Source organism: Mercenaria mercenaria, chromosome 10 (assembly GCF_021730395.1).
Source record: "Mercenaria mercenaria strain notata chromosome 10, MADL_Memer_1, whole genome shotgun sequence".
NCBI classification, from domain to species: domain Eukaryota; kingdom Metazoa; phylum Mollusca; class Bivalvia; order Venerida; family Veneridae; genus Mercenaria; species Mercenaria mercenaria.
The window spans coordinates 41921355-41993443 of NC_069370.1; the positions used below are offsets into that span (position 1 = coordinate 41921355).

The following is a 72089-nucleotide window of genomic DNA, read 5'->3' on the forward strand; positions in this document are numbered from 1 at the left end:
AACAAGCAATAACAATAAACCATTTGAAACATATTTGTGACAGTATAATCACACTTTTCTTTAATCTTTTATTTTTATAATATATATAGCAGATGATGACAATAATGATGATGATAATGATAGTAATTGTAAAAAAAATCATAATAAATAATACAAAATAAATTAATGAATATATTAATTAAAAAAATGAATATGAAAACTATGTTATCAAAGGAGTTACTGGATATTATTATTTTAAAATGAAATGACGATTAAAGTAATAATTTATTGATATTAAAAGTGTTCTAAATAGAATATGAAGTTAAAAAATTTATGATATTTCAACATTTAATAAAGTTTTTGTTTTAATTTTCCTCACAGCTGCCTCTTATTTTTTAAAAATTTATTGACAGTTTATAAGACAAAGATTATTTTCAAACAATTATTACAGTTAATAATAAATAGTTCAATTACTGAAATGCTGAATTTTAAACATTTATAAATAACAAATAATATAACAAACAGTTAAAAGCGTTCGTTCCTGCTTCACACATGTCTTTATTTTGTAAAAAAACAAACAATTTCAAACAATTTACATTTTAATAATATCCGATAACAGTGAATCAAGACAACACTTTCATTCATGGCATTAAAAAAATAGATCTAGTAATCAAAATATTTAATTTATTTTACATGTTTAATTAAAATATGAAAATGCCCAAGAAAAGAAACAAAAGTACAAAAACATCAAACATTCAAGTACATGTTTTGGCTACATAAAGTGAGGATAAAGCTTTAATAAGAATAGCTACATTCCAAGAATGCAACGAACCCAACAGCAGTTTCATCACGGACGTATAAATGAATGAAATTTGAAAAAAAAAACGAAAGAAAAAAACTTTTTATGTAATGCGAATGGTAGTTACAATATCAACATTATGATAATAGCCATTTTCACGCCTGCGTCTGGTACAATGTAAATATGTCATCGGCTCAATGTACCGCGTAAAACACATTTATCATTCTGCATAAGCCTTGTTGAGAAGCTACACCGAAAATAAATGGCCGACCTCACGCGTAATAATATCATGGGCAACTTTGCAATTTCTACAATACGCTAAAGCATATAAATTGGTAGTCAATTTGAATGATATTGTTTGATTAAGATATGTAAATAACGTTTTAGTAAAACACCCATAATGAATAGTAAAATTAACTCTCAACACCTATGGTCGCATTTTGTTTACATAAAATGTGTAATGTCAACTAATCAGAAACAAAAGAACGTTTACGGGTGATATTAATTTGTTTTTGGCCAGTTAGAAACATGAAAATAGGCCATAAATAAACAACACATCTGTATCAAAGAAAAACTAGCAGCTTATAGTCATCAATCATCATTTAAAACTCATTCGTGTTGAATGGATCTGGAAGGGAAATATTTCTGTTTACTATTTCCGACAAAGAAATATTTTTTCGCTGCAATTTGAATTTTTATGGTGGTATGATATGACACAGTATATGTTTTCATTTTTAGAAAATCACGTTTAATACTAATATAAAAATTTAAAATAATTATTTTTATCTGTAAATTGAAAAAAAAAGTGTTTTAATAATTAAAATATTTTTGTAACAATTTCTTTGAATATCACAATGTTTTCATATGTTAATGCTCTGAAATATATTTATAAATGTTTAAAAATTCAGACAAAACTGTCTAAAATTATATAGTCTCAGAAACTTAATAAAACATATTTTGTTCCATAAGAAATGTGAATAATTAATTGTATAATAAAATATGCAGCAATAATTACTTTAACAGTGATAGAATTATTATATTTCTGTGTTTATAAAATATTCACTGTATTATAATTTACAAGGAGTAATTTGTACATATAAAATTCAGAAAACCACTTTATTTCATGATATTATAATGTGATATATAAATTTAATTTTAATTTTGCCAAAATTTTAATGTTTTATTTTGATGAAATAAAAATATTGAAGAGCGCGTCCAAAATAGAGTGAATTAATATCCTGAATATCAAGCATCAAACGCTGCTAAATGAGTGTTGAATACGTATGATATGAAACAGGAAAACAAAACATTTTAGCCACAGAAATACAAAAATACACACCAATAAACGAATGAGCATTTAGCAGCAACATTATATAACTTTATAAACAAATATAGCAAAACAGTACTCTTGTGTCTGAATGCAATATCATTATCACTACTGAAAAAATCTTAATTTAATTATTTATCATTACCAGACTGATAAAAGAAATAAACTTTCACAGGAGAAAATAAAATACATCGAGATAAAGTTTTCATCAACTGATACGTGAATTTATGCGATGACTCTTCACATTGTCCCTAATAAATAATATGAGATAGAAAAATTACGACCATTATCAATCATGCAAGTGGATATTTTCTCTCCAAACATCACAGTACCAAGCAGGAAAAAATATTAAACTATAACATCAAATTAAACATTAAAAACGTCCGGTCTTTATTACCTCTGCGGAACCGATAGAAATCCGTTTACAGAACATTCTGCTGAACATTTCTTACCGTCCAAAAGATTTCTAACATCCAAACACATTTAAATAAATATTTTCAAACATTCTGTTTCGTTTTTTAAAAACACAACGTTGACATAGAATATGCAAAAGTGATAGGATATCCTGATAACGAAATATAAAACATCGCCGGTGGTAGGCCATAACTGAATGAATAAACACAGCGTAACACAAAATAAAACCCGAACTTATTTCTTACACTTCTGAATACATATTTTTACTTAAACAATATTTTCTCCAAATTATATTCCTCTGAACAAAACCTGCTACATTTTATCCAAAATCCCCCAGACTACTAGTGCAGGTGCCGCGTTCCCAAAACTCTTATATCTACTGGCAAGGGAATTTTATGGCCCCACAAATATTTGTGTGGATGACCTCGGTAAAAAAGGACATAAAATGTCTCTACCGTCTAATAATTATAGAAATATTACCTTGCTTGCTTTTAACTCTTGTTTTATTGAAACAACGAGCGAAATAAAATACAGTTTTCTATGGCCATAAAATTACCACCCTCGGGAAGTCAATTGACCGAAAATCGCCGAAATTTAATACAAAACAAGATTCAGTTCATACGCTTTGCTGCTTTTGAAATAAAAATGTTGATAATCATTGTTTAGAAAACTCCTGATATTGGCAATATATTTCAAAAACACGAAACCTTACTGAATATGAGAAAACACCGACTATGTTTTATGTCAGAGCGGGTCATTTATATGATATGAACGCATGACTGTCTTGAATCAAACCTGACGTCCTATACCATTGTTTATGATTTGAATATGATAATAACTTTGTCAGAAAGGGAATAATTACTGTGATTAAAATCAAATTATGGAAATAATGCTGTCTCCGAATTTTATTAAACTTTAGAATCGAAACTGACGTGAAAAGGTTTAATCAAAGTGTTTTCATTGATTTTTATTATCTGAAATGGGTTGATATGTTTCAAACTCTGCCTAAGCTGCGTTTTGCAAGGTATGGAAGATTGTTTTATTGCGAGTGTACAAAATTATCATGACACATGCACTCATTTGTTTTAACGTGATTTTATAGCTATATGTTACATTATTTAAAATTGTCAATGCATTATCACCTCATAAAGCAATTGTAATCAGAACTTTTGAATTTAATTATAATGACTTCAATCCATTTTCTATCTGCGGTATGACGTTGGGCAAATGTGCTAAATGTAGTTTAAGAATGTGAACACATTTTACTTCAAAACAGGAACAGATGGGGCGTTATGTACCATGTTGCTGATATGATAAATAATATGCATGCGAAAGCAAAATCAGAAATAGAGATGCTGTAAAATTAAGTTTTGATCTTTCAAAAAACTAGGAAGATATTCTTAAGAATCAATTAAGGCATAACACTAACCCCGGCTGTATTGCTTGATGTAAAAAAAATAAGATTGAAAATAGACAATACCATGGTTAGGTAAGAGAGTATCTAAATTCAATCAATAGTATAAAACAGTGACTCACTGCCTTATTATCAATCCCAGTACAAGATAATACAATCTGAAAGTTAGATTCAAATTCAGCTCCCCTAAGTAACCGAGACTTAACAGAGATTTCGGCATACTATGTAATTAGCAAACAATTTATGAGCACGTTCCAATAGGAAATTATAGGTTAAAGAATAGGTGATTTTCAAAACAAAACGATCAGATAATAGGTGCCCGTTTATCAGTTTGCTTTGCAATTTCGAAATGTCTCAAATACAGGACTGAGAAAGGGTTATGCTGTACCAATATTATACAACTAACAAAATTGGCCCATGAAGTATACACTTATTGAATGGCTTGCTGGTCAGTAATCAAAAGAATTGCCGGAATTGACAGGCACGCCATTAAAAAAGTCATCAGAAGAAATCATTGTTTTATCAAGCTTTGACTTTTAGCCCTGTAAAATTTAATGTTGAATATACATTTATTCACAAACATGATCTATGGAGTGGTATTTCAATAAGAAATAACTAATAATTTTAATCAGTTAATAATATTGAGTGTTACTGGTACTAAACAGAAATATGTAATTCCCAAGAACTCAGAAGAAATACTTGAAATATATTCTTCTTTAACAAGCATTTATAATGGAATATAATCACAGTAACTAAATTGGATACATATTGAATGAAAAATTAATATTAGATCAAGCAACTAATTGGTCAAAAATTCTTGATGATATTTTTTTTATTATATCCTTCAAATAAAGTAGGACATTCCCACTTGTGGGTTTGTGGGTCTGTATGTGTCCTAACAGTTTTATATATTTTGAAATTTTTAGCATGCTCAAATGTTTGATAAAATATTATGAATTATTTACATATAAAACATTATCTTAAGCATTAGCATTAGAGAAGATAGGTTGATTAGTTGATTTTGTAAAAACTAACAAATAACAAAGATCAAAATCAAAAAGGAAAATGTGTATGCAAAATACACAACAGCAATGCAGTTTTCTATTAAATTTATATATTGAATATTCACATTTTTAAATGATATTTCATAATAGGAGAATGTCCACAGTGAAAGCACAGAATTTTATCATGACACTGATGTTTGATTGCTATCTTAATCATTTACAAATCTATATAATGCTTGAAACAAGGAAAAGGTACATGTAAGTTATAATCAAATAAATATATATTGTAGTTTCACAGGAACATAAGCAATTTAAACCAGCTGGATTGGACCACGGGAACCATTGAATTAAACAGCATAGACTTGTGACATAGGACTTGGTGGTTATTATTTCATTTTATTTTGTTTAATCAGTCCAGACAAAGTTGTAAATCTTAGACATATATTAGGTTGGAAGACTTTCCGTGATATGTCACATTTGTCAATATATTGAAAACACAGAAAGTGACCCGAGACGGCGCATGACTAACCCTCGTTAACTTTACATTTACACATTTGAAAATGTCTTTAGCACGCACAATATTTGGCTAATTCACCTGAAAACTAAGGTGTTCTTAAAGCCATAAACACTTCATTATTCCAAGCGTTTACTAAATACAGGTCAAAGGGAAAATATCAATGATTAAACAGAAAATGACATATATCTTTAGTACAAATTTTCTCCCTGTCAAATTTATGCAATGGAGGAAGTAATCATATACGTAGCTTACAACTGATAAACATTAATTCCAAGTAATAAACGTAAAGATCCTAGCACATAAGCCCAGACTATATTCTTATGTATACAGTTTGAAAAATTGGTAAATAATTAGTTCGATGTCAGATAAACGCTTTGAAGTGTCGATTTATAGCCGGTGTAGTTGGCCTTCTATTTGATCGCCTTCAATCCGAATAACAGCCATTTAGCTTCAAAGCAAAAATGATCCAAAGCAGTATTGCTAAATTAAAAATATTTGTAATCATTTGTATATATTATCACCGTATACGCTACACAGAACTTGTAGCTTTTTAGTGTATCTACGCAACAGTGAAATAGGAGGGAGTATTTTCTCTAGCGTAGGAATCGATCCAGTGTGTTCAAGCGTCGCGGGGTCACAGGAGGTCAAACTTCTCGTAACTCTGATTGGATGTAGGGAAAATGTGCACATTTATCTTCAGCACTGACTGCAGGTCTTTCAGCAAACTCAATGATTTTCTACTCTAATATTTTTTCACTATAGATAGATGGTTTCACTATCCATTAACAGTAGTGAGAGGGATAAGAATAACTTAGTTGCGCAAGATATGAGTTCTTATTTACCTATAAGGCATAGTAGTGCACCTCGACCAGAGCACGATATTCATGCAGCTGCGGAAAATACAGGGTACATGGATCATTTTTTAAACATCCCCGACATATGTCCGACGGGAGCGGACTACCGGTCATCGCGATACTACATGAACTCATATCAAGCCGAGCAATGTCGGATGGAAGCGCTCCAACAAAGAAATCATGACATAAGAATGGGACTACAGGGTAGACCTTCGTTCTACCCGAATATGAGCATGGCATCAAATTTGACAAATCTACGATTCAGAGACAATATGGATGGACTTCCAATGAATAACAACAAAAACGAACCCATGAGCCCGGGATGTGCACCAGGGCTTCCCACAGGTGATACAGACGGACCACCTCCTTCGTTTTATCCGTGGATGTCTATAGTTGGTGAGAGTTTGTTTATTTTGTTCACATCCATTAAATGTGTGTAAATTATAAAATGATGTATAAAGTTTTTTAGAATTGATATAAATCTCATCCACGATGCAACAATCGTTATTACAAATAGTGTTGACTAACGCTATTTATATCATCTTCAGTTACATATCCGCATTAAAACATTTCAGAATACACATTTCAATATGCATGGTTAACTTCCATCTTTTTTTTACATATTTATTTCATGTGTGTAGAAATTTAGTAAACAAGTCTTGATGTCTGATTATAAATTAATGATTTTAAACGAGTTTTCATTTTAATTTTAAATGAGACTTGTTAGCTATACAATACAACGAATCAAATAATTTACTGTGTAGTATCGTACAAGTCTATTTTAAACCAACATTTATTGTGTTTTGACAGATAGTATTTACACAAAAGGTGTTCGTTTTATATCTGTAACATGATGTTTAAACAGCGTTAAATGATTACCTGTAATATATATGCTTAACTAAATTTGTGTTGCATGATCTAAGATTTTTTTTTCTGTATGTAGAAGTAAAATAAAAACGAAATTAATTAAAACAAATATATACAATATGAACAGACATATTTACAAAAGAATAATATTATTGTTTTATAATAACTAGAGCAAATTATAAAAGCTAAAAATGTTCATAAGCGTTAAATATACGTAATTTACTACAGTGATTCTTACATTCTGGTTTGATTCAGTATGTAGAAGACTATCAGTATTAAATAAACTTCGTTTGAAACTGAATATTTTGAAAATGTCAAATTAGAAATATTGAAACCGTGTTCATTTTCAAAGACTGAAGATGCTTCTCAATTTGTTTGAAGTAGAACATAAATTGAAAACGATCAAAAGAATTTTTTGTGCGCGAGTTTATTAATTAAGTTTCTTCTAGAAACATGGCATTCAGCTGGAGAAATAGGCCGTAATTACAGATCTGTAGAGGAGATTTCTCATTCATACGTAATATAATTATTTGTCATTTCGAAGCCTTAACGTATCTCTGTAATATGATTGGCATGTAATTGGTAATAAGACAATGCCAAACGATCATCTGACTTAATTGTGAAAATGCATTTTATATTTTGCGAGGAAAATATGACATTTTTATTTTCTGATGAGTGTAGTAAAAATAACATAATTATTTCACAATGAATTCTTTCATGAATACATATCTCGATGATGTCAGAGAAATAACACACAGACAAACCATGAGAAAAATCACATGCAAAAATGATTATGCTCCACCAAAATACTGAAATGGAATACTGCTGAAATTAATACACACTTGTAAATAATACACCAATTATCTGATTAACATTACAAAAACGATATAGCCTGACTACTGAATTTTATGAGACTATCTTAAATATGTGTACAAGTAAAACAATATCACGTTCTTTCCTCCCGTCTGGGTAAAATATGTATCAGGCAAAAATATCAACTTCTCCCCTCATCCGAAAGGAAACAGTATCGCGTTTTTCCCTTGTTTTAGGGATAATACTAGACAAAAACATCACGCGCCTCCCATCTAGACAAAAATAACACTGGTCATATACAGAAGGTTTATTAACACTTTCTAACCGGTATAAATGTAGTTTCATTACGGTTTTATGGCTTAATAACCGTCTGGGTGAACATTTAATGCCATTTTAAGCAGTTTTACTTTGAAAATACCATTAAAATTTCCACACCAATTACTTCTCCTTATAATTTGCAGAGTTTGTGTATTGTTCCTGGGAGCTTGATCAATAATCCGATAAGATGACTTAAAGTTTCTTCCCCATTTAACTATGTGTCATTGTTAAAATGTTCTATCTATCTTAAATGTTTAATATAGTCAACTTGTCAACACTATTTCTTCCGAGACCTTTATGGATGATAATGCATTATGACATAAGATTATAACCTTCTGTAACTATTATTTCACAGGTCTTACAGTCGACATAAACAGTAGCTTATGATAAGCTTAATCTCAATTTATTAAGAATACTTTTTACTTCTATTTTACCCGAGTTATGCATGGAAATATCATTTAAATAGCAAAATATCAAAAATCAACAAAAGCATTGAAAACAGGAATTATAAAATGAGATAACCTTATGTCAAACGTCCTTTTATGACACATAAAAATACTATCAATTCAACGCAAAATGCATGAAAAAAAATCATTCTATTAATATCATACTTAGAAAATGTGTTCTGCGGACTTTACCCGTTGGGAATGCGCATGGCAGTAATGCTATAAATGGATGCAATGTGGCAAAAGACCGTTTAACAGAGTCGTTAAAACATCCGACTTCGGTGTGTTTTGGGGTATATTGATATCATTAAAAACCCATACTTTTTAAAGAGCTTTGGCAAAACTGTTTAAAAATTTATGTTAAAGTGCTACACTTTGATGATATTTCTGTCTCTAATCATACAATTGATACCCTAAGGGATTGGGATAATAACACACTCCCTGATGAATTAAATGTTTCAAAAAAGTATTGATATTCTTTGAAAGAGAAATGTTTCATTTTCAAACTTCCAGTCATATTAGAATATATATATATATGTTTTTAAGTAGAATCTTGGATTTGCGTCATATTGACAATTAAGTGTAGACAAAATTTGAGTTGACTAGTTAACACTTTAGTTACAAAGCGTTTTTGGAAAAAAAAATTTCATATAGTTATATTTTTTAAAACATTAAATTATATATCAAACATTCTGTTCATGTACATGATTTGCACTGTGGATTTTCTATGTTTTGATAAAATATATATAATCATTATGATGAGCATAACACAGTTAAAAAAAAAAAAAAAAGAGATCCTAGACATTACTGACACTTCAAACTTCAAATGTTCATCCTTCTAGCCTAAATATTATAAGGTCACATGACTGGAATGCTTTTGTTTGTTCATTTGCTTCAGTCAAAGGTAAAAAAGACAGGAAAGTCATCAGTGACCTTTCTGTTTGTCATAGGCGTACTAAATTTCGGCATAAACAGTTGTTTTTCTATGTACTCTCTCTCTCTCTGTCTCTCTCTGTCTGTCAGTCTGTCTGTCTTGACTACTTACATTAAAGATAACTCAGTAAATGAAATACAAGTTTTGCTAAAAAGGAAAGATAAATTATTTTTTGAACAATCTATTTTTTTTTAAGTCTGTCGCTTATTAAATCTTTCTGTTTGCGTTCTTCATCATCACAGTTACAAGTTAGGTCCAGTTTTTTCCGGAAACAGTCCAAGAATTTAGTCTTGCGAACACCCACGATTATGAAATTGAGTGAACCAAATATTTCCGACGACCAAGAACCAAATAACTTATACCCATCATTTCCCAAAATATGTTACAATTGTCTCTATAAAACAGAACTTACTTTTCTAAGCGAAATGAAATAACTTAACATTAATTTTTCAGTTTCATATTTCAAAAAAACTATCAAAACATATATACTTCACATTCTTACTTGTACAAAAAGAATAATTCTGGAAGTGTCATCCTAATTCACTTTGGGAACAAATTAACGTTTAAGAGGGAGTATTTTTTTTACTCTATCTAATCACATCACTAGATACTTTACTATCTTTGATTTTTTTTTATATTTAAGAAACATATATATTTAAACTCGGGTATTTTTATATGTATCACTATGTGTTGAAATATTGTCATTTCAAATTTTGAAAATTTGAAAGTTTCAAATATGGTCTATTGAGCTAACCCATATTATATCAATTTAACATATATTATTTCAATTTTCTCTTGATTTTATCCCAACGAAGGTAGTTGTTATCATTTTGGATACGCATCATTTGATTTTGGCAACAACAGAAATCATTTTATAAATGTCTTAAAACCATCAATTTGTGCATTTGTGCTCATGCATTTATGAAAATTAAAGTTAAATTTCAGGTAATTAACGCCTATCATTCCCACACATCATATATAAATTGAATGCACACTTTTCTTTTCGTTGCCGAATTATCATTTCTTTGCCTTTTCTGCAGTAACTGTGTCTAGAAATACCTTTGTTTTCACCTTTAACATATATAGTTTAAAATATAATGGCATTTTTCGCGTTTCAATGGACGAAAAAGAAATAATATCATTTTCGAGCCGTCGCTTAATTAGATTTCAGTTACTTATGATGTAAGCATTTCGTCATTGTCTAAATGGTCCCTCCTAATATGGAATGATTGCGTATAATAATACGAATAATTTGCTTGTTCTTATTTTATGTTTGGTATTGATTTAAGAGGGATATTCAAAATTTAAGAAAACACACACTTCGAAACTGAGTAACTATTCGCACATAATTTGCTGACAGCTGATGTAGACATACCAGTAGCTGACAGTTACTGCTGACAGCAGGTCAAAGTGGCATAATTTTCAAATTAACAAAGACATTTAATTGTCACCGTAGGTTGTTTACACTACTTTATTTTTAAAACAGTTACACCTAATGTGACAGTATTTTTTCAATTTCTCAAGATTAAGCCCGTAGTCGACATGCTTCAACCTGACTTCACTCTGTGAAATATACTAAGACGAGTAGTAAAATGTATATGTATATATTGTAATTGGGAAACATCCTAGTATTTATTGCTTCCAACTTTCGAGTTTACATATAATTGTTTTTAATACGTATGTATAATGTTTTCTGTATTGGTTTGTGTGGAAAAAATGCTCTTTTCATAATTTTGAGTTATTTTTCCTGGAATAATAGCGCAAACTGATAAAAATAAATGTATCTTTTCCATTGGATGGCTGTATTTAGAATGAACGTCATCATTTATTTTCTTTTATATTTATTCATATATGTTAAAGATTATTAAGTAGTTAATTTAAGAAACGTATTATCGATCAGAGAATAGATGCAAGCGCTTTCCGTTTGTTTTTAGTCTAAATTATTCATTCTTAAAGCCTTTCTTGGCGTTTTCTTAAGTTGAAAAAGGTGTATCTAATGTGTTATTGTATCATTATACAAACTATCCGGCTAACAAAACAGCAGTTTTAGATGGTGTGTATTAACATAATACCAGTAAAGATACACGCTGGAAAGCAACTACGTTATTTATGAGACAGCCCTGTCGGCAAAGGATATTCTATGTGTGTACGAAATTAACATCTGGAATACAGAACGAAACACACATGCAGTTTTAACTAAGCACATGCGTTGCCTTCATTACATATTGCAAAATTCGTAACGTGAGAATGTGGTATGCGAAAGGCCAACACCAGTTTCTCATCTTAAGATAGAAATAACGAATATAATCTACAAAGAAAACGAAACAAAAAGAGAAAAAGAATTTCGTTTTTTACTGATATTTTGTTATAAAAGAAGCATTAAAGGGAGATAATACAATATCAGTTTCATCTCGGGTCGTAAAGGTTACACATGTCTTATTTTAGATTAAGTAAGAATGACTATATTAGGTCAAATACGGAGTAAAACACTTAAAGTAGGTCCTGCAGAGTTGTTTACCTCCAGGTGTTATTTTTGACTTCCTGGCAACGCAAAATATTCATAAGACATATAAACCACAGAATATTGTTTGAATAAATAAAAGATGAATTTCATTACATAGTAGAAATGGATACATTTTTACTCGTTAGCAAATCTCTGCAGACTGATAAATTCACTTTTCTGTTTTGTTTATTTTTCATAATTAGTGTGGATAACAGTCCAGATACAATTGAGACTGTGATAAAGAAACTGTATATTTGAACGTATTTAATGCTTATTCCTGAAAGGGTGATATTAGTTCAATGTCAAAAAGCGGATGACGTAAAAAGCGATCAACTTTATACTCACATTGAAAGTCGTAATTTTAACATTTTCGTAGTATTTTTCGCGGAAACTTAACACACTTTTTCTCAAGTGACTTATTGCTGTAAGTCTTCTCATTCATATTTCTCTTTCAGTTACCAATAATGATTGTCTTTTAATGCTCTCTGGTTATTCGACGTGGGAGATAGGTACACATTAATATTTAGATTGTTAATTGCAACACGACATATCGCTCTAGTAAAGCGAATAAAGAATGCACTTAAAGACACACTATTTTCATACATAATTTTATTTTCAAACTTTGTTAACTTTGTATTTTTACAATACGCAGGATGTAGTAACTACCACCATAACGAGAACTTAAGCACACCAAAACAATTTCGATATGGAGAAATTGCATATGACTTAAGGACTGAACAAAATACTTAACTTTTGATATATTACATGTTGTTAAATGTCTAAGTGCAAAAAAGTAACCTGTGATATCAGTTGGCACTGTTGCTTTTAACGCTGTTCTTTTTTTTCTAATTACATACAACAGGTTACTCATTAGTTTAAATGCAAACATCCAGATCTTATTAATTCAAATGACCCCCCGACAAACCAATCTGAATTAAATAACAGCCCTTTCAAGATTTATTAACACCGGTATTGCGAACGGTTACAAATTAATTAACCTCACAATCGCTGGACAAAGCGTTCGCATAAAGCTATTTGCCATAATGGTCAAGTGTGAAATGGTAATATTATTCGACGAGCTACAATTTCTATGCCAAATCAAGACTGACCAAGCAACGGTTGCCCATAAGTCAAGTTGAGACAGACACAATCGGCCATTAAAAGGTTCCGATAGCCCATATCAATCACTGGTCAAGTGTATTCGTTAGTAATTGTAAACGGCCCATAAAGAGTAATGGCGATATATACTTTCATCGTATGGATTTTCCATTAACACTTTGTTTTCATGGTACTTTAGCGGAAACACTCTTCCGGTTTTTCTAACCTCTATTAACTCAAGAATTGTGTAAGACATGTCTAAACCTAGATGCATCGTGATGTATTCTTGCATATCGATTACAAAATATTGACGACCCAAGAAACTACGACTTCCAATTTGGTTTCCATGTAACGCTCTGTGAAATTACTGAAATGGAACCCAGGGTGAATCGTTACGTTATTGAATTGTTTGAAAAGCTTTCTCGCAACCATGATGGCTCGTAAAAGATAGCAGTTATTTATGGGTTAAGAAGTTAATTGGAATTTGTATCAATTTTAGATACAGTTTCTCAGAAAATTTGGTCCATTGTTATTTCTGGTGATCCTTATATAAATCATTGCGATCGGTTTATATTAAAAGCGCTCGCCCTTTGTTTCCAGAAGGGTCATTGAAACTGTGGTCACTTGTTTTGCAATTCTATGTTTCAGAATTGTCAGATATATGGTCTTCCCTTCTTGCCTTCAATCCATATTCAGTTAAAAAAGCGAATCTCTTCTTGTTAAAACGATCACTGTAACCATCAGCTATTGATGCAAAACCTGTGAGTTATTGTACTATCATATTTCAAAATCGGTAAAGTTAATCATTTATTGACGCCTTTTGCTGCAATAAAACGTAAAACGACATTGATAAATTTATATGTTTTAAGTGAAATTTCACGTTAAGTTGCTACGGTAATGTAGACAGAAATAGGAATGCTATAAAATCTAAAAGCTAATGAGTTATCTGCAATAACTTATGCAAAAAGTTTTAACAGCACTTATCCTCATAAAATATATTGGTAATGTATACGAAACAAAACATGGAGAGAAGTCGATCGGGTACAAAACTGCTTTGCTTTAAACAAATTGGGGGAAAAAAACCTTTGGTTTTGATGTCGATAAAACAATTTTACAAAAGATTTTTGTAACAAAAGCTGTTCTCAGACCTTTGGGGACTTCGATTTTCAAAGAATCTTTATAACAATTTAAGCGATGCCGACTACTGCAGAGTTATAATTTTAATTTTATTTGAGGCTAACGTATGAGAGTGTTGCGTCCATGTATTAAATAAATAGATGTTTTAAATGTAATTCTAGAGCTCTTTCAAAGTCTACAATTGTATGAATACTCATTGGGGATGAAAAATATGTGCTTCTCATTATTCTATATAGAAAGAACGACATTTTTGACAGAAGCAAAACTGATGTTATATTCTCGTATAACATAGACTTGGATATACTGTACCATTTCTGCAAGTCTATATATCTAAGTGTTTACATCCAGTACATAAATACTGAACATTTATTTAATATGTCAATTGAACAATACAAGCGGCGAGTGTGATCCGACCTGGCAAAACCCACGAGAGCTGAAGACAAAATCCCAGAACGAGCTACTGATATATTAATGACCATTAATTTGAGATGTGAAACCAAAACTTGTAGTCCTGTTTGGCGCCATATAACTTATACTGTGTTGGTGCGCCCTAAAACCCAAATAAATAAATAAATTAATTAATTTATTCGTTTGTTGTTGTGTTGTCTAAAGAAATCTTCACTGCTTATCGATGTTAAAACAGAACTGAGTGAAGTCATTATGTGCGCTGTTTATAGAACGGTGTCAGGTCATGTATATTAGATTAAAGTAGCCCAGCAACATACAATACATAGGGTACAACACGGATTTTTTTTCTGCTATTCATATTTACTTGAGTTATACAAGCCTTATTTTTGACAGAATTTATATAGGTATATACTAAAACATAAATTGTAAGATCTTATATAATTGTGAAACTTTGTGTGATGAAATTTTACGTGAATGTGACACTTTTTAGCAAATCGTCAATATTTTATAATTATTTTATATGATAAAGTTATGGTAAATTGAATGTTAGGCATTTTTTGGTCTTGATCATTTTGACAAGAAGGCTATATATTCAGTATATCATATATTTGCATCCAGTAAATTAAAAAGAAAAAACCAAGAAAATTTGTTTATTGTTTGTGGCTCCTGAAAGCGTATTTCTCCAGTTTTATGACTAGCAGTGATAGGTAATTTTTTAAATGAAAATCAAATTTCAAGACTTTAAAATATATGTTAAAATCGAATACCGGTTGATTTGATGATTTTTAATGAAGCAAGTCAATCCTCATCTGATTTAATGGCTTTGTTGTAAGAGACCAAATAATTTTGAAATGATGGTATATCAGCAAAGACGTTACACAATTCTCAGAAGAAACTCAGCTAACTAGGATATTAAGTATGCTAACTGTATTACTACTTTATATTATCAAACTTCATGTAGTCTTTAAATACACGTGCAATTCGTTCATACGTGACGTAGAATATCTAATTTACAAAGGTGACAGCGTGCTTTGAATAACTAATGAAATATATTTAATCGCTTCATAGTCGGCTAATTTATTTTGTGTGTGTTTTTTTCTAAATAGTCCAATGATCACTCGTTAGGCATGTCCCTTGCGTAAACATTAGGTATTTACACTAAATAATTTAATCAGAAGTGTATGATGTATAATTATAATATCAAACATTTCACAATTCTTCTACTGTCCGAGAAACATTAATTTTTGCTATGGTGTCTGCAACTGTCTTACATAAATAGAACATGTTGGGTCTCAGTGATGTATGTTTGGTTGACACTTTCATTTTTGCCCTTAGTCAGGGGTCAGATGGTTTTAATCACGGACAAAAGGTCTGAAAACTGCCGATTGGATTGACCAATGTATGTTGCAATCTGTGACTGATCTCTTCATTTTTTAAAGTTGGTCCTTTATCTAATATTTAATCGATGTATGATTATTGAAATATATAAACATTTCACAATTTTCTACTGTAGAACAAACATTAATTTTTGTATTTGCATCTTTCATAAAAAATTTCAGTTGTATTGTTACCTGCATGCCCTTAGCAGGTAATGTTTTAATCACGACAAGGTTTATCCTTGATTGACCATGGAGTTCAATAATGTGCAAAAACTCTTTTTAATTTGGATGCTTTTTTTCTGTTTGGGGTAGATTAAAACTTTGCTTTGTGGACAACTTTTAATTAATTAAGAAATGGCCCTATTTTCCTTTTGTGTCATGTGAAACATTTCCACGATTCATTACAAGCATGCGGGTTGAAAAGTTGTCCATGAGTAAAATAAATGTCTTTGGTGTTTTTGGCGTTCAAATGTGGATGGTAAAGGTACGTTATGAAAGTTATACAATTAACTCTGATACGCTAAAATGAATGAAAAACAAGAACTGGCTAACACTTCTACAGCTCGCAGAAAAAACATAAGTCTGGCGTACATAACTTGTCTGTTTATGTCCAAAATTCTAATGCTGATTATACCATAGCTGTTATGACAAACACTTGTTGTCTAACCATTGGTCAATAAATACATAATTTTGATATCTTCATATTAATGTTAGGAACAAGAGTATCAATAGCACATTTAAAACACGATTTAACGGCTATTCTTAAACTATTTCAAAAGCTTTTAGATAAAATTCTTTGCGACTCTATCTTTACGCAAACATTTAGGCCGAACACCCAGGAATTCCACAGACACACAGGTGCAAAATGTTAATGAAGAAAGATAAAACTTTCTAGAGGATGAAGATCACTTCAGTTGCTTGAAAAAAAAGAAGCGTGTTCCTTAATTAAATATCTGTTCTTTTCTGGGCTATAAGACGATAATGAGTATCTACGTAGTTATATCCCCTTCCACGTGATATTAGTAATTATCACCCATTTCCGGCATTTAATTTGTTTGTATATAAAATTTAAGTTTTTTCCCTAATCTAGCTCTTTTTATATGAAAAATATATTTTTGTAAAAGATAAAGTATTACTTAATACTTTCTCACTTTCCGTCGTTTTCTGTTTGAAAAGCATTGTTTTTAGAATGTACCTTTTATATAAATGTGTAGCACGTTTAGGAGGTATATGATGACACACAGTGAAACTCATAAATCCTAAGACAATTATTTCGCGAGAAATGGCATTAAAGTTGTAATAATCTGACAATAACTCAAGACGAGCCGGTTTTATTAGCATCATCAACATAAACAATGCCGCAGGTAAATTGCAAAACATATGTAGCATATATGTTACATTTTCCATGACAATTAAAATAAATTATGAAAGGCAAGGTAGCAGAGAAGCGTTAAACACCATCAGAATAGCATTCAGATCAGTACAGCCCATTTCTCTGTGACTTTATAATAAATTCATTCCAAAGGAAAAATATTAAGGCGCCCTTGTCACCAAGTTAGTGCATCTCAATTCATTTCATAACTTTCAATAAATTTGGCTATTACTTTTCATGAAATATTTTACTGCCTTTGTATACCGCTACTCGTAGTAAAAATAAATAAAATGCAAGGGTAGATTTCCCGGCAGCATAGAGCATAAAAATCGCTACGTCTTTGGGCAAATGCTGTTGTTTTTTTTTTACAATAGCTCTGCCCGAATCGACAATGTAAGAAGGTAATGTTTGTTTTTATTGAGAAACGACCATAAAACTTAATTAACGTCGCAATTATTACGTAATGGTCGGAGAATTAACTCCCTTTTTACACTGATTTTTACTGTAGATAAAACCTAAATGCACATGAAAAACATGCTTTCAATTAGGAAAGAAAATACTCTTTTGATTCTGCCTACGATCCGCGAACGATAACAGCAAAACACCGAGCAACGACATCCTAGCCAAATTAAACGGAAACATTCTGGCCAATGTGAATGACTAACAAAATGTACTTGAAACTTCTCTGGTCTGCAACAAGTGTCTAAAGAAAAATTTCAAGCTTTTTGAAATAATTTGTCGAAAAGCACGCTTATTATTGGTTGATTTAATCAATAGTGTGCGTGCGTGCGTGCGTGTGTGTGTGCGCGCGCGCCCGTGTGTGTGTGGTTCTAGCTAACTTGGTCCAGACAATTTTTTTTACAAGACTTGTTTTAGAAAATGATTGAGCTAAATGTTTTCGCAATGTGTGTTCAGTACCATACGCCGATTTTTTCATGTGCTAATGGTGAGTTCTGCTTAACTCGGTATGCGTTTCCACTACCGTCCATGAACAGGCTCAATCAAACCAAGTCTGCCACATTTTCATATTTGTCGTGGAGTTTCTTTTTTCTGTTTTACAGATATCTTGCATACTAGTAGTTTCTTTCATTGACGTTTATGAAATCATCAATGGCACGATTAAATGGAACTGAAAGTTCTTTCGTTTGCATACTATTCTGAATATATGAAAGACCCACAATACCATGGTATGACAAGTTCACTGGTTTTGTTACACATTTCTTATAAAAGTCTCCATTATTCTATCCTAGTAAAACATTTTCTACGTTAAACAGATCATTTTGGAAAATCCAACTTTTGGAAAACAACGTCATCTCTCGGAACTTAAGGCTCATAAGGATTTTTTTCATAATATATGTGTGTGCACTACAAATATAATTATGTACTCATGTTATAGCAATTTCACATACTTGTAAAAGAGTTTGATCAACACAATGTAAAGCATTATGATCACTTTGCTTTGTAGCTCCGTGTAAAACATTAGAAACATGATTTTTGACCATGCAGATCTGAAAAATGTTTCTCTGCAACTTGTTTTCACTTTTTATCATAAAAATGTGAGCAAATTGAACTACTGTGGAGGTATATAACATATATTGCGGCATTTATTCCGACCAGAAACAAAAGAAGTCATTTTGGCAGTTTTCAAGCAAGCAAATAAATCAACTGATTTTCAGTTTTATTTTGACAGAAAACTAACAATTTAATACGGAGCAAAAATGGCATTGATTTTTCGCATTACATTCATTTCAACATCACTTTGGGTATCATTTCACTTAACTCGGCTCAGTTGGAATGATTAATCAAATTCTTATATAACAAATATGGAAATTAACAGCACATCAAGTGAGCAACAGAATAATCCAAAAACACATTGGTTCTTTATTAATATGATAGACGTGAGATAAGAGAAATAATTATCACTTATTAATGGAAAATCCGCTAATTGCTTTAACAAAAAGCAATTGCCATTTATTAATTCTTTAATAAGCAAAGTCGTGCAAAAGGCCAATTAGTATAAGATCAGAATAACTCACAAAGGCATGGCAACAGCCTTTGTAAGTTTTGCGGCATAAATTACTAAATGCAAGGAGGCTGTTTTCCTAATTATACAAAGTGAGGAAAATGAAAAAAAAAAAAATAGTTTTCATATAATATTTTCTTAAGAGTTACAGAAATCAAAGAATAGTTTCAAAAGCCACTGAGGACAAATTAAACGTGATAATAAGCGACGTGGGAAGCGGTGGTAATTCGATAAGAATCCCCATTCACCTACCGCTAATTTCTTTAATGTACATTAAAATCAAATTAACGTGATATATGCGACAATTTTAGTTCACTCAAACACACTTTAAACTCGACAGACTTTTAGCGTATTCATTTCATAAATGATATATGTGTACGACCATAAGTGGTTAAAAAATAACAGCGGTTTAGTACTTTGTTCTTCTATGTTATTCATATGAATATCATTTACGAGAAATAATTTACCTATATGAAATACGATAATTGGGATTAAATTGTGAGTTACATAAGGAAACACGAGTTTGAAATAGAATTACTTTGAACATGTTTATTTCAAGCCCTTCAATCTGCTTTACATATACACATAAGGATGGTAAAGAAATAACAACAACAACAACATTTATTAGCAAAAGTCGGCAATAACATGCCTTTGGCTAATGAACAGAACAATAACAAACAAGGATAAATATCAAACAGGGAATGCCAAGTTTCCCCAAAACGAAACTCACAGCACGCATATGTGCACACTTCTTACACACACACACTTGCATACAAAGCAAACATACGAAGACAAAACAAACAAATAAAGGAACAAATACCACTTGGGAGCTTTAACCGGTTTATGGTGCGCACCCAACCTCATACTTTATCACATCTTTACATTTGTCTGATTTATTCTGTCCGTTTGTCTGTCTCAAACCCTCAGTTTCGTCAAAAACACGATTTTCCACAATGGACAGCAAAAATAAAAAGAAAACTGTCAATTTTGCCTCAGTTTTGTTTCAGGTTGTGTAAACTTAATTCTTTGTTAACACTGAAAACACAGTTGAACATTTTTCGGCCTTGTTCATAAAATCAGTCCGTGCAGTTGAAGGTGACTGATGCATCTCAGAACGGCAGCATATTCTTTTTGAAAGTGAGGTCCCATGATTTGCTAAAAAAAAAACCCGACTATGCAAAGAATTTTGATTAAATTTACTGTATTAGGGTAAGAAATGTATACTTAAAACTATTTAGATGCAAAACAGGTAAATAATGTATATTCTTAATACCGGAAAGCATTGAGAAGATATTCACTACTAATAGGATAATATATCTAAATGAAGGAATGGGAACAAGCGTTCTCAAACTTTTAGATCAAATTTCAATGAAGAAATAGAATTTATAAGTATGCGATATACAGCTATACTAAAGTCGGACCCTTTCACGACACAAATATTAACCTTTAGCCTGCTGGCGGCAAGTGATTCTGCCTTTGCGACCAGCGCAGACCAAGATCAGCCTGATACTCTTCTGCGCTGTTCGCTATTCAGTCAGTAAATTTTCATTGAACATCCCTTTGAATAATAAATGGTACTGCCCAAACTGAATGATGAACCAGTCCATTTTAGAAATTAAACAGGGTAAAGGTTAAAAATACTGTAGTATATAACGATAATTGATTAGTGTCTTTTGCTTGATTCAAGCTTATGCAATGTTATCTACATACTTATTTGGGAATTGGCCGTTGCTGTCCCAACATCTATTTTCACTATATACCAAAAACTAAGAACCTAGTTAGGACTTTCAGGTAACATTCCGAAAATATGAAGGAGATTAGGTAGGTATGTTGGTAGGCATTTCATTTCTTATTAATAGGACATTAGAAATATCACCACTGCTTCATAGGTCAGAAGCTGGAATTGCAAGTTTTCTGTTAACTAGAAAGGAAACGTATGGGACTATTGTATTACTGCATGTAATTTTAAACTTTCAACAGAGTGATAAAACAAGGGAAGATTTTCCAAACCACGACAGAACTGGAAAAAGTAGCAAGCTTTAGTAAATTAAGTGGGTTAACCCAAAACTGTTTAATCCTTAGTGACATCATGTTTGACAGTATGCAAATTTAACAGGATACAAACAGTTTGCAACTGAACTGATCCTTCTCTTTGGTTTTCGCATTACACGTGTATGCAAGTGCTTTTAATTTTGGATGTGTACATTAATTACCTCTTATTAATGACTTTGAATATTGTACATTGGTCCAAGTTGCTTCACAAACCATATGTATGCAATACATTTTACAGTATGTTAACTACAAGAATGATCAAGACCTAGTCACACACCTGTTTAAAATACATGATATCGTTTTGAAACAAAATAGTTCCAATGTTATAAAATGTTTTATTGAAAAGTTGTTTTTAGGAAACAAGACACTCCTACAATAAACTATAAATATTAAATGGAAGACGTGTTCTTCGTTAAATATTTAGCAACTAGCAATTATCGTATCCTTTTACTGATTTAAATTTAAGAAACAAATAAAAGATTAAAAATTTAGCACCCTCTACACAACAGGTTGGAAGTACTTCTTTCACTTCTCGATTTTTCAAACAAAAACATTTGATGTACGGTAACTATCACTTTTCAAGACAAGTCGTTTAAGCAAATTAATTTAAACATACAATAAACTGGAAAAAGCTTGACACAAATATGCTTTAATCTTTTATTAATTATTTGTTATGGTTTGGATTTAGTTTCAGACTTTTTACTGCTTAAATATTTGAATGCACCTACTTTTCTACTGCATTTCACTTTACATTCACATTACTTGTAACAAATTTTGTGATATTTCCATATAAAAGACTTAAATGTGAAGAAATGCATAAATAATTACCTTATTCAGATATTCTTCAATTCTTATGCAAAATATTATACAGAAACTTTTATATTCCTAATAAGAACACTACTACCTGGACTACATTAATTAAGAAGGGGATAGTGCTAGGACTGGTCAGCCAGGTGTCAGTATAATGTGACTGGGTGGGGTATCATGTCACGTGTCTACGGCGTGATATTCCAGTGAGGCAGCACTATAAAGTTGGGCATTGTGCTCACTGCTACAAGTAGACACCGTCGTTTATATGACTGAAAAATTGTTGAAAAAGACGTTAAACCCAAACACACACACATACATTAATTAAGAAAGAAAAATGAATACTTCTTGGTTCATAACAAAGTCAATTAAAAGCCACCCACAAATTTCAAACCAGTCACATAGTTGTTGAAATATCACAAAAGAATAAAAAAAAAGACAGCAAAAAATAATTTATCAAATTTGAAATCAATAGATTACATAAAGCCTTTCATGAATCTATAGATCAGCGTTAATGATTTTGAATGAATTTACGACCCTAGCTTATTCCGGGGTTTTATAGTTTACCAGAGTAACCTTTGAAGTTTTGCGTACTTCAAATGGCCGTGTTGATTATGTTTACATTTTCTGTAAAATCTGCAACAGACCAAAGGAGTTTGTTTACTTAATGTGTTTGTTTAGATAATGCTTGTGTTACTACCGATTTTGCCGATCGACCATAATGAAAGCATGAAATAGAATAGGATATAAAAAACACCTACAAATGCATATTAAAGACATAAATTTAAATTGTGAAAAATGATAATTACACTTGTACCAGGAATGTCGATAAATCTAAGTAAATTTAATACTGTGTGTAAGCTAAGTGAGAAATGTGGCGAGGAATTCGGTAAAATTGATTATGTTTATTTAATATTCAATGTTGTTACTTGCTTTTTATTATGATGGTGTTTTGAACGTCACTATAAACTTATTTAACCCTTAGCCTGCTAAATTTCTAAAATGGACTGGTCCATCATTCAATTTGGGCAACAGCATTTATTATTCCGAAGGGTGTTCACTGAAAATTTACTGACTTAATAGAGAACAGTGCAGACCATGATCAGCCTGCATGGATGATCTTGGTCTGCACTGGTCGCAAAGGTAGAATCACTTGCCGCCAGCAAGCTAAAGGTTAATTGAATAGCTTATTAAGCTGTATCTATCTAAATAGTTACTTTCACACATGCACTTTCGTGGTTTTTATTATAGGCCGCTGTTTTTTCTGTCGAAATAAATTTATCTGTATCACTGCATCAATGATAGATAAAAATGTCCTTCATACTAGAATATTTTAGTCAGCCAAAATGCGTTTTGGATGACAAAGTAGTAAGCAACTTTTATGCATTTCAACAAAATCAATTTCTGTGTTAGTTTATAAGGTCTACATCACACGAAAATTGGTACATTTGTCGTCCTGCCTAATAAATTCGCTTATCCTGTTGAGCTCTGTCAGAAAACCGAGCATATAAAAGTATCAAATTTCGTTTTCCTCTGTGGGGACATACACTGTACTGAATTTTTTGTTGACGTAATATCCAACAAAAATCATATAGCCGTCTTCATTTCATTGATTTGAAACATTTAATGTCCCATTATCACATGCAATTGAGTGTAAAGATCCCCTCGAATATTTATGTGCCGCTTGTAATTGATAATGGATGTATGTTTTCCCCGGACGGAGGTTGTGCTGCCTTTTATCCAGAACCATGACTGGATTTTTGCGCCACAATGGAATATTGATCAGGGCCGAAAACAGAAAAGAACATGCATTTACATCATGGAATATGGGTTAATGGATTCAGCTGTTTCGTAGTGTTGCCAAAAACATGTATTGCATTTCTAAATGCAAACAATCCGCTTGCATAGTTTTGTGTTAACGTCAATCACACACAAAAAGTGTTCAAGAAATGCCTCTCCTGGTTGGCGTTATTGAGTTTTATTAATAATTATTCAAGTTTTTGCTCCAATCATATAACTTGCCTGTGACTGCAAAGCAGTATAAAACCTAATATTTACTAATAATGAGAAAAGGCCCCCGAGGTTACATTATCCTTCTGAAAATCTCGCCTCTAATGAGCTCCTCTGTTTGTAATATCATTGTTTCTTTTCATCAAATAATCTTTAATTAGATGTACCTGAACAAAGTTTGCAAAGTAATCCAGTTATAGATGAGAATTTGAGCCGCGCCATGAGAAAATCAACATAGTGGCTTTGCGACCAGCATGGATCCAGACCAGCCTGCGCATCCGAGCAGTCTGATCTGGATCCATGCTGTTCGCTAACAGTTTATCTAATTGCAGTAGTCTTTGAAAGCGAACAGCATGGATCCTGACCAGACTGCGCGGATGCGCAGGCTGGTCTGGATCCATGCTGGTCGCAAAACCACTATGTTGGTTTTCTCATGGCGCGGCTCATTTTGTCCGAACCTTACAACAAACTAGGACAAAGCAGCGCTCGTGTACGTAATTTCTTCATTCGTAAAACCTAAATGCAACCTAGTAGCCGAAGGTAATTCGTAACGCCTGTTGATGATGCACCGGTGTCACTTCCCTGCTTGTTCGTGTGTCACGTGTCCTTACTTGGTTTCACGCCGTTTTTCAACAATATGTCAGTTGTGTAACGGCGGGCAGTACTAGTGTAAACCTGTTCTCCGCAAGTAACTGCCAACTTCCCCACATGAATCAGGGTTGGTGGACGAATGATTTCAGACACGGAGAACATACGCCTCGCCCAGGGCTCGAACTCACGACCCCGCGATCTGCGCTCATCTTTTAATTACTTAATTTATTTTTAGATGCCAACTTTAATTGTAGAAAACAAAAAATCAGATGAATTTAGCGTATGACATAGTTTTGCGACGCTATATTTCAGCCAGCTCGCATCCGAGTGGAAAGTCATCTTTCACTTCAGTTTTAATGTAATACTTTCAACTGCACAGAGCATACTATACTGGGATGCGCAGGCTGGTCTGGATCAAAGCTGGTCGCACACCCACTATGTTGGTTTTCTCATGGCGCGGCTCAATTATTTTTAAAAACTTCCAGTCTTTTAATGGTAATACACATTCACACTGCACAGAGCTATACATATATTTGGAGTGCACTATTTTAAACCAAACCCTTACCCTGCTAAATTCCTATAATGATCTTGTCCATCTTTCAGTTTGGACAGAACCATTAACTGTTAAAAAGGGTGATTACCAAAATCATACTGATTGATTAGCGAACAGTGCAGATAATGATCAGTATCCGTGCTGTCTGATCATGATCTACACTGGTCGCAAAAGCGGTATCAGTCGTGTCCAGAATGATAAGGGCAAGCACACAATACTGATTATACACGCAAACATGTTAATTTTATTTTTACATTGATAATATGAACTGATTGTGCATATTTTCAAATATGGAATTTTGCCTAATATATCTTTAATATCGCGAGTAAATATTCTTCTGAGGCCCGGTTCTATATTTTCAAACAGGTTTCAGTTTATCCCTAAAACCCAGGTATATATTTTACTGTTTTATGTAGTTCTTCTTTGTACTTCGAAAACTTTTTTTTTCAGATGTTTTTGCTGAAGCAAATTATTGTAAATATAGCAAAATGATTATATATACGTGTACATGTATTAGAATTATACCAGCTGTGTCCAAAAGATTCAGACTTCAACGTTGCTTCAACGGTATCTTAGTTTAATCTTAATCGATAGTTTGAACACCTTGAAACATATGTTTAGTATATACATATTTTCCTTTATTGCTCAACTTTTAAAAAATCAGTTCACTGCATTTTATGGCATATCGTGTTACAATAATATGAAGAAAGAATGTTGTATTTTTCTGATTTTGATTTTGATATGCTCACATATGTAACTTCTAGTTTAAGCCTTAGCCTTCTAAATTTCTAAAATGGACTGGTACATCATTTCAATTTGAGCAATACTATTTATTATTCGAAGGGGTGTTCACTGAAAATTTACTGACTGAAGGCGAATAATGCAGACCATGATCAGCCTGCACGGATCTGCACTAGCCGCCAGCAGGCAAAAGGTTAAATCAAAGGAAGTGGCTGCATATGAATTAGAGCAGGCTACGAAACAGCCATATTCCCCATCTCTGTGTGTTATAGTGGAAGGGGAGATAAATCATTAATTAATTGAGCTAATATTTTGGTTACTCTTTCCAATTTATTAATACATTACTCAATTCCATTCATACGCTGCAAGGTTATTGAACAAATGTTGTAAACATTCAAAAGGGGAGGGAACTTCAAAACTACTTCAGATAACATTATGGTTCTAACAATCATCATTTTTTTTCCTATTTCCGTTTTAAATAACAGTATATAAACTACATATTTGTAGTTATTGAAGAACTTGGGAGAGGAATAACTCGAAAGTTATTCAAGGAGTTATTTCTGATACCTTTAATACTTCCTTTCATTGCAGTCTATCATTGTATTAAATGTCGTCATGAAACCATCTACGATTTTGAAGTATCGCCAGGACTTATGGACGAACTGTATTTCTATATCCATCTGCCACTGACAGATATACTAGAGTCTAAAATACATGTAAACCGAGTTTATTATCATTCGGTTCTCTGCTTTCGATGCATCTTCTTGTAAATTATACCGCTGACTGTCAAACACGCCTATATATAGATCAAGGAAATATTAGCTCAATCTACCTTCTTTTTCCTGAACTAGTTTTTCTTAATGGTTTTCACTCACGATCAGAAGATTGGAGTGAATTAAAGAAACTGTAATTGACCCAGGAGTGATATATAAATTTACTCAGTTAATCGAAGCAGAAATAAGTCATTGTATTGAACACAACCCAATCTGGCTAAAGTACATCTCCTATTACGCTACGCTTAGGATCTGACAACCAGCTATTGATAGCCTCGTTCTGACGACCCTTCCGCTAGCAAATCAAAAGCTAACTTACAACATTCTGCAAGCTTTAAAAAGCATTGGTTATTGATATCTACAATTTTTATGTCGAAAGATGACAGATAGTCGCTTAGCTCAGTCGGTAGGGCCAGTCGGTAGGGCACTTGACTCTGTAAGCGAGAGGTCCCGGGTTCGAGCCCTGGATTGACTGCAAATCTTTCTTACTCTTTGACATTCGAACAAGTTGTCTGATTGGTTCAAATAAAAATAGATGTGCGAAAATAAAAATAGCAATATTGGAAATCCAAAATATACAGAAGACGAATGTGAATGGGTCGTTCTCAGATCTTCGTTTTGAAGATCAAGTACTTTAGTCAGACTGGAACACAACCTATCAGAAAACCACATTCATATAATATATAAAGTCCTGGAAACATATAATACTACTTTCAGAGAATATTTTGACTTTAAAATCTAGTTATGTAACTGATGGCAAAAATACCATTACGATAACCCGGAAGACGTAGGTTAGGTTATCATAATCATGAATAGACTGACTTCCAGATCGCACAACAATAACGAAAAAAGAAAATTTTAAGATCTCATGAAATTATAAAATTTCTTAAGACGGCTTTTGTATATAGTTATTGACTGATTGTATGTTATGAAAACACATGAAAATTAGAAGTTTTTACTAAATGATGAAAAGCGTTTGTCATGAGATGCCAAAGGTAAATTACCTGAAATATAAATAATTATAAAGTTTTATATAAACGTTCGAAAAGGGCGAATGTCTTGTGAAAAGTTTGCAAATTGACAAGTAATTGCAGCCTTTTATGAATTTAACCTGATCTTTGATCACTCGAAAATTAAGAGAATTTCACAGCTTCTATAACGGGTCCTCATAATTAAGGGGCCTCCGTGGCCGAGTGGTTAAGGTTGCTGACTTCAAATCACTTGCCCCTCATCGATGTGGGTTCGAGCCTCACTCGGGTTCGAGCCTCACTCGGGGCGTTGAATTCTTCATATGAGGAAGCCATCCAGCTGGCTTACGGAAGGTCGGTGGTTCTACTCAAGTGCCCGCTCGTGATGAAATAATGCACGGAGGGGCACCTGGGGTCTACCTCCACCATCAAAGCTGGAAAATCGCCATATGACCTAAAATTGTGTCGGTGTGACGTTAAACCCAACCAAAAAAAAAATTGGAACGATTTTATGAAATAGAAGCAGACGTCTTTGAAAACATTATTAGGAAAGCTTGAGAACAAACGGTGAAACAAACGTTTGTTTTCCATTATTGGTAATTGAAATTGTCCTGATACAGTTTTTATTTATCACGTTTCAATACAAATCACTCAAGTTATGTAGAGTTTCATTAGGTCAATGGTCATTCCTCCCGGACAATGTGGTAAAACTGGTTTATTCTTTTATAATGAAACATTGACTTAATGCTTGAAATCAATGAAAAACACTAGGTCTTGAATTAATGCTGTGACATGTGAAATGTTTGCCGGATTTTGGTCCCATGGCTTTAGAGGTACTAAAAGGCTAGTTATCAGAGTGGTTACAGTGTGGGTTTAACTTAAAATTCCCAGTCGTGGTTTTGCCACGATGTCCTATGTTCTTTCTGCATGTGTATTAGTGTCTGTTTGTCAACTGAGTGATTTCCACTACAGGTGATGTGTGGCTCTGCCTATGTTAAACGTTTTACCTTTTTAGTTTGCTATTATTGTGTTCATTTATGTATACCCCTCCGGGTATTACTTATTCAGGTGGGCGGGCACCTGGGTAGAACCATCGACTTTCCGCAAGCCATATGAGGCTTTCCCACATGAAGAATTATAGGTCCTGAGTAGAGCTCGAACCCACATCGGTGAGGGGCAAGTGATTTGAAGTCAGCGACCTTAACCACTCGGCAACGGAAGCCCAAAGATGTAAAAGAAGTTCAAGGTTTGATAACAACACATTTAAATACTACTGAATATAGCGCTGAATGTGTAAAACAAATCATGCAATACATCAGACTATCGCAGAATGTGTTCAGATGGTGAGATGTTTATAACATGCCTCAATTGAAGGTTTGCTTAGCTGAACAGGTGGGCATTTTGCTTACTTGTCACTGACGCAACCTTTAGCAAAATGTAGGGCGTTCTAATGTTTATAAAAACCTCCATGACACATTTCTATCTAATATCACATAGGAGATAATACAATTACTTTAAATAGTTCATGTTTTGTTTCTAATGATTTTCTGTGCTATTTAACTAGACATGTCAAAACCGCATTTGTCACAAAAGAAGTATGGTATGAAAAAAAAAACGCATGACATAAAAAGGACACTAGGTCGTAAGATTCTATAAAAGATTTAGTTTCTACATTTAAGAAGAGATGAAGATCATGTATTTTGTGCTGGAGTTTCTTGTAGACATAGTTATGTATTGTCTACATTTTAAAAACGATTTTTGAAAGTCTCTAACGCCCGAGCAATACACTTAATTCAAAATTGCGGTAGTGATTCTTAACTTTACGTAGCGTTGTTTCATTAAAAATAAATGTTTTTTTACAGTAATTAGATAACTTTAAAGTTTCTTATGTTGGTGTAAACCAGAAATCTTGGATATCTGGTCCATATTTGCAATCTACACATGTTATTTTCCGTGTGTTGACTTCAGTTTGAAAAATAAACTTGAAACTCGAATGCTAAACTTGAATCGAAAGCCATTTTAAGATTTCTCCCGAGGTCAACCGTCAAAATATCGCTTTTTAGTTTTTTCTTGGGTAGCAATCAGAAGTTTAACGCTGTAATTCAAATTACCGGGGTAGTAACTGTGTTTATCATGCAAAAATAGTTGCATTGGATTACAACATAGAGCACATCCTACACCATGGTACATCAAAATTTGGGACCATAACGAAAATGTACATTGCCGATGTTGTTCTGAGTAGATTGTTTTGTCGATTAAAAATGTATTTGAACTGCAACTAATTTGGATCATATTTCATAAATGTTTCGTGTAAAAATGTTGTTTCTAGGAGCGTGAAAGGCATCAGGTATTATACTAGTCTGGGAGATATTCCGTTTTAATTGTTTTAAAACTAACTACTGAAAAGGTATCAATATCTACTTGTAGGTAAACTAACGTGTCTCATTTCGTCTATGGTTAGCTTAGCCCGCTTAGCTCAATAGGGAGCCTAAAACGAATGGCGGGGTCGTGAGTTCGAGCCCCGGGCGAGGCGTATGTTCTCTCTAACGATTTGATAAAAGACATTATGTCAGAAGTCATTCGTCCTCTACCTCTGATTCATGTGGGGAAGTTGGCAGTTTCTTGCGGAGAACAGGTTTGTACTGGTACAGAATCCAGGAACACTGGTTAGGTTAACTGCCCTCCGTAACATAACTGAAATACTGTTGAAAAACGGCGTTAAACCCAAAACAAACAAACAAACATTTCTTCTATATCCCATATTTACATTTATTTTTGTAAAAATATTCTTAAAATTCAGCGTCTTGGGATAGAATACATTCCAAAATGATAGCTCTAACAAATGCGGAATTATTCCAAAGAAATTGAGAAGCCTATATCATAATAATGAGATTCGGGATTGTAAATTATCTAAAGAAATATTAAAGAGTGTAAAGAACACTGACAATGCTACTCATTATCTTGCCACATACATAATTATTCATTATTTTACTATCTACTTGTTATTTGATACCCATTCTAATTAGTACATGTTTTCAATACGTTTAACCTGATCGTTAGGCTGCACAAATTGGTAAATAATTTCAAGATATTATATCATGTATAATATGAAATCAAACATACACATCTATACAACAGTCTGTAACTGGAATCTTAGAGAAAATTAATTGGATAATGCCTAACAACAGGGTTGAGAAATAATCATCAAAAATGTCTTATTATTAAGCAATAAATTCCTAACATTGTCATTTTCGTTTAGTTAGTGAGATTTATGGGTTGTGAGAAGAACATTTTCTTTATAAACTTAGAAAAAAAATGATATTAATTTGTGTAAAATGATACGATTGGCAATATCATATATGACGCCTTTTATACCACGTATAACAAGAGATATTTATACCATTATCATGATATTTCAGTAGTTTCTATATAGATATATGACAAAATAATAAAATGTTTCAATTGTTATATGATACCATATAATAAGAGTGTAAAATATCGTTGGTTATTTAGTTATTACAAAACTACGCTAAACAAAATAAAGAAAAACGACGTATTTAATTGAAATGTTGATATTTGTTTCTCGATTGCAGAGAAAATTACGAAAAAGGAAGTGTCGTGTAATTTTCTTCTAACGTGTTTGCTAGTGGAATTAAATGACATTTTCTGATTCAGATGATTAATTTTATAGTCATGTTACTAGTCGTTTGAATACTAAAAAACCGTTTCAGAAAAGTAATGCAATTAGTGACTCATGCATATGTTTTAGTTTCTTTCGGTTCAGTATCAAACCAAACTAAGTCTTCTTTGATTTCTTATTTTTATGCTAAAATGAAATAAAAAATATTGTCAGATAAAGACGCATGCGTTAATTCAGTTTAAGCAACACTGAAACCCAAAGACAGGCCATGTACACATCATGAAAATCTATATAGAATATACATAGACAAAAATTGTTTGTTTGATTGTTTTGGGTTTAACGTCGTTTTTCAACAATAACGGTGTACAGTTAACCTGTGTTTTTATATGTAACCTGGAATCTGTACAAACATGTTCTCCGCAAGTAACTGCCATTTCCCCACATGAATTAGAGGTGGAAGACGAATGATTTCAGACACAATGTCTTTTATCAAATCGTCACGGAGAACATACGCCTGGTCCGGGAATCGAACTCACGACCCCGCAATCCGTAGATCTACGCTCTCCCTGTTGAGCTAAGCAGGAGGGCCATATGGACAAAAGGACGGACATAGACAACAAAGATAAAACAAATATAATATAAAGGAACACTGGGGCAACCGCCGCTTCGGAACATTCATTGGCACCACTGCTGTTTAGTTTTAAGCAATTGGCCCACCCTTTGTCACAACCATGTTCCAAAGTTATAGAATAGGTTGATAATCGTTTGATCAAATTGTCACCGAAAAATCCGCTAAATCGGAATTACTTCCACTGCAATGCTTTATCAAAATGCCTCTCATACGAGCTGGCTGGGCAGATAGATAGCCTTTATTGAACGAAAGCTAGTAAGTAACTGCTGAGTAACAGTGATGGAACTCACCATGCGGCAATTAGTAGATTTTGTTAAAGGAAATGATTACAGATCAATAGCACTCGATTGCGGGCATTGATTAACCTTGTTGGCTTCGTGCAAAGTGACGTACATGTAACAATCAGATTTACTGCGGTTGAGTTAAACACTGATTGCATGCCAGTTTTAAGTGACAAAATAGGGTGTTTCATTTATGAAGGTAATATTTGGAAAACCATTAGATTAATCACCTGAAATAAAATTCGACCAGGAAAAGACTGAAATGGGTTCGATAGTCTCAGATATGTACCTGTATAAAACCTCTACCCGGCTGTATATGTTGGCATCGTGTGTGCTTTTCAACTGACAAAACCTTAATGAAAAAGTGGGATTACGGTATAGATAAATGATATTAGCCCAAAATAATAACATCATGTTTTCATTTTTAGACGAGCGGCACATTTCTCCAGTATAGAAAAAAACTATTCTGGTTCCATTAACTGATACAGTTATACCGTGTAAATTTAATAGTGGGCATGTTTTTATATGTCAACCAGTTTATTCAGGTGTGTTTAGTTCAAGGGTTGTTTTCATATGTGTATTAAAACAATGCTTGTCCTTATATACCACTTCAGCTTTTATTAATTGGTTAACAAGGCTAAAATTATGTCTCGCATTAACATACATCCTTGTAAATTGCTTGTATGCATGCTTGTTAACGCAGTCAACACTTAATCTGACATACATTGGTCATAAATGGTAGATCGCTGGAATAAAAAAACAAGTTGCGATTGATTTTTATTGCGGAGATAATTCTTTATGACCTTATCTAAGGGGTCTGCATATCAGAATCTTTTTGGTCTGGTGCCAATTCCTCAAATATCGCTTCCCATGTCCCAAATTTATGGAAGATCGTAAAAACTTCAATTACGTAACACAAACTTATCACATGCTTCTTCGCGATAAGACAGGAGCGATTAGTATATTCATTTTTTAAATAGAAGACGGATATATGATATTCCACTTTTATTTGAGCTTCTGTCGTACGAAGGTGTATTGATTTCATATATACACTATTGTATTACTTTATCTCACATAAAAAAGGATGGTATTTCGTTTCTAATTGAAAAGAAATTACGAACAATTATTTGGCATTATACGCTTTGATTGTAACATGGCTGCAATCAATTCTGAATATTTGTCTACTCCAGACACACCATACAATGGCAAATACACATACTGAGTTAATTGCATCGGGCAACATATAATTAAAACAACAACAGATTTGTATAGCATAACATTCAAATGGGCCATGTGTTGTGGTGAAGGCACTGTAGAGCATATTATGCAATAATAATGTAATCCTGGGTGGTTGGTTTAAGGTCAGTGTGCAATTAACTTTGACATGTCCTTCGTTAAAGAGGTGCAGACTAGTACTATCTCATAATTATTTTTATCAACATCATAGTGCAGAACAAAGGACTTTATTGAAACTTCCAATTAATTTTACAAACGGAGTCGTTTCGGGTTTGCATAGAAATTTAAGCAATGCAGGTTGGGTGATAATAACGTGCTTTATTACGTATCATTACGATTAAATACAGCTTTGAAATGCAATATGCGTTCTATATTGTCAGTTCTGATTTACGTTAAAGCCTGCTAAAACGGCTTTATCTAAGTTTATAATTCCTGAATATAACAAACATCTGCTAAAGCCTCGTTCACACAGGTTTCACGAACGAAAGTAAATTGTATAGGAGCACGAGGAAAATACACATTCATGCTTTTAATTTTGTATACATATATTTACAAAGCCAGTGTATCTGATATATTTATATACTATAACGCAAATTTCCAAAAGGTGTTACATAATTTATCACAATTTGGTAATTCATGGCCTTCTGATTGTCGGTGTAGGTCATGTGTTCTCTGAGAGTCTGTTTTGTGTTCTTTTTAAAGCATTGATATGAGATTATTATTACACTGTATTTAGATAGTATCGGAAAAAGGTTTCTGAGGCATGAACAATATAAATTACTTTCGACGCAAATAATATGAATTTAAAGAAATTATTTACTTCCTTATCGAATGTAACAAAACTCAAATGTAAAAGTTAAAGCTTAAGCGTTTTGTTTAATATTTGCTTTAAAGCGGCTAAAGCATTTGTCACAATTTTACATGGTCCTCAATAGCCATTGTGGTACATTTGGATTCCATTTCAAGGAGATGAGAAAGGCCATGTCACAGAGAAAATATTCTGCACACACAGTGTGAAGAACCTGTTCATTTCAGAGAAGAAATTGTTTTTCTCCTTAAGTTATATTTCATTATCTGGTTTTGTGTGTTCCTAATTATCAAAACGTGATTGACTTCTCTTAATCGAGGAATATAATATATTGAAATGATATTGATATGTTTATAATATTTTCTTCTGGTCCTTGCATTACATAGAAACTTACAATATTACAATGTTACTTAAAACACTCCTAAACAATAATCAGATAAAATATTCGGAACAGCAAATGTACCATAAGGCTTTAGTGATTAAGAAAAAAACGCTTTCGTTTTACTATCAGACAGTAATTCTTAAATTGCTTATCGACCACTGGTGTAATCAGGCGATTTCAGCAAGACAGTGAGATTTGTCTACTATGATAACGTTCGAAACGAGAAAAAAGCAATTGGCATTAAAATATCAAATAAAATTGCGTCACGAACCAAGAGAACTGGAAACTCCCTAGATGAGTAAACTTTTTATACTGTTTTAATAGCAAAAGCGGATTATGGCATGGTGTTGTATAAATCATTTAACCCTTAGCCTGCTAAATTTCTATAATGGACTGGCCCATCATTCAATTTGGGCAATACCATTTATTATTCGAAGGGGTGTTCACTGAAAATTTGTAGACTGAATAGCGAACAGTGCAGACCATGATTAGCCTGCACGGATGTGCAGGCTAATCTTGGTCTGCACTGGTCGCAAAGGCAGAATAACTCGCCGCCAGCAGGCTAAAGGTTCAGCTAGCTATAGTATACGTTATATTTAAACAAGATATGCAATTTTATTATGGTTGACTCGGGTTTCTGTAAAATGTGAAGTAAATTATAATATACACCATATGTTAGCAAACTATAGTATAATAGTAATCATTTTATTTAGATAAAAGTCTCAAAAGTAAAGTACTGAGGCAGATTATGGTAGACATAATTTGTATTGTGCAATTCAAAGATCAAAATTCAGTCTGTATTGGTATACATGTCGTACCATATATCGGTTTACCATTTGGCGTCTTGTCGAAACTGATAAGCTACTCGGCAAGGCCGCAGGGGTCACAATAAAAACAGTGACTGTAATAAACAAAAAATAAGTAAAACTTTCATTAGGAATATTTTGCTTATCTTGACATCAAAGCAACACCCAACATTTTTAATTAATCAAATATTGATAGAGACTATGTGTGGTCTGAGATTCAACAAATGAAAAGTAGTTTTCATGTTTTTCATTTAGACACATGATAGCCAAACGTCTTGTCGATTACAACGTGATATCATTAAGTGGTAAGAGCAATCACTCGGCTATTGTGGGCATAACGCACTTAAGACCTGAATGACATCGACTGTGTAGAACCTATCTTGTCTTCTACATAATTTATGATGTATCGATTGCAAAAAGCCCTCAAGACATAAAGCATATCAAATTCATATTCTAGAGGTACATGGAAACGGCATAAATAATTAGTTAATCTCACGCAACTGCATAAAAGATCAAAGTTCCCGCTTGAGTAAGGATGAATGAAACAGTGTGAGAAAGCATTCAAACACACTACAGCAAAATTAGAAATAAAAAAAATATCCTTGTGTAATTTACACCATGAGCTGCCGAGAGATGTGATAACTTGGCTACCAGTTGTTTAATATACTTACAAATGATACATGACCATATTATATTAACAATTACACCCGATGTTCGGCGGTTAATAGAGGTCGCTAATAAATTGAAGGAAAGGTTTAAGGTTAATTGCTTTTCAAACACATAAAATATAAAGATTAACAGTGACTTGAGTGTAGCCTTTGTTTTCAACGCATTAGAAAATACCTTTTTTTTGTGAAGTGGCGTAACCCTTAAAAGGTTAATACGAATATGTCTTTCTATTTTTAAAAGTTAATTTAGCATATCAATTAAAATATTAAAAAGTATTTTATGTCGTTTTAATTAAAATAAAACATTTCAAATTTTATGCTTGTCCAAGCAGTAGTGTTTTGAATATACAACAGATGTTTTGATGTCTTATTTTTGTAGAATAAAAAGTGTTTTTGATTTCGCAACAAACGTTTTTGGTGACAGAATCAGTTAAAAAAAATACAGCTGTCATTAATGTTAAAGATTTCCTATCACAATAATATGGCATGTGCGGAAGGCGCTTCCAAGAGCCGCTTTTCACGATTAATAGTAGTTTCAAGATTTTGATCTCCGTTAGTTTTGTGTTTTTTTGTATTTTGCTGGCTAATGACTTCCAAGGCACACGATTAGAATGCAGAATTTAATACTTTCCATTAAAATCTTATTGGTAAAAAGACAGTAACTTGTGGCATTAGGACAAGAGACCTTTCGGTTAATATTTCTTCCTGTTATTAACAGCTTTGGTAATAGATCGCCAGAAATATGTCTTTATCGTTTCACAATCTAATGATGATATAGTATTATAGAACCAGTAAAACGGTTCTTTTGCATGCTATTCCATCGTTCGCATTTCATCCCTATTGATATTTTTAAAGTAGAAAAAAAAAACAGTACGATTATTTTGATTTATAATCATTTTATGTCGTCATCGACTTCACTTCACGACAAATAGCTCACCAAGATGTATACTAAAAATGTTCACTTTCCTGTCTAACCTTGACAGAATATACTTACGGTCGTTTTTTAGAATATTTATTGAAAGAAATGTTTGAAATTCCTGTCCGTATTTTGTCCAGTACTTTTTTCCTTGTTAAATACAATTTATGTACTGTAATTATGAGAATGTAAGATTTGAGTTTAATATATATACCAAAATATGTAACGTCTTTTTATTTCAAAAAGAAAAATCCTTATTAAAATATAAGAATTTTAAGGATACTATTTTGGCCAATACGGAAGTGGACACCAAATGATGTCACTTCAAAACAAGCAAATTTGTTAAAATTTCTGCAGGTGTAATCTGAAGGAGTCAGTACAGTCATTTTAGCGCAAATATCTTGTCGGACACTAATGTCAAATTTCTACTGTTGTTTTGGTAAAGATACTGTCACTGAAGAAGAAGCATCTTGACCAAAACGATGTCATTTTCTACTACTATAGAGACAGGTTTTAGTAAAGATGCATGTTCTTTGACCATATTCCATTCACCAGCGGAAATATTGCACCAGTTACTTTTTAACAAGACACTTTCAAAAAGCTATCACTATAAATTACATCATTAAATCTGCAGAAATTGAAGAAAAAACAGTCACTCTTAAGTGCCAGAACTAATTGTTGTATCATTGCACCAATGGATAGTCGTAAAATACTATTCAACAAAATTCGTGCTTTGAAGTCTCTGCAGGTGTCACAGATCTTCTACTTGGCTATAAGAAATATACTTTCCTGAGCATTCAAAACTCCTCTCAAGAGAATTCAGATACTCTTCAATAGTAACATTTAATATAAAATTCGTATGATTTTACTATTCATCTTAACGCATGCGCGAACACATTATATCGTTATTATTTCTCTTGCATGTCTTCTTTGATTACTGTAACTCATCGTCTGAAAATTTTAATCCGAATGATAAGATTTATTACAGAGACATGCTACTACCCACCCCCAGTCGTTTTTTTTTCTCTATATGTGTTTTATGTACACAAGCTGACTCAGAAAGCTTGTATTTGACCCCAAACCTACAGCAGTAATTATCTCCCCTAGTGCAATAAGACCCCTACAGTCACATGCTCGTTGAAAAGAAATTCGAATATTATTTTACTACTTTCGATTTTAATTTTTTATCACCCAGATTAGCCCTAAATATCTGAAAATATTCGAAATAAATTCAATAACTAAAATCATATAATAATTATAAATGATGAAAAGTACACGATTTATTAAAATCTTGCTAAAAATGTCTTTACTGTAAGGAGACTGCTTTAGAGACATTTGGCCGTTGAGAATGGAAACCAGAAGCAACTGTCGTAGCCGGTCTTCTGTTTGGAATGAATTAACGATGTGATGTTTTGATATTTAGAATAAATTAAACATGCAATGATTATTGGATCTATAATTCTAACGGCTAAGAAAAATACCGCAATAATGTTTTAATATTTAGAATAAATGTATACAACTGCATGTCGTCAATGTATAAATCTAAACATTTGATGAAAATAATGAATCAGCATGGCTTAAATTATTCGATTGATATCCCTAACTGTGTATAGATAAATAAAAAAAAATAAGTTGTATAATTTAATGAAATAATATTAGTCATCATGACAGTGATAAAAGTGTTTAACAGGGAGTCCAGGCTTTAGAAACACACATTACCATCACCTTAAAATGTATGCTATTTTTTGTTTAAAGTCACACCTGCACCTCTATTAATGTATGACATAATTTTGTTTGTGTAAAGTTTAACCCTCAGAAATAAGTGTGCAGTTGATACTGGTTTCTTTCTTTTGAATCCTGATAAATGTGGATTTATATTCTATGAATTTGGAAATATTAATGGTCTTAATATCCATTTTTTGCGAACTATATCGATAAAAAATTAAAGAAGTGAAACTATGTGTTTCCATTAGCTGGACACAAGCAAGCACTGGTCCATTGTTTGACATTTTATAGCATCAAATTACTGAAATAAAAATTTATTTCTGATACATTTGTCATTGATCAGTCTTCTAAAAATTATAAACAAATTACACAGCATGAAATAAAATAAAGTAAAAAGCTACGGTAAATATCAAACAAAATGTCCAATCTTCGAACATTCGAATTACAGAAATATCACCTTAGCCAAGGAAACTTTAAATTGATGATTTTTTTTTTTTCATTCATGAAAATCAGTTGGAGACAATGCGTAATTTGGACTAGTACAAAAACAGCAAATCATGCCTGTGGGAAATTTGACAGCAGACCTATTTTCCGTCTTTATTATAATGAGGATTATCAGAATAGTTATATCACAATCATATTAATACTGATAATCATAATGTTAGTAATAATAATGATTGTTATTACATTTTATTGCATTTATTACTTTTATGCTCATTGCCCGTTTTATTTCGTACCATGGGCATAATCATTGCTTTGTATTTTATCATTCGAAATGAAAGTTTTGAAATTAATTTGATTACTATTAATACTTTTTATCTTTTTCTAATATACGAAGGAGTCTGCATGTTATGAATTGATAATATGGTATGTTTCAATTATGATTAATTCATTAACATTCAAATTCTATTCCTTTTCCACTACTAAATATTCCCCTAGCCTCTAATCAAACGTAATTGTGTTCTCCCGACTACGATAAAATAAATAAAACTATTCATTAAAAATAAATTATTTCATCATTAATGACAGTATCCACATTGACTCAAGTGACAGAATATAGAAATCTTATTTTTTTTCTCAACGTCTTCAACTAAGTACATACATACATTCGTTCGTACGTACGTACGTACCTTTCTACCTGCTAGTCTACTTACCTGCCTACCTATCTACAAAACTACGTATAATCGTGCATTTATACATCATACATACATACATATTATATATAACAAAATCATATCCGTTGTCCGAACTGGAAAGCCCACATTTAATTGTAACTCTTAGCTGTAGTTTTGGTTTGTGACTTAAATTCCGGCACAACAAGAACACTTTTCAGGGGTGGACTTAAAGAATTTCCTTGTTGTCAAAGGGTTGACATGCTACATTTTGTTTTACCGTTGCGAAAGCTCAACTATGACAACCATGCTTGTTTTCAGACCATGTTCGTTTCAGACACTTGAAATATTAATGCAAGTCTAAAGTGTAACGTCACGGTAATAAATTATGCGGGCAGGTGATAATTGATAAGTTTTTCTTTGAAGGAAATATTGCTGAAGATCACACATGTTTTCACAAGCATATTACTGAGTGTTTTTCAAATAATAACCCATATGTGAAGTATTATTGGCAATTATTTCATTTCCCAAATCATTTCTATCTGCCATTTAATCTGCGAAAAGAACTTACACATTGGGCGGTTAAAGCAAAAGTCTAAATAACCAACATAGCAAAAACCCATTACTGAATTTCCTAAGCAGCAGGGAAGGTCTAGGCATCACGGGAATTAAATGAAAAGAGCCCGTTAAGGCCATTACAGCACGCTGTAAAATTACGGCGCCTATATTTGTTTTGCTGTGGGTAAATGTGTTTATAGTCATTATGAAACTTGAGTATATATTCAGCCGCTATTGGCGGTAAATGGAAAATGTCTTATTATCATGAAAAGTATGTATAAAGGAGAATAAAACGAAAAGCAAACTGGCGTGTGCCGAGGCGTAAACTGTTACCTTAGTAACAATATATTCAGGTTTTTTTAAACACCTTTATGTAGACATGTCTATAAAAGTGTCTTGTTCCAATGCCTTTTTCAATAATAACACAATTTGATTAATATAATCTATGTGTGATGTCGTGTCTTTTAGTCATACAGATTTTTCACACTGTCACAATTGTTTGTCTATCTGGAGAAATAATTATTAATAGGGATTCGACCGAGTCCTGTATAGTACTACATTTAAAAATATTTACAATAAAGAAAAAGTAACAAAGAAAGATTTGAAAAGTTATAAAAACGGGTATGGACCGTGGATATTTAAAACTGTAAGTCTCAAACAAATCTTTTGATGGTTACATAACCAAATGTTTAAGTCCAAAGGCATCCACTACAAATACATATAAAGGATATTGACAGCAGCTAGTCTCGAAGGTACATAACAAAATGAGTCCACTACCAAAAAAAAAAAAAGAACGATTTTAATCCGAGTTTCTTTTGAAGGAAGGTATGTCAATGGCAAACTGCTGAAGTATTTTACCTAGTTAAAAGATGAATTCTATTTCTATGGTAATTATATGGTAAAAGCAATACTTAGGATGAAGGAATTTGCCCGCTTTACAAGACCACTGTAAGATTTGGATATTTTCCTCTGTGATTTAACGCAACTGCATATAATAGGACTATGGGTTCTTACCAAATTAATATTGCTAATTGTTCTTATCTCGGCCAAAATACAAAGTCTCAAATTATAATAAATTATTCATTATTTAAAACGAAGGATGCATAAACATACGGACGATTTCTTGAGATACCTGTGTGGTCACAAAAAAATAAATATCATTTTAAACGTGCAAACTATAATATCAAGGCATAATCATCTAAAACCAATTAAACCTTTCTTAAAATGATTTATTGGCTTATTTAATTTTCGTGAAGTTAAATTCTTAAAGAAAGTGCATCGGGTTTACACTGGATGTATCCTCATTGTCAAATTCAGCTGATTCACAACCCTCTAGCCATTCTGGAGCCACGGGCAAACGGTTGCTCCACGGGTTGCATTCAAGCTAAACCAAAACATTTAACGCCTTTTAAGCATATAACATCAAAAATGTGTTAAAATCATTTGTGTACATTTCACCAGAGCTTATTCGTAATTCCTTATTTCACTAAAACTCGGTATTTAAATCCCCACTAATGGAATAATATTTATTAATTGTGCCATGCGTTTATCGCGATTATAAACGATGGAAAACAATGTCAAAGATACGTTTTGGGAATATATTATCTAATATATCTAACATATTTATGAGATATTGGGATCGAAATGATCAAATAAATAGCAAAATTATTCAGCCGGGATGAATGTCTCTGACAATTTTGCACCGTGTGCCTGAAAAAGACATATATCGAAGATAAATAGAAAAGCATTGGCATTACGTACTGTGCTTTCTTTTGTACTACATTTTAAAAAAGGCATCAAGACATGGTATATCCCACTGAATAAATGAAAATGTCTAGCTTTAAATATTTAGTAACCCAGCGTTTTAGGAAAAGGCTATTAGATATGTAGGAACAAAATGGCCAGTAGGAACAAAATGGCCAGGGCAATTACAAAATATTCAGATCGTGCAGGAATTAAAGAATTTTGGCATTGCATTGAAGTGGTTTCGCTTGGTCGACTGCTGTGCAGCCAGAATAAACCCGGAATATATTAAAATGTTCTATTAACACCTAAATAGCCACGTTGTGCTACTGTCACAACAGGTCCATGTTTATAATGTCTGCACAAAGGCTTTCTCTCTTCGGCAGTAAGTCTAAGGAATCTTGAGAAGTTCTTGGTTTATTAGTTTTTGACTGATTGTAAATGTTCTTTGTAATGTTCGTATAAATGTTTCTTTTTCCATTTACAGGTCCAAATTCTAACCAGCGACGTCGTGGTAGACAAACATATACAAGATTCCAAACTCTTGAACTTGAAAAAGAATTCAAATTCAATAGATACTTAACCAGACGCCGGCGGATTGAACTTTCACATATGCTGTGCTTGACTGAGCGACAAATAAAAATATGGTTTCAGAACAGGAGAATGAAAGAAAAGAAAGAACTTCAAGCGATAAAAGAACTAAATGATTCAAACCGCTCTCCAGATCTTAAATCTAAGTCAACAACTTCTTCGACGACGTCGGAAACGCCGGCAAGTTGACATAAATTAGTTGATAGTGTAGACTAGGATATCGCTCATGTTGTCAAGTCAAATAGAACGAGAATGTCACTCTCATAACGAGAATCTTGATTTTCAAAACGTATGTGTCTCCGCACATCAGGAGGGTCGAAGAATAAATCCGGGGTTGTGCCATAACTAAAGTGTTTCACATTACGCACAAAGACACGTGGAACATAGCCGCCACTGAGCCATGACAATTATTTATTTATAGTAACAAACTGCCATATTGGAATTCCTATGGTGCAAAAATAGACGGTATGCTCAATCACAGTAGAGTATGCCCTCAGTGTTCATTTCTGTTATGTTCAAAATTTTAGATGCAACAGCATCTCTCCGAGTGTTCATGTAAAAAGATGTCAGTAATTCCGGCATTTCAAACCAAATGGAATATTTGGAAATATATGTATGTATAAATGTTTTGAAGTTATTGAAGAGATGTGGTGAATATAAAATTTCACTGCAATTGTGACTGATCCATTTTATGCCTATAAAATGTTTGTATATTGGTAAATATGAATAGTAAGGTTTTTTTTTCGCATGTTTGTTCATTCATATTTATTATAAACGAGAATATATTAAGATAAATTGTTTCTTGATAAACTTGCCCGCAAAGAATGATATATTTAAACACACAATGCTTGTTCATATACCATTTCACAGATAGAATGTCTGTTAGAAAGTACAAGTATATATCAGGAAACTGAATAAGAATACCCGTAACATACCTAACAAAATTAATGATACATTGCAAATTGTTTTATTTTATTTTTTAAACTTTATAGTCTTCGCGTTTGAGTATTTTTTGCATTTTTTGAAATGTTAATCTAATGCATTAATGATGTTGGATATACATCAAAGATTAAAGATTGATGTAGTTTACGCCAGACGAATTTTTAACCTTTGATTATCCTGTCCACACCATTACGTCCTAAGTGTTTTTTTTCTGAAAGGCCGACACTTAATAAGTATATCTTGCATGCTGTAAGAACTTAAAGAATATATTAATTTATGATACGTTATTAGAACTAACTGACACCAAACCGATGTTTCCTCATTGGACATGATCTCATTATATTTAAAAGTGAATTTCTCATCCTCCATACAGCTTCATTTAACCCTTACCCTGCTAAATTTTCTATAATGAACTTGTCCATCTTTCAATTTGGACAGTACCATTAACTGTTAAAAGGGTTGCTTACCAAAAATATACTGACTGAATGGCGAACAATGTAGAACAAGGTCAGACTGCACGGATGTGCATGCTGATCATGATCTACACTGGTCGCAAAAGTAGAATCAGTCTTGTCCAAAATGATACGGGTTAAGTAAATCTTCACAAAACTGTACTTGGGCAGCACTAATTTCCTTTCAAATCGTTCTGCATAAATGACTGACGAAGTTATATGATATGCATGTCATTCGTTACGATAAAAAGCATCTTCCTTGAAATACATCATTCAGCAAGATGTCTTTTTTTTTAACAAGAGGGCTCACATATTTACCTACTTGGTTAGATAGATCAATGTCACTTACAGCTGTTGCAATTAAAGGTTTGTTTCTATATTTTTTTCCTTTTTAAGTTGTCAATTCATTTCTTATTTGCTGTATAGCTTAATAGTCATGTATTTAATAAGTTTATAATATCATAAAGGCAATGGTAAAGTAATACGAACTATCTGTGTGAAAATTAGATCATTTTTTTAACCTTTCTTTTTACAAATTTTGAATTAAAAAATGCTAAATATGATCTTTAATATATTTTTTTACAGTTCACCACAATAAATTGTAGTCATATTTCCGTTAATATCGTTTTAATAGTGCAAGAGAGAGACTTTTATCGAAAAGGAAGAAGAAGTTCTTCTATACTATAATAATAGTTTAACAAATAAAATCTGCGAAAAGACACAATTACCATAAAATTCATTTCCAGTTTTGCACGAAATCTCAATTTTCTTTTAATTGAAATACAAAAATTAATATAAATGTCATATAAAAGTGTTATTACTCTAATTTGTTTTATAATATAGATATTACATGTACACGCAGAGCGTATCTGACTTTTGTGTCAAAGTCGTGGCATTTTAAAAATCATCAAACAAAATTTATTATTGCATTCAATTTGATGTGTTCTTTACCAGTAAATAGCCTGAATGTATCTTCCGTTGCAGTTGTATTTACTGTTTGCAGGTATCAATTAAAAATTCTCTTTGTTTAGTATATTCCATATAAATCTTAAACATTTCTAAATGACTTAAATTCACATTTTTCTGTCTTAGTACTTGTATTATTTTGAAATAGCTATTTTTCCGTTTTAAAAAAAAATCTTAATCTTATGTGTGGAAGTCCTGTCCTCTGGCAGATTGAGAAGATTAACCCTTAGCCTGCTGGCGGCAAGTGATTCTGCCTTTGCGACCAGTGCAGACCAAGATCAGCCTGTACATCCGTGCAGTCTGATCATGGTCTGCATTGTTTGCTATTCAGTCAGCAAATTTTCAGTGAACACCCCTTCACATAACAAATGGTACTGTCCAGATTGAATGATGGACCAGTCCATTTTAGAAATTTAGCAGGGTAAGGGTTAAGTGGAAGCATAGAACAGAACGAAGCAAAATGGTAGCAGAAATGGTTTGACCGAGTCTGTTCACAAGAGATGATAAAATGTTCAACTCCTCTCACGGCTTCTAGCTTTTGGCTAAATTTTAGTAAGCAAGAATAACGCAACAAAGAATACAGTGTTCAGATTTACCTCCAGTTAAAAAGATAAGTTGCGATGAATACTTACTATGGCTTTCACTGAAACGAAAAGTGTCACTAAATTAATGAAACAAAACTGAACGGGTCAGTCAGATTGAAACTTACAGGAACAGGGAGAGTTTCTAAGTAAGCGAAGAGTGTCCTTTAATGATGTTACTTGTAACAATATCATACGTTAACAAATATGTTAAAATATTGTTAAATCAAAGTTGTTTTTATTTCTCAGACGAGTGGTAAACAAGATGTTTTTCTTTTCAGAATTTTCAGCAAACTATGTATAATATTTATGAACAAATTATATGCGTATAAATATGAAAAAAGTGTGCAGAATATTTACTCGGTTTCAAAAAGCACAATCTGACTGAAACTTTCATAAATGATAAGTATTGTTAATTATTTTCATAAAAACTGCGCACAAATTTTATACATATAACAGTGGGTAAAAAAGGTTATAATCTACTTGACTTTTAGAAGTTTTATTCTGTTTCAAAAAGCGTATCCCGACACCAGTTAGTTGTATTCAGGTAAATCATAAGCAAATATTCTATTCTGTTTAACATGTTGAAAAAATGTTGTTGTTGTTGTTTTCGTGTTTTTATTAGGTGATACATTAGTGATATCTTTATGATATTTTGTATATTACATAATATTTCAAAACTATTTAATTTTTGACAGTGTATCTGGTATATTGAAAACTATTGAAACAATTGCAAAAACTAATTAGAGTATGAAATTCATAAATTGTTTATTGACTGTTGTCAGCGTTCAGTTTATTAACTGTTACTTTTTTTCTCCGATATGGGTAAATTACGAGATGTAATATATTTATTTCCTTGGTGTAATTTCAATATTTTTTGTTTTGGATGCACATTGTATAAATTCTTTTTTTTTTATGTAACAGAGTGATAAAGTATATTCAAAACCGACGGGGGGCATATAACATAGATTTCATACTGACAGAAATAGCATGTAGATGGTTAACATAATGTATAGCAGAATTTCAAGTAGTTGTATAATGGAATAGGGCAACTAGATTTTATTTTTAAGTAAACATTTTAGATCCGTAAAATCATAAAAAAAACCTTGAAAAACGAAATAAATGTTTTGTGTATTATCATGTAAAGGTTAGTTCCAAATAGCACAATAATTTTGCAACAGAAATTGCCATTACACTTAGCACTTTTAAGTTTAAATCATTGTAAATATTATTTTGGGGTATTTTAACATCGTTTACATTTCCCGTTATGTCTTTAATTTATAGTTCTGTATATGTGTAATGATGAATGTTAGAACTAATAAATTTGAGTTAGAGTTCGAAAGTAATTGATAAATGTTTCTTAAAAATACAAAATAGCTTTTACATCGGTGAAGAATGAATGAATTAATAAATTAAATCATTTCGCAAGAAAAGGTTTTTTTTCCGTGTTGGCAAATCTCTTTTAGATAAATACAGGGAAGAATATGGAATATAGATAAGCGAGTATTGATTTTAGAAAAAAAGATTAGAAGTATATCATTTAAAAGCATATTGTCAGCGTTCAAAAATACCTGAAAGCTTTTATGTATGAAAGAAAAGTTTGTGTTTACTTCTTTAAGAAACAAAATGTTCTTTTGTCAGTGATATTAATTAATATTAAATCATAATTATAAATACTATGTCTGCCCTTTTTACGGTTTTTCAGTACATTTTTGAAAGAATAAAATATGTATCAGGTAATTTCACTGGGAAAAGTTTCGAAGATATGCTAAAAATGTCAAATTTCTCTCGTGAACAGCATATGTGATCGCCATCTGGTGTTCACGCGGTGAAAGTTTTCTTCTTACACGGAAACAAATAATATTCTCTGTCTATTATATCGCCAAATGATAACCGGTCTGAACTAATCTATAACTGTCTTCTACAATCTTTTTAGCCCTAATGCATTCATTTTAGTTTTAGAAATGCAAATTGCCTTGATCTACTTATATAATTATTATATAAGTCTTATTTCCGAACGATTTTAAAATTTTCATATTTGAGCCGCGCCATGAGAAAACCAACATAGTGGGTTTGCGACCAGCATGGATCCAGACCAGCCTGCGCATCCGCGCAGTCAGGTCAGGATCCATGCTGTTCGCTTTCAAAGCCTATTGCAATTAGAGAAACTGTTAGCGAACAGCATGGATCCTGACCAGACTGCGCGGATGCGCAGGCTGGTCTGGATCCATGCTGGTCGCAAACCCACTATGTTGGTTTGCTCATGGCACGGCCCATTTGATAAGTTCATATGATATAATGCATATAATGATTGAGAAACTTTAAATAAAAATTAGTATCAATTATGAAAATTTGATTCTTTTTCACTGCGTTCTGATCTTAAGTGTTTGCATTATGTATTCGCAAAGTCAAACAAGTCATTAACTTGCATATGATAAAACAGATAGCAACACATAAGATTTAGCCTGAATATACGTGTAAACAATTTGTGAGTCAGAATTACATGGTCACAATTTATACATGAAATTCTAGTTGTAATGTATGTGTCACAATATATCGTCTGCCATCATTTTATATTTTCTGTGCTTTTTTTATTTTTCACTCATATTTTATTTTTTATTTTTGTTGCTAAACAGGTTTATGAAATGGTACGAAGTATCAGAAATATATTGTTATGTGCCGTATGTTACAAACTTTCTACAAAACGAGAATTTACGCAATAAAATAAAATAAAAAAACACTGCTTTTTTCTTATATTTCCTAGAAACTCTCTGTCTACATAATTTCTGTACAATAACTGTAATGATGATAGTTATAAATGTCACCATTTTCACTATCGTCGTCATCATCATCATCATCGTCATCAATAAATGGAAGAGGGACAGCAAGTTTGTCAACTGCCTTGTGTATTAAAATTACTTTTAGCTGTATCAAATGAAGGAAAATGAAATTATAACCATCTATAGTTCCAAACTTGTTGTAAGTGAATTAAGAAATAATAAATCTGTTCCTATATTTTATCAGTTAATAAAATATGGGCAGGAGTTTGGATGCGTAATAATTAAATCACGAGTGTGTAGCACGAGTGATTTAATTATTCGCATCCAAACGACTGCCCATGTTTTATTGATTGATAAAATTATTGGAACATATTTATTATTTCGATTCTAACAACGCAAATAATTCGCATTTTACAGTACTACATTTTCAGCGTAATACGTCATTCGGGTCATATGCTGTTACAATTTACCTTCTATGGTTAGAAAGTGTTGCATAGCCAATGGAACGTATATATATTTGTTTATTTTTTATCAGAATTTTGAGAAGTATATATAATTTAGTAATCTAACAGCTCGCAAACTAATTATGAACAGAATCATCAAAATAAGCGAGTTGACCCAGTATTACGAGTGACGAGATTAACTTTTATATGACGTCACATCATTATGACGTCATACTTAATGTCATACATTTATGACGTCACTGCTGAATCATAATTAAGCTAATTGAATTCGCTCGTAGTGATCAGAGCGTGTTTTACGGACCTACACATAGGTCAGTATGAGTTTTTATTATATTTATGTTTTTGAAATGCTGTTTTCAACCGTTTGGCCCTGAAATAATTCGTATGTAATGGAACTAAAGTAGAAGCTCTTATGTTACAATCATAGGGGGGTGAAATGTAACAGCCAACCATATTTTATCGTAGATTCAGGTATAGGCGATCTCGCTATATGTTTATATAGCAATTGCTGCGGATCGTGTTAGAATTTACTGTAAAAGCTAATTGTAAGCAATATTACATTTGGTCACAAGACATAGGTTATGCGTTTATTTTCTGATGACCAATATCCGAAAAAAGACCTGTTGTACTGGATCAGGACTTGTATCATGTTTGGCCAATTGAAATTCCATACAAAAATAAACCTTGTCGTGATAAACGGTGACGTACCCCTGCTAAGCTACACAAAATATATCCAGAACCCAAGGGTCGCATGTTACAAAAATAAAGGTAATGCCGTATAAAAAGGATAAACACTGATGACACCTTTTGTCCTATTAAAGGGGGATAAGGGAAACATTTTAAAGTTTAGCTGAAAGTATTAAATATAATCATATCTAGTATCCTCCTCCTTAATCTGTGACGTATTCAACACAATGATGACGTTCCAATAGTCACATAAAACGTTTTATATATCGATGTTTCCATACCTCATGTTTTTATTTCGATGTAAATGAGATGTGAAACCAAAAACCAAAATTTGTAGACCTGATTGGCGCCATATAACCTATACTGTGTTGGTGCGCCGTAAAACCCAAATAAATAAATATATCGATGTAAACTGCGATGCACCAGGACCTTTCAATGACAGTGATGCTTTAATGTTCAGCTGATCACTTGAATTTCGATGAAGACATCATAATATACTAACTACAAAGCAGGAAATAAATTGCTGGTACTACAATTAGTGCGGTGGGCACCTAAGACGATAAGCTACAATTATGTCAACTCGCACCGAAAATGCAACGTTATGATTAAAAACGTGTAACCCTTAGTTCTAATGAATACTGTCTATAAGCAGAAACCTGTTGATACCTTTATGACCATAAAGTGTTACTTTAACGTCCGGAGTAATCTGTATGGTTGAAGTGGTCACATCGTTAGGTCGGACACGATATTGCTTTGAACAAGTTTGTTTGTAAGAATCCCAGTAATGTATATTCATGACCTCATTGTAAGGGGCATGCTTCCAGTTTAAATCAAAATGTTTGAAAACAAAAAACAACGTATGCCTAATATCATAAATCAACATATAACAAGCTGATATTCCATGAGTATGATGTAAAAAACAGCAGTTTCCGTCAAGTGTAACTTATTAATAATATATGATATAATTAAAATTATATTTTCCCGATATGAGCAATTCCATAAACCAACACCAGTCTTTCTAAATCACATTGTTTCGAAAAGTGTGACATAAATTTTGGAGATGAGTTAATTAATGAAGAGGTATCAGGAAGTGTTTGTGCAAGCCAACACCAATGCATTTCGAACAAACTACCAGTAATGTAATCTATCACTAAACTAACAAGTACTTTTCGGCTTACACAATAATTATTTCCTCAATCTTTTATGTACAAACTGGTAATCCTGAATAAAAAGTAGCATATTCTTAGCAAAGGCTTATCATCTTCCTGCAGTAAAGCGCTCAAAGATACAAAACACCTTAGGCCCTGGAATTTACAGACTCAATTTTTCTTTGTGTTGTAGAAACACAAGAAAAACGTTTTTACTGACTCGCAAGATGTTGGATTAGTAATAGTGGAAAATGAATGTCCTGTAAAATGCAGAGGCAGTTCGTTCGTAATTGATACGTTTAGTGCAAAAAATTATAGTTCTCACATATTGTGAAGGTGTTCGCATTTCACAGAAGCAATAAAGTATTTGCAAATTATGTCAGCAGCTGGATTGATTCATACTCACTCATATTGCGATGCAAATATATGCTTGCAGCAAGGTGCAGAAGACAAATTCAAGATAACTACACAACACATAAATTCATTGATCATATATATATTGTTTTGTGGAAAAATAATAACGGTATCTCACATTATATGAATAATTACGGCGGAAAATTTCAAAGGACCACTGCTTGAATTCATCCGTTAATCTATTTATATTGCAGAACAGTGTTCTAACATGAAAAGCATCGAATCAGATTCCGTCATTAATGCATCCGTTTACACATCTGTGACGACAAAATGGTTCATCAAAATGCAATATAATATATAAAATATAATGTATGAAATTAATATAAATAAAATTGCGATCAAGGTGATACATAAATATTGCTGGAAGTATAAATGGCATGTAGTATGTCTAATCAAACTCCTGTTTCAAATGTTTACATACAAAATAATGTGTAGTATTTATAGTCATGTTCTTCCTATGCATGACTTTATACAAATCACATTTTCAGTACCTTTGAAATGCATACACACATGCAGTACATCAGATAAAACCCGTACTTTGCAAAAATACATGTGCAGTATATCTGATCAAGGTCTTGCTACACAAGAACACATAATTAAACAGTTCTTGAATGCAAGAATGCATATGCAGTATGTCTGACAACTGCCTTGCTATTCAATTACTCATATGCAATATGTCTGATCAAGCTTTTGCTGTAACCAAACAAAAATAAATGAGAAGTATTTCAGATCAAGCGTGTAATACGTCTTATCAAATTCTTGCAATGCTTATGAACGTGTAAAATCAAATGTGTAGTAACTATGTCTGATCAGGTTCTTGCTCTGATCATGTAATCCAGCAGAATCACATATACAGTATGTGTAATTAAGCCTTTGGTATACATATACACATACAAAATAAAATTTACAGTGTTTCTTGTCTACCTTGCTATAAACGTTTAAACCTTAATATATCTGCATGTACTTAGATAAAACAGCTTGTTTATTTTGTCCTAGTGACAAAAATGACATTTGTAATTTGTTTTTTCAGACTCATAAAATGATTGGAAATATAGGAAAACAAGCGCATAGATACTTGCCATGCAGTTACTCATATTCAACATGTCTGATCAAGCTCTTGCTATGCAAATAGATATATACAGACATCAAGCACTTGCTACTAAAATAGACATATACAGTATGTCTGATTAAGATCTTGCTAGGCAAATAGACATATGCATAATGTCTGATCACCCTTTGCTATGCGGTCCGCCCGCTTAGCTCAATAGGGAGAGTGCAGATCTACGGATCACGGGGTCGCGAGTTCGAGACCTGGGCGAGGCGTATGTTCTTCGTGACGATTTGATAAAAGACATTGTGTCTGATATCATTCGTCCTCCACCTCTGATCCATGTGGGAAGTTGGCAGTTACTTGCGGAGAACAGGTTTGTACTGGTACAGAATCCAGGAACATTGGTTAGGTTAACTGCCCGCCGTTACATAACTGAAATACTGTTGAAAAACGGCGTTAAACACAAAACAACTAACCATTCTTTGCTATGCGAGCAGACATGTGCAGTATGTTTGATCGCTCTTGATATGCAAGTACACTATGTTGTAGGTCTGATAACGCTCTTGCTATGCAAGTATAGCAGTATCTATAGACAAAACATCTATTTCTATTTAAGCTCTTGCTATTCAAGTAAACATGTGCAGTATGACTTTTTAAACTATTGCAATGTAATGACTTATATACAGTATGTTTTTGTCAAGCTCCTGCTTTGCAAGTACATGTACTCATATGCAGTACGTTTAATCAGAGAACTCGTATGCATTACGTCTGATCAAGCTCTTGGCAATACACATATGCTGTATGTTTGATGAAGCCCTTTCTTTGCAAGAACTCGTATACTGTATGTCTGATCAAGCTCCTGCTTTGCAAGTACGCATATATAGCACGTTTGATGAAGCTCTATCTTTGCATGTACTCATACATATGTGCTTTATGTCTGATCAAGATTTTGTTATTCATGCACACATTACGCTTTATGTCTGTTCAAGATCTTTCTATGCAAGTACGCATATGTTGTATGATCACATATGTTGTATGTCTGATCAAGTATTTGTAGTGTGTAGTATGTCCGATCAAAATTTTTCTTCGCAAGTGCACGTAATGATAACTTCTCTGATCAAGATATTGTTATGCAAGTACACGTACTGTACAGTATGTCTGATCAAAATTTATATCGCAAGTGCACATAATGATAGCTTGTCTGATCAAGATCTTGCTAGGCAAAAACACATACTGTACAGTTTGTCTGATCAAAATTTATTTCGCAAGTACACAGAATGAAAGCTTATCTGATCAAGATCTTGCTATGCAAGTACACATAATATATAGTACATGTATATCTGATCAAATACATGTACTTCCAATGCAATTTTTGATACAGCTGGTGTGACCACGATGAAATGTTTCACTATTATTCTATTGAAATACGTTATATCTTGCCTTAGATGATGATTTCAGTTCATCATTCGGATGTCTATTCGTACTGTTCAATAATTTCTTTTATATAAACATAAATGCATGTTAAAATCATAAATGACAACTCTTTAACAATTAATAAAAGGACCTAAAGCAAACTAATGTAGGTCTCTATTATAAAATGGTAATACCGTTTTTGTTGAGCCTTTCTTTGACAATTCAACTGTTTTTTTTTCTTGTTTTTTTTTTTATTGTTTCTTTGCTTATTTGAAAGGCAGTCAATTTACATGCATATGCAGGTACATGTGTCAATAGCTTGCTTGATGTCTTCCATTCAGGTTTATATTTTGAAGAAATTGAACCCTCACAGCATTTATCAACAGATGTGCCTTATCTGTAAAGGTAATATTAAATTAAATGCTGCAAAATGTTCTTTTAGAGTAAATATTAGTTTTAAGGGAGTAACTATGTAAGAACTAAACGATCTGCGTGTCAATTTAATTAACATTAAATTCATTCTTTCACCTATGGTATGTGTTTTTTCTCATTGTCGCATAATATGCATTTTATATGAGACTAAATAAAAAAGTTAATGAATTTTACTAAAGCTGTGTAATGATAGCCATATAAAATACATCTTAGTAAAATTCCTTATCGCTAGTTGTGTGTTGTCATACCACCCATTTTAACATAAATCAATCTGAAACACAAATTGCATAAAAACTTGGACACCGACGAAGAAATATTAGCATATTAGCTTGTGCAAAGTAACATCGTCGTCTCTCTAAAACTTAGGTGTGACATTCAAAAACGATTTATGTCAATTCTGGTGCAGAGAAAAAAAAATCCAAATACAGTATCTGCTTAATAAATTATGAGTCACAGTATCATACAAAAAAAACTGTCTGTGGTGGCAGAACTAGTTGTGTTACCAAAGGCTGAAAAATTGTGAATGAGCTGACATGAAAATATATGGATGACACAATACATTTTAGCTTTACATCATCATAAAGGTCGTTATTAAAGCGTATTGTATTGAGGTGATGTTTCACATTAAACAAATAAATGCCAAGATTATGAAGTCTAGTTGTAAATCTGTAAGACAATTATTATTAAGATTCATGAATGACGAGAACACTTTTAAAACATGTGTTTTACAAGACTTAAACAAAATGATATATATATAACGAATTTTACTTCGTAATGCAATTTATATATGTCTATAACTTTCGTTTAATCTATAAAGATCTTAGTAATGTGGGCGTCAAATATGATAGCTATAGTATATGTTTTGATTAAGACTTTATATGCTTATTGCCACATATATTTGAGCTATTCCGTCTTTACTATTTTATGTATTGTGTACATGTTTTTTCTTCACAGAATACTAGTTTATATCAACATTTTACTTATACCTTCTTTACCTTATTTCATATGATTAAGTGTTACTTAATATGAAATATGTATTGTTGACCTTGTACTTGATTGTATCATGTTTTATGGACGAGGAGCATAATGCTCAAGTCTAAAATAAAATTTCTGTTCTGTTCTGTTCTGTTCTATAATTATTATTATGTATTTATGTACAACATCTGTGAACGTAATTATCATGTAAAAGGTGCTATATACATTTGGTATGATAATATGTAAAAAGTGATAGATTCAAAAGCTTATGGATGTATAGTTTTGAAAATGTATTTAAGTTTTAAACTTGTTTTCTTTCGAAATAACATCTGACCATTTTCTTTTAACAAAAACTTTTTTGAAATAAATGTAAATGCTTCTTTAACATGAAAATGCGATGGCCCTGGTGTATTAAGTCTTAAATGAGGGAAGTAATTGGGTAATTCACAATAGTCCCGCCTGTAGACCGTTTTTTGTTATTTTCATCAGATGTAGTACACACTTTCAAGGAAGAAGAAAACCATCTTTATGACCAGAAATGACAAAAATCTTCTCATGTTGCAACACCCTAGCACGGATTTCAGCGCAGCTCAGCTATGAACAACACTGAATGGACCCCATGATTCTTAAGAACCATAAATGTTGTGGGTTTTTAAAAAAAATATAAAATAATGAGTCAAAGCACAAGGTGACTTTTAATGGTTGCCATCTACTGCTGTAAAAACAACGTTGAATAAATATACAGAGAAAATTCCAAGAAATTATTGATAGTAAATTTCGAAATAATGATAATATGAAATTTTACAATATGTAATTATTCAGTTAGTAACATTGTGTATGACAAGACAATGTACTTTTACTACTGATAGGCAAGAATTTTTCAAGCATTTTTACAAGTTGACATACCCTTAAAAATAAAAGGTAATAGCAGGTTTCCCGAAAGCACAGAGCTCCCAAAACACATCCAGATAGCAATACATCGCAAAGAAGATCCGCAGCAAAAAGAAACTGAAACGGAAAAATATAGCAGACAGGTTGTTTAAACAATCCAAGAAGAAGTACATTTTGATTATATGCAAAAAAAGTGGACAAGGAGGAGATAAAAAAGGGTGGGAGTGTTGGGGAACGTGAAAAGTAAAAATCAACACTAATTTTAAAATAGCATTTATAAATGACAGAAAGCAGCAGTTTACTCAGGGCAGAAAGAAAATAGGTGAGAAAACATATAAATCAATCGTAGGATCAAATTCTTCAGAACTTCTGTCTTTAACAACTGTCTCCCAAGTTCATAAATCGTTTTTTAACTTTTTCCTTAATATATCTTAAAGAAAGAATTTCTTTTGATATTTTTATCAAATGAATTGTGATCACATACATAACGTAGGTGGTAAACCGATTCAAGAAAGCCCAAGATTGAATCGGTCCCGAAGAAATTTGTTTAAAAGCTTTAGAAACCTATGAAGTATATTTGATAAGCTTCTTTCTGGGAGGTTAATGTTCTTCTGTGTGCGGTTCAAACCCATTTCGAATATTTGATGAACTCAAAAAGCACAAAACGTAAATACGAAAAATGCAGTTTCTCAGATGCATATCCAAACGTTAAATACATTAATCATCCTAGATTTCTTTGAAGTATGCTCTTCGTTGACCTCTTACTATATAACAACAACGATAAACAGCGGGAATTTCTTTTGCGATACCTATTAACTGATTAACATAACGCGCTTAATTGCGATCATTAATATTCGCACTATTGCGCAATAATATTTAAGTGGCTTACCATGGATAATTGTTTGGAGTGGCCTGGAGGAAACCGTATCGCGGAAGAGAATTTGTCCTCTTGGTAAGTATGTCGAAAACAAATATGTAGCGATTCCTTAATCCTATCCCGAAATACATTTTTTTGATATGGTGTACGTGATATGCACTGGGTTACCCGATTTCCATTATTCATTTTGAATTTCTGTTAATAAGAAATGCTACAAAACTGTCATTCTTGTGTTCACTTGATGTTATTCTTTATACACTAAAATTTTTGAACATCCTAAAACACGTAACACACATTCGCACACACGTTATGTGTGTTCTATTTAGATGATTTTGCTAGGCAGGTAACGTATGAAATAAAAGATAAAATGCTGTTAAACCAAGAAAATTGTTATACTGGAACAATCATTTCATAACATTCTGCCAAAAATAGCTTTTTTGGAATACCTGACTTTTATCCTGTATAAGAAATAGTACGCTAGACGTTACAGATATATCAAAATCCTGCATGTTATCCTTCATCACAGGAAAACATGATACTATAAAGACATTATTAAAGGAGTACGCGTGGTTCTGGACAGAATCGGCCGCCAAATTATCAGAAATGAGAATACCCAAAGATGGACAAAACAATTCTAAAATTTTAGCTTCCAAAAATAGCAAATATCCTCTCTCTATATATAAATCGCTCGAAAGGAATTACAAATATTTTCAACAGAAAAAAAGTTGAATCAGGCGAAGGGATGTACAAAAATGTCATAATTGCCGATCTTCAAGCCAAAGAAATAAGTCTTCAACGTGCAGGTCAGTTCATTGAATCAAAGTTTGAAATGAAGGGATTGTGAGGGTTGTGACAAATAAATATCCTCTATGGTTAAATGTTTTTATATTCAGACAGTTTAGGATGTTATCTTCTATGCACATTTATTTTTTCCTTTTGAGAGTTTCCAGCAAACGTCACACGTACTGTTTTATACCGTTTTACTTCACAACACGGCTTTCGGCTTGCATATGGTCACGTCAGATAGCATCTATCTATGATAGGAAAGGTCTGACAGCTACACTAAGACGTTTGTCTTGAAAGTACTAAAGATGTTCTTCTGATTTCTCAGGGATTTCTTTGTATGTTTCCTTTCGAGAAACTGCGGGCTTACTGTCATATACAATATTAAGTAAATATAAAAAGACAGTATATAATCTCTGCTACTTTAAATAATTTCTAGTCTAAATCAAATGTGCAATTGGCATAAGACACATCTAATCAGTCAGATAATCAGTAATGGCCGGAGTAAATTGAATAAAAGGATGTCCAGTTTGCCTAAAATTGGCCAATTATATGTGACATCATGATCTATGTAATGACTAATATAACAAAACTACCATAAACGGACTTGTTTCGTTGTCCGTATGCCCTTATCCTCTGAAAATAATATAAAATGCCGTCCCTGGTTATCCATTAACATATTATTTTAATTATGCTAGACTCTTTTATAACCATTGCTCTCGTTATATTATCCCCAAGACAAAGTTCCTAAATGGAGTTTTGGTAATGATTGCATTAGTGGTCAGTATTAGGAATGAGGACACGACTTCTTCACAAATAAATGTTACAAAAATAATGACCACACTAATTGATTTAAATGAAGGCCATGAGAAACAGGGAAACGTTCGGATCATCTTGGCGGAAAAAATGAATATGTCACATGGTAAATGAAGTTCATAAATTTTGACTTGACTTTTAGAATCCTTCACGAATTTTAGTTCACATTTCCGGAGAATGAAAATACATTCAATTTTGTTTAAGATTGTTGACAATTTCAAATGTTTTGCCATATAGCTTCTTACGGACGCCTGCGTCGATACAGAGCTTCGTTTTAGAATCTGCTTAAATAAAAAAAAAAGTATTTCATAAACTTAATAAAAGCAAGAACACCATTTGATCATGTTTAAGGCAGTTGTAAATTACAAAATTCATGTTCATTGATATCACCACTTTTTTATCATATCACCATTGAATGAAATAACAGCGTCATTAAGGTCAAACATTTTGTAAAACAATTGTCGCCCATAAAGCATTAATATATTCTGCATGAAATATTAAGATTTTGTCTTATTTGATAACAATGGAAATGTGTTTGGTAATGGGTAACTAACTTTGAATGTATGAAAAGCACATGTGATTTATTGTTGCAAATTATATGCAATATCATTTAGTATTGAAAATCCTATGGGAATATATGACAAGTATGTTATTATTTGATAAATAAAAATTGTATTACCAGGTGCAGAATTGGAAGAACCGTTCATTTCTAAATATACATTAGGTTATTTTCCAGTACATGTATGTGGTCCGGCTGGTAGTCAATGGTCACGAGCTCGAATCCAACTACATTTACTTATACTGATTCTAATAATAACTAAATCCAAGACAAACTATGTTTTTCTTTTACGTAACCAACCCAAGGAGGTTTTTCTTTAGGCTATTGTCTTTCGTATGTTACATCATCTAAATCTCTAAAATGATCACACCGGTGGCAAGTATGGACTATTCACAATTCAAAACAAACTATCTCTTTGAGATTAAGGACGTTTGTCCTAGTTTTGTGTACACAGACATTTATGTAAATTGTAATGATGTTGGTTTTTTTTTTTATTTAATTATCTGTGGTAAACAGTCTCAACCATTTAAAATAATATGTTTGCGTTCTTTCTGGTCCAAACATCTGATTTTGCTCCTGTCACTTCATCATGTCCATAACTTAACAAATCATTAATCATGAGAGCTACCCAGTCAGTTAACTTAAGAAATATTTTGTTACAATGTTTAATAGAACAGAACAGAACTGAACATACAGTTTATTATGACTTATACATATGTACATCGTCAAAATACATACATTTTTATATACGTGTCAATATTTAACAATGTATCTGTTACAAGAACAAATTCAATTCAAATTAAGCGAACAAGAAATTTAGAAACACAAAACAGAGAAAAAAATGCAATGTTTAAAAGTAGTAGTTAAAGATTTATTTCAAAGGAAGTAAGGATATAAATATTAATTTTCATTGGTTATGTTATTAATGACTGAAGTTCTAATGTTAAGAGCTTCCTGTATACATTAACAATTTCAGGTTTGCACGTTGAGATCAATAAGATATGATACTTAACAACAGATGGATTGACGTAGTATACACTTTTAATATATTTTTGTCTTACTTGACGGAAGCAAGGACATATACAAATAAAATGAAATTCGACTTCTATGTCCCTTTGATAACAACATGAACAGTAACGTTCGTCACGACGAATATTGTTTCGTGAATATCCTCAACCCTTAATTTTACAAAATATAATCGTAAACTCTTTGGTATTAAATCTAAGTATGCTTCATATTCAAAAGAGGTTTTAAACACTCTATACATATCTAAAACAGAACTACTTTTCATTTTACCATACCATTCTTGTTTAAATGTATCAATAATTCTACATTTAAATTCACTAATAAAAGCATTTGCACAAACTGTATTTGGATTGTCAAATACATATGAAAATCCATATTCGTTTAACATTTGTAACCCAGTTTTTATAAACTTTATATTACAATCTTTTAAAGCCTGATTATACACAGTTTTAATCATAATATTATTACTGTCAATAACTTTCAACCAATATTTTATAATACGAACATATCTAATTATATATATTCAATGTGCGTCTTGTCAATCTTGAATGAAATAGTGAAACAAGATAAAACATTAAGAGTTTTTGAGCAATTTGAAAGAATACTTGTCATGAATATTGTATTGTCATCTTGTGTTTGTTTTCGCTTTTATGTTTGATCTTGTGGAAGCCATTTTAAAGGAACTGGCGGTTAAAGGGACTGGCATAGTTTTCATTTGAATAATAGAACTCATTGCTATACATCATCATGTTTTACAATTAAAATTGTGTAGAAACGTTTGATGTACGTAAGACATATTTAAACAATGAAAATTGGCTGGTCATGTCTCCAGATTTATATCAAATATTAAAACACTACTTTTAAGTAAAACTAAAATGCTTCGTTGAATTACATTTGTAAAAACACTATTTTTTAAGTTATCGTTCATTACGATTTTGGAGCGTGGTTTTCCTTGTTGAATATTCCTCCTTGCTTTTTTCCACTTCTCAAAACCCCCACAATTTTATCGAGTTCTTACCCATTTTTTTATATTTTGCATTTAATAAGAATGTACCTGTTTTTGGATTTTGAAGCTAACGTATGCTATATTTTTTCCAGTGCAGTTTCTTTTTGTTGCGGGCCTACTTTGCGATGCATGGCTCTCCGGATTTGTTTAATGTGCTCTGTGATTCCGGGAAATCTACCCTTACCTTTCATTTTTTATAATTACAAATATCAAAGAAATAAAATATCCCATTTTAAAATTTCATTCTTTGTAAATTCGCAATCTATATTTAAAAGCGAAGAAGGAAACTGATAACAAAAACAAATTTACAAAGACTTTTTAATTTGTATCTATTTAATTTGTGTCTAATATTCAATTATACTTAATGAAAAGTAAGTATTTTTATGAAAACGATCCTTCGCTTTACCAAAACGAAGCTTGCATGTTTCAAAAAATGATAGGATTAAGTCGTAAAAGAAATAAAATTCTGTAATTTTATTACTTCATTTTCTTTAAATTAAAAAAGAATATTATTCACAATATTTTGTTTGATAAATGTGTCTAAATTAAAAAATATATTTTCAGTACTTTTCAAGACATCGCCAAAAGCGCAAGTGTTTCCTTCGAAGATATATTTAACGTACTGCAATCATTTAATACAAATGTATTCCGATGAAATAGCAATAACAAAACTGGATATCGTTCTGCATAATTTATAGTTCCCATAATACACCATTATCACATTTTCTGAGGTGATTTTCTGATGTCAATTATTCGTTATACTAATAAAATCAGATTGATGGCAAATATATTACTTACTTCTTTCAAAATAATTAACCCAATACCTTTCAATAAATTTTCTCATCTAAGATGGAGTATATTTGAACAGACACTCTGTAGACATTTTGCGGTACACTTATTGGGATAATGACCATTACGTTAGGATAAATAGTGCCTTTAAGACATTAATACATGTATTAATATCCAATATTTATAATTTAATGAAATATGTGTAACTTGCATGACCGGTGAGTGACAGATCAGTTTTATTGTTGCCACTTCAGTTGCGGAAATGTGCACAAACCATGCGTTTTAATTAAATGAATGATTCACGTAGATACACCGACTGATCCGGAGCAATTAGTAAATGTGGATATTGGGAGCCGTTAACATGCATTATTTAATATTATTTTCAGATGTAGTATTAATTTATAATTTATACTGAATTTCAATAACTGTACTAATGAACATGGAAATGATATTTGATTTAAAATTAATTAAAATAAATTTCATGCACAATTGCAGAGGCAAGTGTCATTCATCAAACAGCAGATACAAACTCTACAGCTAACTAAATTGCATACAGATTAACCACAAATATATACTATTCTTTTTTTAAAACTGATGAAAGCGTCCGTAAATAGTAAGAAAAACATATAAATATTTATATAGATTTTCATTAAAGCTTTTGATATATACTAGTAATATGCATTATAGTCTTTGATATGTAATATGAATACAATGAAACATGTTCAAAACATAAAAACATGTTTTACTTGAAATATGAATAAAGCCAAAGTACACTGCAATTCGTAAAGATTTTAACGTCAAAATCAACATGTGAACTTTAGCATCTCCTTTTTATGGAGAAACACATTTCTGTAACACAATGGTAGTTTCGGTGACGTGTTCGAATATTGAATTATCAGTATTTTCCATTAGATTTAGTTTCGTTTTTACGCATACATTGTTTTTATAATTGACATGAAAGGCTTCGGAAGGTTTTGGCCATTGTTTTTGTTGGTTACTTTGTCAGTTCAAGATAATTTTGTAGCAACTCGGTCCTTTGAGCAAAATGTGATTTCTAACCCTTAAGATAATGTTTAGACAGTTATGAAAATAACCATATATGTTTATTTCTTTAAAAGTGCAAGTATTTTAAGGAAGTCAATTATTGCTACTGTAACAAACTGTGGAAAGCAATTCTGATTTGAAAAAAGCAACGTTTTTCTTAAAATAAATGCTACACAAAGTTGTTCATCATTACTTACCCGGATATATTTTTGCCCTTCAAACTAACGACTTCTTATCAATTCTCAAGAATATTCCATAAAAATGATCACAAACGCATGTATTTGCACAATTTTTCAATACTGAACTTTTTCATCTATTTTTTTTTGCATTAGAATTCAACTGTTGTTACGTGCTGTGATGTGTTAACTTGACTGTTATATATGTTATGAATTGAATTCATTGCAATAGATTATATATATATTTATTTTTTGCTTGCATTAATTTATTGTTATTATTTGTTATTATTTATTACATTACTGCGTGCAAATATGATTTTATTTGTATGTAACGATGAACTGTAAATGTTCAAGTTAGATATAATAAAATGTATGTTCTGTTCTATTCTATATATTTAAACACTTGTAGTTTTGTCTAACTATGAGAATAAGCTCGTGAATGACCGTTTACTGGACACTTTTTAAAACAAATACATGTATATATCAAAACGATATCGATATGCATGTTTCATACTACGGATTCCCTCACTAAATGAATACATATGTGCATTTCGAAAGTCCTTTGCGTAGAATTATTTATCATATACAATTCATGCAAAAAATATGAGTCGTGAATACTTCTTAAAGACCTACTTCTGTGGAGTCATCTGGATTCATGAACTGCAAATAAAATATTTCAAGGTGTAAAAAGTGAACTAAATGCAAATAAAAAAGAATATTATAGCAAAAATTTTCTTGTTCGTTTATTTATATTTGTACGAGTGCCCATGATTAGTAAGAAGAAGGATTTCTTTGTTATTTAAATATCTAATGCAATTTCCGGAAGTACTATGGTTATGGCTACATGTTATAAGATAGAAATTATCAAAATTATTGAAATATTTATATAACTTTTTTGTTTGTATCTTCTTCACCTAAAACATAAACAAACATTGAAAAAATGATGAAAATCATGCAGATTCTGTCTTTGCATTCACGTGATTGATATTATGTTGATTAATTGTTTAAGACATGCGGCTGCTATTGTATGTATGCTTCGAGATAAGCGTGACTGACCTTTGCAAGAGGAGTTGAAACGGTGCATTTTCAACAACAGACATGTCCGTTTTGACACTTTAGATGTCCGTTTTGACACTTTAGATAACATCACAAGAAAAGACTGGAACATTTATAGCAGGAAATCGGTATAAAAAGGTTTATATATACCTACACATTATACAATATTAATACATCTTAAAATAGATATGGCGGTTGCGTGAACAATGATGGACAAGAAGAAACACCATAATGGCCCCAACAAAAATATACAAGAACACGATACAATCTGTTTTGGTTCGTAATCATTACGGTCTTAATTGTTCATACGTAATAAGGAAGAACTTTCTGTGATACAACGCGAACAGATCAGCATTAAAGGACGAAAATGTTCTTAGATTTCTTAAATAGGAAAATGCCAATTATTTTCATAGCATGATGACGTTACCAATCTATCCATATCTGTATCTACAAATAAGAAGTGACCTATTGGTATGGCTACATTGCCTTACTAAAAGGACAACATTATTTCATCGGCATGTTTCTTGTTTACAATTTGATGTGTAGTATTTATGAAAGGCTAGTTTCTTCTACATGTATTTATTTAAGGGTGAACTCCCCTGTCCAGAATATGTTCAAAACTTTGAATGACGTGAAAGACGGTCAGTTCGGGTGAGAAAATTTAAATGTATTTTGACCTTTCACATTTTTGTGTTCTTCCTTGCACTTTCCTAAGACGTCTGCACCTGTACTGATCTGTGGTATGCATGTGTGCAGATCTAGTCTATATTGCTTCCCTGTTTACATAGCTGTGCAAAGTATACAACACAATATATACTGTAGGGCACGGGTGTTTGAGAATAAATTATCTTCCTGCACCGAATTAGTGTCGAAACGAATTTGTATTATACCACTCGCGTATTTGTATGTCCACTTCGGACCGTTATTGTATTTGTTGCAGTGTATTCCATCATCTGAAATTTTGATCATTAATTAAAACTTAATGCGAAATCAATCTAAAAACTAGGAAATATATTTGCAATGATTTGTTTGGGTCAAGTTATTATTCTTTCATCCAGACCCAAAATGTATCTAAACGATACAAAGATGTCTTATTATCTAACAAAGATTGATAAGCTGTTTCTTTATCATCAGGAAGATTTTAATTGAATTAACCGGACTCATCAGTTTCTAGTTTATGGTTCAATGAGTATGGAATAATCGAAAATCTCTGCGTAACTATGTATACAGCGGCACATGGCACTTTGAGATTATACATTATAACTCATATATTTTCTGTTGCATTATTTTTCTTTGGCATATTTGCCTTATTTGTTTTGCATAAAACAAGTATTCTCATGAGTAGCATTTGCGTTAAGAACTTAACAAACGATGTCGTAACGAACACTTCTGGTTATTTAATGACGAATTCGTAGAAAGAACGATCGTTGTCGATAGACTGTCGCGAACACGTTCGTTGGCATAAATTTAACGAAGGCTTCCAGAGTCAGAGTCAGAGACTTTGATCAACCTTAAGTGAACCCGCAGAATTCTTATCAATTGCAATGCATATTTTGTTTATGACACCATTGCTGCAAAAATGAGTGTATTTTCTCATATAATCAGGTTTTGACATTTACGGAGAGGTGAGGTACAAATTTGCTGCGTCTCCAAATCCCACTGCAATGATGATTTATTTATTTCACATTCCCAAGTGAAATACATTTTTAATCAGAAAGAATAAAAAGAAATGCTTAGGTCATGTTTTAATATATTTCCAGACACTTGTGTGTACGATAAATTTAGCGAAAAATGTTACCATTGCACTATAGGCACATAATGTAGGCAATTTAGACAAATGATATTAAACTCGATATTTTTCAGTCCTGTTTGACAAAGGTATAAAGGAAAATGCAACCAAATGCAAAGACAAACTAAATGGCCTAAGACCAGACATAATTGTCAAGTGAAATACTTTTCTACTAAGAAAAGATTAAATGAAATGCTTAGTTCATGTTTTAATATATTCCAAGACATTTGTGTGTTCGATAAATTTAGTGTGAATTATTATCATTACACTATAGGCACATAAATGAAGGCAATGTAGACAAATGTTACTAAAATACGTATTTTTCAGTCCAGTTCGACACTGATATAAAGGAAAATGCAACCAAGCCTTGGTTTTTGTTAAGATGATCCATCGTGAAAATCCTATCTGCAACTCTAATCGTTTTGTCCTTGAATAAAATTGTATTGTTGAAATTTTCTCCTTTTGGACAATCAGCATTGTACACAGTCTCAGACCAGATACCTTTTCTCTTAATCATTTAACTTTTCGAAAATGATTTATCTGGTTAATCATGTTCATAAATCAGCTTTTCTCCAATTGGCTTTTTATTGAAAAATCAAATTGCGTACTGTAGTCTTCCTCCTTGGATAGACAATCTGTTGTACATATCGTATAACACCATAAATAAACAGCTATCATTATATATATATATCCTTTCAGAAACACCAAAGTACAAGTACATTTGTTGAAGTCACGACAATACATCATCAACATGTTCATACGTTATTAGACTCGCCTTTATATGAGCCGTGCCATGAGAAAACCAACATAATGGGTTTGCGACCAGCATGGATCCAGACCAGCCTGCGCATCCGCGCAGTCTGGTCAGGATCCATGCTGTTCGCTTTCAAAGCCTATTACTATTGAAGAAACTGTTAGCGAAGCCACTATGTTGGTTTTCCCATGGCACGGCTCATATAGTCAGATCTGTCTGACTCCGTGATTTGTCCCTTTCTCCGATAATTATTTGTTCTCACAATTTTCTTTTTTTATGTGGCTGTTATTTTCACACTTTTCAAATATGTATTATTCCAACCGCACTTGTATGGTCCAGTTCATTTACCGGAATTATCCTGAGACCGTTTCTTCATCTTTTCTATATTCTGTTCATTTATCATTGGTTTAATTTGAGTTTCCTTTATTCAAATGAATATCTATACTATTGTTTTACGCATAATCATCCCGCCTGTGAGAGTTATAAATGCTTTCCTAATAGATTATTATAAAGTAATGAAAAATTCTTTGTTTGTGAAAAAAAATAAAAAGATTTTATGATCACTTAACAATTTTTAAAACGCTTCCTAAACGGTCAATCAAACGACTATCATACAAATTTGGAATAACCTAAAATATTCATTTGTAGACATCTCAGAAACGTTTGCCCCGCAGTCTGTTTGTCTTTCTCGGAGAATACTATTTAGGTTCAAACGGGCATAGCGTAGGCCAGTATGGTGAATTTCAAGTTGTAATGGTATCGGTAGACATCAGGCCGCCGGCAGGTATTTCAGGCAGGTATCTGGATTGAACTATTGACCTTCTATATTCTAGTTATAGATTCCACTCATGAAAAAAGTCGACCTCTGTTCAGACTCGACCCGACGGCGGTGGCTGGTTCCATGTCAGCAAACTTAACCATTTGACAATGGTGAAGATCAAGATCGCTTAATCATATTCTTAAACACGTTAATTAATCATCAAGCTAACACTGGTCCTTTTTTCTTTCATAACCTTACTTCACCGAGACACAGCGAAACCGTTTTTTTTTTTACTTTCATATGCCTTAACAATATGCTAGATCTAGCATATACATGAGCAATATCAACAAAAATAAAAAAAGCGGAACACCATCAGTAAGTGTCTTCAAAAGCTGGTGGCACTTACGTCGTCGAATTCATTCGAAACTTCCTTCTCTGTAAAGTCATGTCCTAGAAGGTATTCAGGCAGAATTCTTTGAATGCTATATCCATACATCAACGGACTTTGTCAAACAATTGGTTTAACATTTAATGAAACAACGCCGTTGATAATTATTTTTCACCATTTCATTCAAACAAGAGTTCCAACCTGCAAATGCAGCCATAAATGGAGCTATTGATATGTCTCTCCTGAATTCTCAGAAGACAAATAAAGACACGACGTGCTCGTGGTTACATATACAATAACAATTTATTACTGTCAAGAGGGACCATCAAAGGGAGGTGTTATTTCGTTTGGTATCGCTTGTTACATTTTAGCGATCTAATTCTAATTTAACAAAGAATTTTCGAATCGGTTTTCCTTAGAATTTATTTTATAACATCTACGCATTAAAAGGATCTCATAATGGTTAAAAGAAATTTGTTAACTGATTACCGGTCTTACAAAGATCCTCATTAACGTATTATTGTCAATAAGTGTATTTGTTTGTCTTTAATAACTTAAAAGAGAATGAAATAATTTCCTAATGATTTTAAAATTATTGTATTCATATCTTGATACGTGAAATGTAGCTTTTGGGACCAATTTATTTTTCTTCGCGGGCGGGCTTATAATTCTTACGCAAATGAAAAAGAAGATCACGTGCCATAATCAGGATTAATTGGATATTTGTTTTTTGATATCTGCTATAAGCCATTAATTGAACATTATTTGTGCAATCACCCTACGGGAAGGAGACGATCTCGCATTAGTCCTTAATGTGATATATTAAGTGTTTTCATTTGTTTCTTTTTTAGCAAACCTGTTGAGAAAAACACGTCTCGAACTTCCAGAAACGGGCAATGATAGCCGAAATAACACATTTTAGGGCAATATGCCAGACAATATATCAGTATTCGACAGGCATTAGGTGTCAACTTCTCACATATCCTACATGTTTTTAATTATGTTGTTACATATTCTACTGAATATGGCTAAAAACCCACGTTTTCTCACAACATCCCTTTAACAAAATGAACAATAACTATATACTGGGTACCCTACTAGTCTGTTTCGAATGGTCGAGTGGTAGTAAAATGAAATTATAACTTAAATATAATGCAACAGTTGTTATTAGATACAAGCAGACAGCGTATAGTATGGCAGTGGATATGCGTGTATATTATCTTACTCAAAATGGAAATTTCTATTTCTGAAAACTAATATACGAAAACAATTCTTTGACGAAACGTAAAACCGTTAAAAATGGCTGATAAATTGTCCAATTTAAAATTGTTTTCTGATATCTAAGTTGTGGTAAAAATATGGATTTTTCAGACATCTAAATTGATTTGTTCCATTCTATTCTAACCTGACATTTGTACACAAACATACCGCGCGCACATAATACAGGTACGTAACAAATATGTTCGTGTAATTTATGTTAGTCAAAATTATTAATGAATAGCCTGAATATTTCGAAGGACTCGAATGTATGTGTACATTTTGGATTACAATTTCCCACATTCATCATCGTTTTAATTAATAATGAAATATCTATCCCGTTGTCTTATTCCATATTTATAGCAACAATTATTTCCCAGCGCTTACGACACAATTTGTTTCATGAAAATGATTACCGGTGTAAAATAAATATTATACCATGTTATATCATGTTTATGGTGACTTTATAGGGCCGTAATTCTTTTTTATTCCTTAGAACCTTAGGCTACCAATATCTTCTTGCCGTCAATATTGCAGTATATTAAGCATTAGCTATCACTTTCCTTCGCATAAAAAGAGTAATTTTATTGTCTGTTTGTGACTTTAAAGTATACTTAATAAGCTAACACCGCCGTAACAATAAAATACGAGCGATACAGTTTGATAAATATTGAAGCTCATTAAAGATTCGTCTATCACTCAAATACGACTTTTGGTGTAATTAGCCCAGGCTTCCAAACAGGTGGCGGGCCAGTGATACATTTTCAAAATATTCCTTTTATCTTTGATAGATATTTACATGCTAAATGCAACTATACGTCAAATTTGACAGTAAACTTACAAAATGATGGAGAGGTCTATCGTTTAGTTCTGTGCGACAGTAATGTGTTTTTAACTGAATTTTAATGCATATTCTTTCCGGCATGGATCAGAGATAGGTATTCCATCAATATTATCTATTTTGTCTACTTTCAGCCCTAAAAGTAGAAGTACATGTGAGACTACGTCTGTTGAGAAACTCTTTTGAAACATTAAAAACTGCAACCTCTGTTTCATACCAGCCTAATTCTATTCTTGCATTTAAAAATGTCAGAGAAATTCCAAACATACTCAACAACAGTGAAATGAAATTGACGAGGAAAATTCGGGACGGAAGATAAAACCTTTTCAGCTAAATGAAGCCAATTAAGCAATTGAAATAAAATTGACAAAATATATGTTGTTGTTTATGTACTGAAACCTTGTTGAGCACAGTTGACTATGGGCTGTGACTTAAAATGCCGCGATTGTTTATATACTGAAACGGCCGAACATGTGTAGCAATTTAAAATGCTGTGATTGTTCATATACTGAAACCTTGTATGAGCACAGCTGAATATGTGTAGTGACAAAGTGCTGTGTTTGTTCACATACTGAAACCTTGTACGAGCACAGCTGCAAATGCGTACTAGTATTTAAAATGCTGTAGTTTTTTATATACTGAAACCTTGTACGAGTGCAGGCGAATATGCGTAGTGATTTAAAGTGTTGTGATTGTTCATATACTGAAACCCTGTTAGAGCAAGGCTAAATATGCGTAGTAACTTATACGTCTGTGGTTGTTTATATACTGAAACTTTGTATGAGCACAGCTGAATATGCGTAGCGATTTACAACATTACATTTGTTAATCGTATTTCAGCCTATAAGAAAAGTGGACAAACCACGGGGCTTATTATGTGGAAAAAGTATTCTTGGATAACAAAGCTTTTCATAAATTAAAGCACAAATGACTTGCTCCAGTTATTCGCATCAAAGGGAATATAGTATATCCAAATGTAACCGTCGTATCCTTATTAAGCCCTTATCATGCTGAACACGATTTGTTCTGCCTTTGCGACCAGTGGAGATCTGTTCGCCATTCAGTTAGTATGTTTTTGGTAAGCAACTCTTTTAACAGTTAATGCTACTGTCCATATTGAAAGACGGACAAGTTCATTATAGAAATTTAGCAGCGGACGGGTCAAACTGACTTCTTATAGCACTTTCTACGTTGACTTGATGCAAGTTTTAAATAATATCGTAGTTATCCAGTTAATTCCGTAGAGTCCGCAAATGAAACAATGGAGTCAAGCCGAATTACATAAATATTCAAGAAACAGTAACTTTAATAAATGTTACAACAACATCTAGAATAAGGAACTTGATTACCATACAAATACATTGTTACTTCACAAAAATACCTTGATTATTTTTTCGTTTTATCTAACACTAATTTTTAACAATATCTGATTTGTATAAATATGGTTAATAGATATAAACGTTCACATCTATAGCCATACAATGTTGACTGTTCCTTAATCAAAATGAATCAGAAATGATGGACAAATGGTGGTTCAAAAGCATGGTATTAATTTTGAAACACTCGCTCAAATACAATACACATCCCATATCAAAAATCCAGGTTACTATCCTTTTTGTTATTTCATATGAAGGATCCTCATTGAATGGGAGCATGCACGAGTCATACCGCAAGCAATACAAGCTAAAAGTGGATAGTTATCGTGTAGTGGAGTTTGATACAAGTCTTATCAGCAACATCCGTTTGTCCCTTAGAGACTAGCGGCTAGTACATC

At 32.3% G+C, this 72089-nt stretch overlaps 1 protein-coding gene across 1 annotated transcript; it reads left to right on the forward strand.

Annotated features, from left to right (window-relative positions):
- The first annotated feature begins 5103 nt into the window (after nucleotides 1–5103).
- On the forward strand, nucleotides 5104–48738 carry LOC123561810 (homeobox protein Hox-A7-like). Its single transcript, XM_045354413.2, has 2 exons — nucleotides 5104–6704; nucleotides 43095–48738. The coding sequence occupies exons 1-2, from the start codon at nucleotides 6221–6223 to the stop codon at nucleotides 43385–43387; spliced, it is 777 nt and encodes a 258-aa protein (XP_045210348.2). The 5' UTR covers nucleotides 5104–6220; the 3' UTR covers nucleotides 43388–48738.
- The last annotated feature ends 23351 nt before the right edge of the window (nucleotides 48739–72089 follow it).

Excerpts from the sequence above, each read along its gene's own strand:
- LOC123561810 (XM_045354413.2), top strand. The coding sequence starts at position 6,221 with ATGGTTTCACTATCCATTAACAGTAGTGAGAGGGATAAGAATAACTTA. Across the intron at positions 6,705-43,094 it reads TCCGTGGATGTCTATAGTTG|GTCCAAATTCTAACCAGCGA; the intron begins GTGAGAGTTTGT and ends TTCCATTTACAG.